This window comes from Haliotis rufescens, unplaced genomic scaffold, assembly GCF_023055435.1.
Source record: "Haliotis rufescens isolate VD_foot unplaced genomic scaffold, xgHalRufe1.0.p SCAF_43, whole genome shotgun sequence".
In the NCBI taxonomy this organism is placed as follows: domain Eukaryota; kingdom Metazoa; phylum Mollusca; class Gastropoda; order Lepetellida; family Haliotidae; genus Haliotis; species Haliotis rufescens.
The window spans coordinates 856,817-928,905 of record NW_025964146.1 but is presented as its reverse complement, the minus strand read 5'-3'; the positions used below and the strand labels follow the sequence as shown (position 1 = coordinate 928,905).

Here is a 72,089-nt window from a genome sequence, read left to right as displayed (position 1 = left end):
TTGTGTGGAGTACATTGTGTGGAGTAGATTGGACCTAGTAGAGGGTAAGGTAAAGACTAGTGGGGTGGAGTAGGCTGTGTGGAGTAGATTGTGTGGAGTAGATTGTGTGGAGTAGATTGGACCTAGTAGAGGGTAAGGTGAAGACTAGTGGGGTGGAGTAGGCTGTGTGGAGTAGATTGTGTGGAGTACATTGTGTGGAGTAGATTGGACCTAGTAGAGGGTAAGGTGAAGACTAGTGGGGTGGAGTAGATTGTGTGTGTGGGGGTGGGGGGTGGGGGGAGTGTGGGGGGGGGGGGGGGAGTAGATTGGACCTAGTAGAGGGTAAGGTGAAGACTAGTGGGATGGAGTAGATTGTGTGTGTGGGGGTGGGTGGGGGGTGGAGGGGGGGGCGGGGGGTGGGGGTGGGGGAGTAGATTGGACCTAGTAGAGGGTAAGGTGAAGACTAGTGGGATGGAGTAGATTGTGTGTTTGTGGGGGGGGGGGGGGGGGGGGGAGTCGATTGGACCTAGTAGAGGGTAAGGTGAAGACTAGTGGGATGGAGTAGATTGTGTGTGTGTGGGGGGGGCGGGGGGGGGGAGTCGATTGGACCTAGTAGAGGGTAAGGTGAAGACTGGTGGGATGGAGTAGATTGTGTGGAGTAGATTGGACCTAGTAGACGGTAAGGTGAAGACTAGTTGGATGGAATAGATTGTGTGGAGTAGATTGGACGGAGTAGATTGGACGGAGTAGATTGGACGGAGTAGATTGATGGAGTAGATTGGACGGAGTAGATTGGACGGAGTAGATTGATGGAGTAGATTGATGGAGTAGATTGATGGAGTAGATTGACGGAGTAGATTGGACAGAGTAGATTGATGGAGTAGATTGATGGAGTAGATTGATGGAGTAGATTGGACGGAGTAGATTGGACGGAGTAGATTGGACGGAGCAGATTGATGGAGTAGATTGACGGAGTAGATTGATGGAGTAGATTGATGGAGTAGATTGGACGAAGTAGATTGGACGGAGTAGACTGGACGGAGTAGATTGGACGGAGTAGATTGACGGAGTAGATTGATGGAGTAGATTGACGGAGTAGATTGGACGGAGTAGATTTGACGGAGTAGATTGGACGGAGTAGATTGATGGAGTAGATTGATGGATTAGATTGATGGAGTAGATTGGACGGAGTAGATTGATGGAGTAGATTGATGGAGTAGATTGGACGGAGTAGATTGGACGGAGTAGATTGGACGGAGTAGATTCGACGGAGCAGATTGGACGGAGTAGATTGAACGGAGTAGTTTGAACGGAGTAGATTGGACGGAGTAGATTGATGGAGAAGATTGATGGAGTAGATTGATGGAGTACATTGGACGGAGCAGATTGGACGGAGTAGATTGGACGGAGTAGATTGGACGGAGTAGATTGATGGAGTAGATTGACGGAGTAGATTGATGGAGTAGATTGGACGGAGTAGATTGATGGAGTAGATTGGACGGAGTAGATTGGACGGAGTAGATTGGACGGAGTAGATTGGACGGAGTAGATTGATGGAGTAGATTGAACGGAGTAGATTGAACGGAGTAGATTGGACTGAGTAGATTGGACGGAGTAGATTGGTGGAGTAGATTGTGTGGAGTAGATTGGACGGAGTAGATTGGACGGAGTAGATTGGACAGAGTAGATTGGACGGAGTAGATTGGACGGAGCAGATTGGACGGAGTAGATTGGACGGAGCAGATTGGACGGAGTAGATTGATGGAGTAGATTGATGGAGTAGATTGATGGAGTAGATTGGGTGGGGGGGGGGGGGGGGGGGGTGGTTAGTAGGAACAGGGTATGAGCTTGTGAGGAGTACAATTCCAACACGAGAACCAAGACTAGATTTGCACCAGTGCAGGACTTTCACGTGTGCGTTTTAACATTCGACAACTAATAAATATTTACTGAGCAAGTTGCAGGTCAGGGTTATAAATTTCAAACACGTTTAAATTTGTTTAAAACTAATTAAATATAACCGAATGTTAATCTCAATGCTTTATTTTGCACAAGTTGCCAAGATCCGCTTGTCTTTACTTCTTATAGATTTGTATCTAATTTCTTCATGGTAAAGTGAAAAGCAAGAATACAGAATATAATGTCATTGATCAATGGAAACCGTCTAAGAACCTTCTGTAAATCACAGCAAATCAAATCACAATGCTGCACGATTGTTGCTATAAGGAGTGCAGTACTTCTTCTTTGATCTTTCGACATTTTGTTTTCGCCTGTTTTTTTTATTTCCCAGACTAAATGTCAAGATGAGGCATCCCATGCATCCATTGCGTGAGATAATTCAACCAACGATAATGTTTTTATTGCTTCTTAGCACATAATATAGAAAAAAATCAAACGAATAATTTTAGATTTCACGATAATAAAAGCCGCGACCTTTTATGGCCAGAATTCCGCATCAAATTGTCATTCAACTTTGGTGAAAAGGGGACGTTCTTTACTTTTTGTTCCAGAACAATTATGCAGGTTAACGCGGAGCTAACACGAGACTCGCTGCAACACACGCAGCCCATATTGTGAATAATTAATATCTCCAATTGCGCAGATGAGAAATGGATCGATTTCTTCCAAGTAGCGTCACGCAATATGCTGACTTTCGAGCGGAAATTGTTACTTTCATTTCCTCTTATGTAACGTAATTTCGGTCCTCTTCATTCGTATGTGTCCTCATGTGTACGATCGTTCCATCAAGCTAGGTCCTCCGAGATCGACCATTCGCATTGGGTCGGTTCTCCTATATCGGATCTTTGCATGGTCGGTCCTTTAAGACTAGTCCTTCTCATGGTCGGTCCTTTAAGACTGGTCCTTCGCATGGTCGGTCCTTTAAGACTAGTCCTTCACATGGTCGGTCCTTTAAGACTGGTCCTTCACATGGTCGGTCCTTTAAGACTGGTCCTTCACATGGTCGGTCCTTTAAGACTGGTCCTTCACATGGTCGGTCCTTTAAGACTGGTCCTTCACAGGGTCGGTCCTTTAAGACTAGTCCTTCACATGGTCGGTCCTTAAGACTGGTCCTTCACATGGTCGGTCCTTAAGACTGGTCCTTCTCATGGTCGGTCCTTTAAGACTGGTCCTTCACATGGTCGGTCCTTTAAGACTGGTCCTTCACATGGTCGGTCCTTAAGACTGGTCCTTCTCATGGTCGGTCCTTTAAGACTGGTCCTTCACATGGTCGGTCCTTTAAGACTGGTCCTTCATATGGTCTGTCCTTTAAGACTGGTCCTTCTCATGGTCGGTCCTTTAAGATCGGTCGTCCACAGGGTCGGTCCTCTTGGTCGATCATTATTAGGATCGGTCCTCCAAGATCGAGCGTTCGTTAGGTCCTTCAAGGTAGGTCGTCCACGGGGCAGTTCTTTCAAGATCGGTCGTCCATAGGGTCGGTCTTCCAAGATCGGTCATTCAGAGGGTTCGGTCCGCACAGATCGATCATTTAGAGCGTTCGGTCTACCTACAAAGGACAGGTCCTCCAAAATCGGTCCTTCAAAGGGCAGGTCCTCCAAGATTAGTCAATCAGAGGGTTCGGTCCTCCAAGATCGACCCTTTGTAGAGCAGGTCCTCCAAGATAGGCCATGCAGAGGGCAGGTCCTCCAAGATAGGTCATGCCAGGGGCAGGTCCTCCAAGATAGGTCATGCAGAGGGCAGGTCCTCCAAGATAGGTCATGCCAGGGGCAGGTCCTCCAAGATAGGTCATGCAGAGGGCAGGTCCTCCAAGATAGGTCATGCAGAGGGCAGGTCCTCCAAGATAGGTCATGCCAGGGGCAGGTCCTTTATTCTGAGCCGGTTGTACGAAACATCTGTGAAGATAATCGATCTGGCCTTGCGTTGATTTCGTGCGACTGTGATTCGCTGTTCTTATCTATCAGTTTGTTCCTCTCTCACTTAACTCTACATTAATAGACAAAAACCATACACTGATTCATTCATACATTCCGACATCTGACTCACTCACTCAGTAACTCACTCGCTCACTCACTCCCTAACTCAAGCAAGCACTACTTCACGCAGTCTGTAACACAGCCACGCGCTATCTGACTCACACACCTCGCTTACCCTCACACGCAATCACAGTATCTCTCACAATCACACACACACTGTCACTCACACACTCACAGACAGTCTCACTCACACAGTCACACACAGTCTCATTCACACACAGTCTCACTCACACAATTACACACACTATCACTCACACACTCACACACAAGCACACACAGTCTCATTCACACACACTATCACTCACACAATTACACACACAGTCTCACTCACACAATCACACACAGTCTCATTCACACAATCACACACAGTCTCACTCACACAATCACACACAGTCTCACTCACACAATCACACACAGTCTCATTCACACACACTATCACTCACACAATCACACACACTATCACTCACACAATCACACACAGTCTCACTCACACAATCACACACAGTCTCACTCACACTGTCACACACAGACTCCCTCACACAATCACACACAGTCTCACTCACACTCACACAATCACACAGACTCACTCACACAATCACACACAGTCTCGCTCACACAATCACACACAGTCTCACTCACACAATCACACACAGACTCCCTCACACAGTCACACACAGTCTCACTCACACAATCACACACAGTCTCACTCACACAATCACACACAGACTCCCTCACACAATCACACACAGTCTCACTCACACAATCACACACAGTCTCATTCACACACACTATCACTCACACAGTCACACACAGTCTCACTCACACAATCACACACAGTCTCACTCACACAATCACACACAGTCTCACTCACACAATCACACACAGTCTCGCTCACACAATCACACACAGTCTCACTCACACAATCACACACAGTCTCACTCACATAATCACACACAGTCTCATTCACACACACTATCACTCACGCACGTACACACACTATCACTCACACAGTCACACACAGTCTCACTCACACAATCACACACAGTCTCACTCACACAATCACACACAGTCTCACTCACACAATCACACACAGCCTCACTCACACAATCACACAGACTCCCTCACATAATCACACACAGTCTCACTCACACAATCACACACAGTCTCACTCACATAATCACACACAGTCTCATTCACACACACTATCACTCACGCACGTACACACACTATCACTCACACAGTCACACACAGTCTCACTCACACAATCACACAGTCTCACTCACACAATCACACACAGTCTCACTCATACAATCACACACAGTCTCACTCACACTGCAGCTGAAGCATGATCGAAGACGCACATTCAACCACTGTCTACATCCTCAGGAATCCCATTCAACCACTGTCTGCAGTCTCCGTCATATCATTCAACCACTGCCTACATTCTCACTCATCTCAATCAACCACTGTCTACACCCTCCGCCATCTCATTCAACCACTGTCGACACTCTCCGCCATCTCATTCAACCACTGTCTACACCCTCCGCCATCTCATTCAACCACTGTCTGCACTCTCCGTCCTCTCATTCAACCACTGTCTACACCCTCCGCCATCTCATTCAACCACTGTCTACACCCTCCGTCATATCATTCAACCACTGTCTGCACTCTCCGTCCTCTCATTCAACCACTGTCTACACTTTCACTCCCTCATTCAACCACTGCCTACACTTTCACTCCCTCATTCACCAACATGGCAACACACTGATCCATCTACCTTCCCAAGCTTCGTCCACGGATCACTCGCGTCCAGCCCCGGCAGTCAGTGCAGGACATGGGCAGTAATGAGCGTCCTATTTGCAACAGATACTTAGAACAATGGCGAAGGGATTAATGACGGTTGAATCTAAAAGCGTGTAAAAACGGGGTAATTTGCGTGGTATTTCTCATGTTCAGTTTGCCATTTTAGGAGTAACCCCATCAAGTATTGGTAACGACGTCAGGAGGGGGATACTAGAATTATCGGCCTATCTATTACCGAACGGAACTCAGTGTGGCATTAGCTTTGATTCCATCAGGGCTTGGGTGACGTGGTTTGGGCTGATAACGGGATGCGACAATACCGTATTACTGCAGAACTTGTTTAATGAACGGATAGCAGAATGGGATGTTACACCCATCAGGGCAATGTATCATTGTCGGCAGGTCGGAGTCGACTAAATCGCTGAGGTGTCTGTTTTTTTTATGTTTTGCGGCTCTAAAGGTCCATCGCCCTCAATCTGCCGTAGTTATATGGACATTGTGTTTGTTTGTTTGTTGTTTAATGCCGCAATATTCCAGCTATATGACAGCGGTCTGCAAATAATCGAGTCTGGACCAGACAATCCAGTGATTGACATGAATCAACCAAGTCAGCGAGCCTTTTACGGCAAGCATTGGTTCCTGAAGACCTATTCTCCCCCGCATCTTCACGGGCTCCCTATGTTTATATGTCTGTATACTTACTGCTTTGAATGTCAGGACACCCACTCGAATAACACCTATTCATTCAAACATGTTCTTTATCAGCCATTCATATTGCATATCAGTTGTTGAATTGTCAGTCTAGACATGTGTATCTACTCCTGAGACTTAGTCGATGCATGCATATCTGCTGCTGAAGTGTCAGTCGATGCATGCACAGCTGCTGGCTAAGTACCGATGCATGCATATCTGCTGCTGAAGTGTTGATGCATGCACATCTACTGCTGAAGTGTCAGTCGATGCATGCATATCTGATGCTGAAGTGTTGATGTATGCATAGCTGATGCTGAAATGTCAGCCGATGCATGCATATTTGCTGTTGAAGTGTCGATGCATGCACATCTGCTGCTGAAGTGTCAATCGATGCATGCATATCTGATGCTGAAGTGTTGATGTATGCATAGCTGATGCTGAAATGTCAGCCGATGCATGCATATTTGCTGTTGAAGTGTCGATGCATGCACAGCTGCTGGTTAAGTACCGATGCATGCATATCTGCTGCTAAAGTATTGATGCATGTATATCTGCTGCTGAGGTGTCAGTCGGTGCATGCATATCAGCTGCTGAAGTGTAAGTCGATGCATGCATATCTGCTCGTTAAGTGTCGATGCATGCATATCTGTTGCTGTAGTGTCAGTCGATGCATGCATATCAGCTGCTGAAGTGTAAGTCGATGCATGCATATCTGCTCGTTAAGTGTCGATGCATGCATATCTGCTGCTGTAGTGTCAGTCGAAGCATGCATATCTGCTTGCTAAGTGTCGATGCATGCATATCAGCTGCTGAAGTGTAAGTCGATGCATGCATATCTGCTCGTTAAGTGTCGATGCATGCATATCTGTTGCTGTAGTGTCAGTCGATGCATGCATATCAGCTGCTGAAGTGTCAGTCGATGCATGCATATCTGCTCGTTAAGTGTCGATGCATGCATATCTGTTGCTGAAGTGTCGATGCATGCATATCTGCTGCTGAAGTGTCGATGCATGCATATCTGTTGCTGAAGTGTCAGGCGATGCATGCATATCTGATTCTGATGTGTCGATGCATGGATATCTGCTCGTTAAGTGTCGATGCATGAATATCTGCTGCTGTAGTGTCAGTCGATGCATGCATATCAGCTGCTGAAGTGTCAGTTGATGCATGCATATCTGCTCGTTAAGTGTCGATGCATTCATATCAGCTGCTGAAGTGTAAGTCGATGCATGCATATCTGTTGCTTAAGTGTCAGTCGATGCATGCATATCTGCTGCTGTAGTGTCAGTCGATGCATGCATATATGTTGCTGAAGTGTCGGTCGATGCATGCATATCTGCTGCTGTAGTGTCAGTCGATGCATGCATATCTGTTGCTGAAGTGTCAGTCGATGCATGCATATCTGCTGCTGATGTGTCGATGCATGCATATCTGCTGCTGAAGTGTCGGTCGATGCATGCATATCTGCTGCTGAAGTGCCCCTATCTGTATATCATCCTAATCTATGTACAAGTATGTATACGCATCCAATCTGTACATGTACCCTTGAAGCAGATATATCCAATATATCACTGATTCCACATCCTAACTTGTATGAGAGAGATATGTATGTTCGATATATCCACACGTTTATATATCACCTTCGTCAATGGATACAAACTCCTGCATCCATCTGTCATCCATGTTCTATGGAAGTATCAGTCCATCTACCCCCATATCATGTCTGACACACACACAGCCAGCGATTGACGTTACTCATCCGTCGACCTATCTCCCTGTCCATTGATATATCTATTAAGCAATCAATTCCATGTAACTTCAGTTGATGTTTGCACATTGAAATATACGTGGTAGCCCGTTTCTTCATCATGGTAGCTATTTATTTGTCGATGGAAAATTCCTTCAAACCAAGGCGTCTGGCGAATAATTATTCTGAAGTGTTGTTTAAAAATTAAATCGATTTAATCTCGCGCATGGAAAGACACTATTTTACTATTCATTCATCTACAACCCTTATCGTAATTTTCATTTTCTTTTTATTTATTTTTCTAAAATTAACTACCGGGTACCCCGGTGTGACGCTGGAGTAGTAGATAAATATTTAATTATTTCAACATTTTATTAGACGCTATCTTCTTTTATCACAACCATTGCTATGAATAACATAAGCAAACACACATTACGACCGTTTAATGGGGCCTGTACTACCCTTAAACATGGCTACTACATACAAGAACCACATTCTATAAATCTGTATAGTGCATTCATCTCCGAGTCCTACACATGTATCACTCCCACCCCTTCTCCCCGTCTTGAAGATAACAGTATGATTTCGCCTATATCTTTCTGCGGGATAAAGCTTCAGGCATCTCCCGTGAGACCTCGTAGCGTTGTCGGGTCCCCTGCGACGCCCCTCGGGATAAGGGGGTTAAAACACCCCAGGTTGTTAGACATTTGTTTAGCAATTACAACCGGTAGCCTTTGAAGCCAGGGACGTAACGTCCTCTTTCCGAGTGCTTGACTTTCCAAACCAGCGGTGATCCCCAAGTTCATTTACAAACCTCGGCTGTTGAATGAAATGGGGGTGAAAGATAGGAATATTTTTCATCCTTAATAAACAGGGGAAATTATATTCATGTGTGTGTTTGTGTGTATCACTTTCCCTGTCGTGTTGTTGTGATCGGCAGTGTTTTGAGATAGGCCTGCGCACATTTAGGGCCGATATTGTGTTAGCGTTCGAGGTCAACGGGAGGGTAAAGATGTGTTAAATATGACATCGTCAGATGTATGCTTGTGTAGATGGGGGAAATATAAACTATCAAGCCAAGAGAATAACCATCCTCGATTTTCTGCCGAAACAGATTTCACTTAAGGGCAAATAGCGGTGGATTTATATGAATGGACCACTGAAAATCAGTGATGACACCAGGTGTTCGCGAAAGGGTAAGCCCTAACGGTAGCACCAGCCATTCATAAAAACTGACAATAAAAGTAAGTATTGATTGTCTGGCGCGGCATAGTAGTACTCCTTCGGTTGGTTGGTTGGTTGGTTGGTTGGTTTGTTAAACCCGGTTTCGGCGGCACGGGCAAACACGTTAACCACTCGGCTAACCCACTGCTCTTTATGGTACGTATACACGTATATGGTCCATGTCAACAGGATTAAAACGGGCATCGAGTCAAGACTGTATGTGAAACCTCGATAGTCAGGACTCTGTTAATAAGGTCACTTCGTGCCCGTGAAGATCCGGGGTAGAATAGGTTGGTTGGTTTGTTGTTTAACGTCGCACTCAGCAATATTCCAGCTATATGACGGCGGTCTGTAAATAATCGAGTCTGAACCAGACAATCCAGTGATAAATATCATGAGCATCGATCCACGCCATTGGGATCGATGACATGCATCAACCAAGTCAGCGAGCCTGACCACCCGATCCCGTTAGTCGCCTTTTACGACAAGCATGGGTTGCTGAAGACCTATTCTACCCCGGAATCTTCACGGGTCAGTAGTACTCCTACCATGCGGTGTCAGCCTGTAAACAAACCAGACAATCAAGTGATCACTGAACCAGAAAGACAGGCCAAAATAGAGCTCATGAAAATAGTCACCGTCACATCAACATAATATTACCATACCATTTTCATCACCGTCACCATCATAATTACCATCGTCATCGTCATCAAACATCGTCACTGCACACCATCATCTTCATGTCATCGTTATTACCACAACAACCATCACCTGCTTCTTGAGGATCAGTATCACCACTGTTATTATTACTATCATCATTATTACCATCGTGGCCATAATAAACATCAACTTAATCAATATAATCATCACCGTCACCGTCAAAAACATAATCACCATCACCGTCACCGTCAAAAACATAATCTTCATCACCGTCATAAACAAAAACATAATCACCATCACCGTCATCGTCAAAAACATAATCACCATCACCGTCATAAACAAAAACATAATCACCATCACCGTCATCGTCAAAAACATAATCACCATCACCGTCACCGTCAAAAACATAATCTTCATCACCGTCATAAACAAAAACATAATCACCATCACCGCCGCCGTCATAAACATAATCATCACCCATATCACCATCATCATCATTATCTGCATCATCTTCATAAACATGATCATCATCACTGTCACAGTCATGATCACATCACCATATCATCGTCATAAACATAACCATCATCACCGTCATAAAAATAATCATCATCTCCATCACCATCATAATCACATCACCATCATCGTCATGAACATAATCATCATCACCATCATCATCATAAACATACTCATCATCACTCCTTCATCATTTCTCCATCATCACCTTTATAGACATCTTCTTCATCATAATCATCATCATCATCATCATCATCATCACCATCGCCATCATCATAAGCAGCCGTCGATAATGACGGTGTAATTGCCATCGTCACTTTCGTCATTGTTTGCTTTGTTTTCATCGTAGTTGTCATATTATAAGAATCTAACAGTAACAGGTTATATTTTATGATTACATTTTATTAGTCAAGTACAAAATCTAATTATATCTTTCCGGGGTGGAAGCCCATTCGGGATTCGAACCAACACTCTCAGAATAAGGCACCTTGGTAGTTGGTAGTCTAGATCAGTCACTGTGTGTTCCCGTCTGATATCGTTGTCGTAATCGTTGCCATTGCAACCATCGCCACAGACAAAGCCACTTATCTATAATCATAATTATAAACATGATATGTATTTTTCATTTTGCAACACTATATCTCAGTCATATCTTCATCCTCAAATTCTATATGGCGAGTAGATGTTGTTTTTTCTAGCTACAACTGTAAAACCAGATTTTTTTAAATTGAAACTATATGAGCCTAAATATCTTCTTTTTAAAAAAACAACATCTTGCAACAATGTAGGTTTGGTGGCAGAGAATTGTTTTTTTCACAAGCCTGAAGCATCATTATAATTTCCAGCAATTGCAAGAAATCTTCCTTTTCTCTAACACCACACAGCCATAAAAACAATACTAGCTACTCGGCAGCTGAAGGGTTAACCCGCGATACGGTAAGGCTGACTGAGACAGACCATGTCAGGAAATTCGCCGAATAAGATATTTTATTGGCCTATTGTGGTACATTATAAATATAGGACTGTCTTCCTCCGAAGTCGAATAACTCTCATTTAATGTCTGACAGTTGATAAATTGCGCCATGGACAAAGGGAAAATATATTTGTATTTGGTGGATGTTTTATTCATGGGTGCGTGGTTTCTTTCTCCTCGAGTGATCATTCAGTCTGTATCTTACTGTGTAATGCAAACTGTATCCAGAGCGAGCGCAGTCGCTTAAAGCATGGCAAAATGGGGGACGCTAGTATGGTAGTGAATTTACAGAGTATCCAACTTTTCATCTTGTTTCGGAAAGTTTGCTTTTTCTTCTTGAAACATTTCTCTTCACAATTTTGGTATTTATGATTACATTGTCATTATTGTGATAATATTGAGTAACACTTGGAAACGTGATGTAGACATCGGCGTAGTAGAGTCGTATTAGCAATAGTCGGTGTTGAATTTGACTCGAAGAAAGAGCAGTAGGTGCAGTTGTAGTGGTAGTTGTTGCTGACCTCGTTATAGTGTAGTAGTAGAAGTAGCAGTAGTAGTAGTAGTACTGGCAGTAGAAGTCGTAGTAGTAGTAGTAGTAGAAGTAGTAGTAGAAAAAGCAGTAGCAGTAGTAGTAGTAGTAGGAGGAGGAGGATATGTAGTAGTAGTAGTAGTAGTAGTAGAAGTAGCAGTAGTATTAGTAGTAGCAGTTGTAGTGGTAGTAGATGTAGTAGTAGTAGCAGTAGCAGCAGCAGTAGTAGTAGTAGTAGTAATGGAAGTAGCAGTAGATGTAGTAATACTAGTAGCAGTAGTAGTAGCAGTAGTATATGTAGTAGTAGCAGCTGTAGTAGCTTTAGTAGTTGTAGACGCAGTAGCTGTATTAGTAGTAGTAGCTGGTGAATTAGTTGTAGCAGCAGTAGCTTTTGTATCAGTTTTAGCTGTTGTAGCTCTAGTTGAAGAAGTAGTAGCAGTTGTAGTAACCGTTGTATCAGTTTTAGCTGTTGTAGCTCTAGTTGAAGAAGTAGTAGCAGTTGTAGTAACCGTTGTATCAGTTCTAGCTGTTGTAGCTCTAGTTGAAGAAGTAGTAGCAGTTGTAGTAACCGTTGTATCAGTTTTAGTTGATGTAGCTCTAGTTGAAGAAGTAGTAGCAGTTGTAGTAACCGTTGTATTAGTTTTAGCTGTTGTAGCTCTAGTTGAAGAAGTAGTAGCAGTTGTTGTAACCGTTGTATCAGTTTGAACTGTTGTAGCTCTAGTTGAAGAAGTAGTAGCAGTTGTTGTAACCGTTGTATCAGTTTTAGCTGTTGTAGCTCTAGTTGAAGAAGTAGTAGCAGTTGTAGTAACCGTTGTATCGGTTTTAGCTGTTGTAGCTCTAGTTGAAGAAGTAGTAGCAGTTGTAGTAACCGTTGTATCAGTTTTAGCTGTTGTAGCTCTAGTTGAAGAAGTAGTAGCAGTTGTAGTAACCGTTGTATCAGTTTTAGCTGTTGTAGCTCTAGTTGAAGAAGTAGTAGCAGTTGTAGTAACCGTTGTATCAGTTTAGCTGTTGTAGCTCTAGTTGAAGAAGTAGTAGCAGTTGTAGTAACTGTTGTATCAGTTTTAGCTGTTGTAGCTTTAGTTGAAGAAGTAGTAGCAGTTGTAGTAACCGTTGTATCAGTTTAGCTGTTGTAGCTCTAGTTGAAGAAGTAGTAGCAGTTGTAGTAACCGTTGTATCAGTTTTAGCTGTTGTAGCTCTAGTTGAAGAAGTAGTAGCAGTTGTAGTAACCGTTGTATCAGTTTTAGCTGTTGTAGCTCTAGTTGAAGAAGTAGTAGCAGTTGTAGTAACTGTTGTATCAGTTTAGCTGTTGTAGCTCTAGTTTAAGAAGTAGTAGCAGTTGTAGTAACCGTTGTATCAGTTTTAGCTGTTGTAGCTCTAGTTGAAGAAGTAGTAGCAATTGTAGTAACCGTTGTTTTAGTTTTAGCTGTTGTAGCTCTAGTTGAAGAAGTAGTAGCAGTTGTAGTAACCGTTGTATCAGTTTTAGCTGTTGTAGCTCTAGTTGAAGAAGTAGTAGCAGTTGTAGTAACCGTTGTATCAGTTTTAGCTGTTGTAGCTCTAGTTGAAGAAGTAGTAGCAGTTGTAGTAACCGTTGTATCAGTTTTAGCTGTTGTAGCTCTAGTAAAAGAAGCGACAGTAAACGCAGTTTATCTTTCAAAGGCAAAAAATGTATATCCCATCTCAAAGTGTTAATGGCGAAGCTGCTTTTCCTGCTGATGTTGATGCCAATGTTGAGGTCGTGGGAATGTAGTTACAGAAAATACGACGATGATGATTGAGATGATGTTAATGATGATGATTGTGATGCTTCTGATGATATTGGTAGTCATGATGACAATGGTGGTGACGATAATGATGTCGATCATGATGTCTGTGATGTTGATGATGCCGCTGGTTTTGATGATGGTGGTGACGACGACGACGGTGTCGAGGATAATGATGTTGATGATCATCATCATTATCATCAGCAGCAGCGTCTTCACCATCATTCCTTTTTTGATATGACGAATAAAACTATACATTGATGATGATGATGATGATGATGATGATGATGATGATTTAGAAATGATCATCTAAAGTACAGTTTATACGATTTACGATTTTGTACTTGTTGAGGACTGACAGACAACAGACAACATCCATGTACTTTGTTCAACAGTACACCAGTCTACCCAGTACAAAGCAGCAGTGCGGTGACCACTCACAAGCTACGGTTGTTTCATCCATGATGAATGTACTGACGATGATTAACGCCGTTTTGGTCTTGCTGCTTGACCTCAGACCTAGGTTGTGTGATGACAAACCGAAAACAAATATCATACATTAAGTGTTTGTTTTAGTTGAACAAAATGTTTAATTTTCCAGCTCAAAACAAACAAATCATACTGTCTACACGCTCTTTTACAGCTTGACAAACATGTGTTTTCCGCTGCAAACAACAGCACAATACGCGTAACAGAGGCCATTATATTCCTTTCTCTTCAATAAGGGGCGCCGCAACTCAAGCATGCCAGATACATATTTTTCCGTAAACTCATTAAATATGTAAACAACTCCCTTTCCACGGGAGGTTTGTTGCCAACCAATAGCACCCCAGAAAACTTGCTTGCAAATCATAATGGCTGTGGTATCAGGTTGCCGATTTGAGCTTTACGGGCCTAGCGAGAGAGATCGCCCGTTCAGTCAAGCCACAGTCACGGGTTGGAACGGCGCTTGCTTTACCGGCGTAAGACGGAGGAAGGCTTCGCTCGACTCACGGAGTTAGCCGACGTTCGATATCAACACACCGGCAACGTTGAACAGCATCAGTGTTGTGAGCGACTACTGCAGCGATGAATGTGTGGAGGAAGATCTTGATTCTATTTCTCCATGGAAGTTTACTCTACGTTGTGTGCAAAGGTGAGTACAGTTTCTATTTAATAGACGTGTGTGATGGTGCACGGCAATCTCTGCTTGACTTGTGTTGTTTGCAAAGACGGGCCACACTATCGGGGTTGTTAATTCAGCGACGTGTTCTGCAGCCTGGTCGGTCTTTGTTAGTTTACAGTAACGTTTAAATGAGTTGCTAGGAATTAGATTTTGATGAGGTGACTTCATCAATTGAGTGAAGAGGCTTGACAAGCGAGCGAGGTATACAGTTGATGATAAGGTTCTGTGAGCGTCGTCCTTGCAGAGAAACGGGGCTATCAGATGTGTTTGGAATGATGTTCCTGTACATGGTGCTATTGATTCCAGCTTAATGGCAAGACTCCACAGAAGCTAATTCATCTATAAATTCCTATTTGAATAACACAGGAAGCGCAAAATACAGGTGTTTTCGTTAGAAACCGGACTTGTCATTGTCACGGGCGATGGATTGAACGTTGTCATTTTGATTTATGGGGTTGTAGATTTCGGGAATTGACACCACACATAATCCCGGGTTAGTCACGTTGTCTGTGAGGTGACCTACATGGGTACGAACACATCATAAGTGTGAACACGGTCAAGATAGGTGTTGACCCCACCCGCGACCAGGGGTGATATTGGGGGTGAAACAAGGCCATCACGTGCACGTCCCCTCCCTTCAAGCCCGGGGGTCTGGAGTCAGAGCGCATATTCCGAAACACCTTGCTTTGTTTACGATAACCCGTCCTATCAATTTCTCTGCGTAATGTGCTGTATGTATAACAGAGAGTCGTGCCGTTTCACAAAGGACGACATAAAGTCAGACAGGCTTTTAGCCTAGGGACGCGAAGGACATTAAAGAGTTTAGAACCGTGTTTGTTTTGGGGATCGGGAACGTGCTCGTATCGACTCCCGTCTTTATATCGCCTGTGTAAAACCTTGTTCTATCCTTGCGCTTTATTCTGACTGCAGCGGTTTGAAGAAGGGGCCAACGAGATAGAACCCACCCCCCTACCCCACTCCAGAAACTCGCTCCCTCCGAGATGGCCACCGCTGATAAGCCTGGGATAATACACACCATACATATAACAGCCATTCTGTATTGTTTAAGCCTAGTTTGCACCAGTGTCAAGTTCGCCCTTTTCACAGTGACGATGGCTTCCCGACACAAGGGCTTGTTTTCACCTTGTCTGTTTCAACAGCAATGCATGTCAAAACGAAAAATGTCATCAGTTTCCAGTTTAAACCATGTCTATTTCTGTCTCCACACTTCCGATCATGATCGATTGTTTGAAACGTGTGCCTATTTCTTGTCTGACTCCGTTCTGGTATTGATCGGAACATCTCTATTGATTCTACCTGTGACTGCCACGGGGCATATAATGAAGTTGTTTAAATAATTGTTTCTAAATAGCTTACGTATATTTTAAGTTATTTTCCTCACTGCTATTCAACTCTGCTATATTCTAACATTAATACACACTGTCCTTTAAGCCTGATATAGTTTGTTTCAGAACGAAATATACTGAATATTCTAAACAAAACAGAGTTAAATACCTCCCCCCCCCCAAAAAAAAACAACAAAAAAAACCAAAAAACCATGTAAAACCGAAAGTAAACACTTGTAAGTTGTGATGGTGTTTTGCAGGCATATGTAAGTATATTTCTATCCTCTCCGAGTCGACCTCATGTGGTATATAACTTAAAATATGATGCAAGTTCTCTTTTGATTATTTCGATTTCCTTATCAACAATAATACGATGTGTAATTCCACGTTTTTTATTCAAAACAATACCTCTTTTGTGTGGGTTATGTCTGAGTCTATTTAGCATAAAGGTGTGTAAGATAAGATATAGTTATTGCATAAATGACAAATTTCTATTAAGTTTGTCCACAAGTTAACGTCTCGATCAACGATGTGGATGTGACGCTGATTGAGATGAAGTATGAACGATGTACATTTCACAAGCAAGTGCGACCTGTCAACTCGCCCGATGTTGTTCATGTCTAAAACACAACTTCCCTTCTAGATATCGATTTTAGTATAAATATAGCTGTATTCTATCTCTAAGCTGACTAGGGCTTTTAGATGGATTAGCACTAGTTCTGTATCGATGCAAAATGTTCGTCCAAAATGGTGGCAAGGGATGAAACACGTGTTCAGTCAATATACATAAAATATAAGCGTCTAAAATATGAATATTATACTACACAGCGTGTAAGTCGGTGCTGGTGAAATAGGACTTTGTAGTGATAATATTCCGCGACTTAGATATGTATATATTTAAATATATCCTCCCATCAATCACATGTTGTGCTAACGTAAATATGGACAATATATGTGGTAAACAGTTTAAGCATTCAGACTTAAATAGCTCATTATACAACTGCTAAAAAAAACCCGATATATTTCCATGAACAATTGCATGTTGCAAGGCATTTTCGTACCCCATAACCTTTTAGAATTATTTCTGCGGCGATTTCTTATCAGCTGTTTCCTTGAAAAATTTATTAGCGTAAAAATGTCAGCCTTGCGGCCATGAGAAGACTGGAAGACGATGAAACAATACGCTATATCATTGTGCTCTGGAACAGAGGGAGTTTTTACCCACATTTCCCAGATTATATATGTCACTTTTACTTTTTCTGAGCCGAATCAATGATGTTGTAACACGTGCTCTTCTCCGTCAAACCGATGCCAGCTTTCAGGAGTTCCAAGTTGTGATAATCTGAAATATAACGGTGAAATATTTAGCCCACTTTGGAAAGACTTTCGGCAAAGCAATATCACATATTATGAATTTCCCGTCATATTTAACGATGTGTGCTGTTTGCTAGGCAGCAATATTACTGTATATCACACGGCCTGTAATTGTGCTTTGTTTGGTTGGAAGACTAAGTGAGTATGGTTTTACGCCGCTTTTAGCAATATTCCAGCAATATCACGGCGGGGGACACCAGAAATTGGCTTCACACACTGTACCCACGTGGGGAATCGAACCCGGGTGTTCGGCGTGACGAGCGAACGCTTAAACCACTAGGCTACCCGACCACCCCTGGCGGGAAGAAGTATTACAATATATCACACGATCCCTAATCAATCCAGTTTGAACCAGACAACCCAGTGGTTGATGGACTGAGCAACGGCCCTCGCCTTGAGGTATGGTCGTATCTACATTCGCACCCCTAAAGTAACGTTATTAAACTGTTATTAGGGATCAACTCGAATGTCGACCCCTGTTGGTACACACATAGTATTGTTATAGGCACTGCGTATATCAAAGTATTTTGTCTGTAGATACTAACTTACGTAACTTTAAAAACACAAACAGTTAGTCTGACGCGACCTATTAATTATTGATTCTTAAGCAGGGTGTTCTCAGAACAAAATTCGTTTGCTTAGCGACTTTGAAAATAAACGATCTTACCTTTGCCCAACGCCACATGAAATGATACTTAATATTTTCACGACGTTATTTATGCTTGAAACAAGGTTATATTTTTCAGAGATAGCTACGATTTGTAGCCGTGAACACAAAAACAGTGTTCGTAGTCAAATCGAATGTGAACACATTATCCTAACAACCTATGCTATTTATAAAGGAAATGTGTTAATGGCAATTGCCATCTCCCAGAACCTAACCGCGGCCAAGCTACCGTCATGGGATATACTAATCTTGTTGAACAATCTCAAGCCTTTTGTTTAACACCGGAGCTGGGTCGAACCTAGAAGGGCTTATTAGCCGAGTTTGCGTGTCTGAAATAATTTGCCACGCTGAAATAAACTGCCAAATTGCCAAGTATGGAAGGAAAATAGTAGCTGTGCCTCGGAAACCTTGTAACAAAGAGAAAGGGGAACGAGAATAAAGGCTTGAGAATAATGGGGCAAGAAACACCGCCTAAACACTATAATAACAAGACAAACACGGTCCATTCAGGAGCGACCGTGGTGTAATAAGGAGTCGCCACGAAACATGTATTGTTGGGTCAGGTACAAACTCAACTGATCAATTATGGCCACCAAGAAACGGTGTGCGTTTAATGTTTGAAAACTAAAAGCACAATTTGAGTTAGATTTTTTCAAAGATTTTTTTTGAGATTGTTCAATAGATTATTGTTTGCTAAGTGATGAGAGGAAATGTGTGTTGACTTTACAAGAGAAAATTCGACTGCAAATATTAGTTTAATCGGGTGATCGGTTGAGAAGTAATTAGCCATTACTGGCATTGTTAAATAACAAGTAGGGTTTAAAAGTTTCTCGATTATGGCAACTGGTTGGAGTAAATTATACGGTTTGAGTGACAACTAATTATATGTACATGTGCTTGTAGAGGATTATTTTTTTAATATTGTAAATGTAAGGAAAATAATCTAAATAGTCTCAACACTGCTAATCTCTTTCTATAAAATCTTTAGCAAAATTCATGAACTTGAGAAGAAAAAGGCAATGACGGTTTCTAAATATAAATGAAATGTTTACGGTCAATAATTGACGTTTTGCTTTTAATAGATACACATCGTTATCTAGTCTCATTTGTCGACTGTATGTCTGTTTCGAAGCCAGGGGGCTTCCGCTATATCATAAGGCGACTTGGCAGTTTGTTATATACGACCATGTTTAAGTTGTTAATTGCTTGTCATTTTCAATGATGGATCTCAGTGCCCTTGTTAATAAGCTTTTATATTCAGGGCAAATATTTGCATTCCTTCCGTCGGTTAAACGTCAATACACACCTTTCTGGTCAGAAATAACTCGCCGGTGGAGAAACTAAACTAAGAAAGTCATATTGTGAAAGACATGTCTGCAGTAGCGTGTCTTATGTCAAGCAATTAGCGTTGTACTTGGTGATTTGAGGTACACATTTCACCACGCGGTGAAATGAACATTGCGAGTAGATCGTGTTTGCTGGCGTTCCTATAGCATATCATTCGATAGGACGTCGTAGACTACTTGTTGACTTTCAATACGGATCTTTTGAGAGGAATTTGGACATGAGGCTTCGCTTTAACGCTAAGTCAATACACTTCTCCTCAAATCAGATTTGTAAGTAGCTGTCAAGTCTGACAGTAATGGCAGTAAATAAATGTATATTCAGCGTCAGGACAGCGGAAATGACTTGAGTGTAGGAACAAGATCAAATTCAATATTAGATTTGAGATATTAAGGCAAAATGTGGAATGATTACTTTTAATGTTTTCTACTCGAGTTAAATAAGATACTGTCTTTTGAACAAGTGGGTTTTCAGGCCATTCGAAATCGCAAACAAATGGGTTCAATATTTTTTTTCATTTTTTTTTATATTTGAGCAAATAAGTCGAGTTATAGACCGATCCGTCAGGGGCCTAGCGAGGTCTGCGTTTACAGGCTACCTCTATGGACGGTTACTATCACCAGTACCTCTATCTACTCATTTTCCTCACACGTCCCTAATTTTACCTCCACGGTTCAGTGGCAATGAGCCGGCCCTGTTGCAGAGTCGACATTTGATCTCAATTATGAAGGGTTTATATGCGTTCCCGTCAAGAAACACCGTGCACTTCATCGCGTCCCCACGAGAGATACGCTTGCCCCTATTAACGGGTTTAATTATGTATATCGGGATTAAGATAGCCATTTCGTTTCCAGAATAATGTCAAGTCGAATCGTAGCGCTGTACACATTCGAAGTTGATTGAATACATGTGGGTTTTTTTTATTCAAGACGGACGACAAAATGTCTCGCCTCTCATTTAACAATTTACAAATGGCAGACGCAGTTATATACTGTTGAGTCTCTGCTGGACAATATCAATTTAAACATCAGCGTGGGAGTGAACTTGAAGTGGATTACATTGTGCTCATTCTATAAAATGTCTTTTTCATCAACATTGCGACAGATAGTTCTCTCTAATTAAGACATCAAACCAAGGGTTTATAGAAGCCCAGCTGGACTCCCTTGTCCAATGAGATATCGCCATTTGGTCACGTGGTGTACAATGATTTATTAATAGATAAAAAAAAGAAAAGTTTATGGATTACAGCTTCTGGGTATTGCATTTAGCAACGTTTCGATGTAGATGCTTACGCCATTTACAAGCTCGAATACACAAGAGTACGAGTTAACGGGGTTAGATTGTATTCGATGAATAACCTGATACACGTCTCGTCCACTTTTAACAGGTTTGTGCCATTTAACCTGCCATTTCGTGACCACGTGACTACAACATCTTGGGTAGGGGTGCAGTCAGTCATCATAAATATCTAAAGCATAAATGTACACTTCTGTCAAATATATGAGAGCCCACATTATGAGGTCAGTTTGTTTGTTTGTTTGTTTGTTTGTTTAACACCGCACTCGGCACTATTCCAGCTCTATGACGTATATATGTGTGTAAATAATAAAGTCTGGATCCTTTGATTGACACCATGAGCATCGATCTACCCAAGTGGGATACGATGACATGCATCTACCAAGTCAGCGAGCCTGACCACCCGATCCCGTTAGTCGCCTCTTACGACAAGCATAGTCGCCTTTTACGGCAAGCATGGGTTGCTGAAGACCTATTCTACCCCGAATCTTCACTGAGAACATAGTCGCCTTAGCTCCCGACGTATTGAGCTGTAATATTCAAATCCATTTACAGCATACAAATCAGTAAATACCTCAGTTTTCCGGTATCTTAAGGTAAGAACCGAAAGCGAAGTATGCACATTCAGGGTGCAGGGTAGCGCAGTGGGTAGAGCGTTCTCTCGCCACGACGAAGGTCCGGTTCGCTAAAAGGTACATGGTTATTGGGATTCCCCTTTCTCTTTTGACTACCCCCCCCCCCCCTCCAAGCTGGAAAATTGATAAATGCAGCGTAGAAAAGTCACAATCCCAGCATGTTTTTTCACACGTATGTCCACATTTGAGTAAGGTGAATATTTCGCGTTCCTTAACTCCAAATATCCAAATATACGTCCACCTCCGTCTCTAACGAATTCGGATAAACCGAATGGTCGCCTACTTTAAATGCACTTTTAACGTGTGATTTGTGTACATACTGAGAATATAGACTTGCCAAAGATTTCCTTGGGAGTTTTCGCGATATTTTTGTGGAAGGGTCTGTGGGATGTGAAGGGCCTTCACTACACCCACAGTGAAATTGTTTATCGTGGAATATTTTGTTGTTACCGCATCTCCAAGTTATCCATCGAATACAGTCCAACCCTGTTAATCCGTACCCTTGTCGAGACACCCCGGGGGTGGTGGACCCGCTATACAGCACGTGATTCGTTCATTCGGGAATGCGTTAAACCCGACTCTTTTACTAAAATAGTACCGTTTGATTTAACCAAGTTTCATTGCATACGGATTAAATATAACCTAGATCTGTATTCAATCAGTTGTCAGGCCTTCCCATTTCAGGAGTCTTGTAAAAAAGGGTTGCCAGAAACTCGTGCGTGACCCACATTGTGTTCATGCTTCGTGTCTTGGACAGAAAAATAAAAGAAATCGGGCGGTTGAATGGAGTGACTACCGATTGTATATTCTACAGGTCCAGTCTAAACCCACCCCAGGGGGACAATGAACTAAACAGCGTTAAACAAGCTGATACATATGTGTGGTGGTGCGGTGGACATAATCGGCGTTCAGGGAGATGTAATATGAATGTCTGTAATAAAATACAATGGGGATTTGCCTGACAAATTCTGTTATGTTTTTACACTTGTTAATGACGCAATGTACGCAAATCGGTAGTGGCTTGACCATAATTATTTCACTGAATGTTGATATTATTATAGTTAAGCCGGCATGTAAACATGTCAGCATTGATTGGCAAAATATTCAAGATGAGTGAACAGTGTTCTGCATAGGACTCTGAAACTGAGTGGATAAGAATGTTGTCACTAGTTTGACAAGGAAAAGACCCCTTGCATATTTATGTGCGTAGGTTTAATGTCATGTTTGGTTCCATGACGGCATAACGAAGAAAGGATATGATTGATTGGGCGTGTTTGTATCATGATTGAAAGCAAGATGCTATAGTTGATAGGTGTCATGTTGATGTCGGTGTTAATAAGGCTGACAGACCGAGCGGCACCTAGCAACGACAGCCGGAGACTGCTTGTAACAAACTGGTGGTAAATATGGTTGTCACAAGGGCGCTTAAAAACCTGAGGTGGGCGGGGCCTTGGGTTGGGTCTTGATTTGGGCCATCGGCTTGGGTCTTGAATTTAGATCATGGGTTTGGGATCTTGAATATGGGTCATGGGCTGGGATCTTGAATATGGGGTCATGAGCTGGGATCTTGAATTGGGGTCATGAGCTGGGATCTTGAATTGGGGTCATGAGCTGGGATCTTGAATTTGGGTCATGAGCTGGGATCTTGAATTGGGGTAATGAACTGGGATCTTGAATTGGGGTCATGGAATTGTTTGGGATAACCGCATATAATCCGATTCCAACCACTAAACCACATAAGCACAGACACCTCGGGACAAACTGAGACAAATTCGAAATTATCTGAAAGTAACCACCTCATTAGAAAACCGTAAGTAGTTACATGCCTGAGACGCAGTGCTCACGACTTTCAAAGTGAGACAGGAAGATACTTAGACACCTTCTGTGATATTAATGAAATAGAAGATGAGGAACACGTCCTGCTGCAATGTCCTCTCTACAAAGATCTGAGACAGGAACTACAATCATCACCCGCCTTAGCTATGCACCCAATATCACTTATATACTACTAAATGCACCATTTACAAAATGTTCATGCAAACAAAATCTGCATCTCCTCTCGGGGCCTTAATGTCTGTAGTCCAATGTGTATATCAGAGTTTATAACTTTTCATTGCAACTAGTCACCTTCACGCTTTGGACTATGCCCCCTGTTGGTGTTTAAGACGAAATCTTCTTTTTCTATGGTTTCTGTCTGAAGCTGAGAATGACGAGGTGGCTACAAGCTCATGTAGATATATCTGTGGGACATAGTTAGATATTGTCTCAGGCTGCCAGTACCGTCACCGTTAGTCGAATGTTAAACATTAGGTTTTCACTGTTTATCCGTAAAATTTAATCGGGTTCTGTTTTTTTATGCTTATGTTTTTTATGGTGATGATGAAGACTGTGATGATATTATCCGCCATATTGGTGTGTAATACGACCACGTGACCACGTTGCATGTTATTTTCCTACAACTACTACTTATTGTGAAAGAGTTCCTTTTATACTGAACTGATATCCTTCAACCGTGTTTCGCATATACGTACTGTAAAACCATGTTGGCAGAACACGACACTAAAGACCCACTCAAAACGCATTTTAACCTATCAAAATTTAACTGGTTTGCGAGCGCCGTTGACGGAGAGGTGGTTGAGATGCTATTAGATAAGCTCCTACCAAACATGCGACTAACAGCCCGGTAAAAGCGCCCCCGGCCTCAAGGCGGGAGCAGTCATACTCTGATAGATAATTTCTACTATTTTCGTATTTTCCCAGCAATTACATGGTATTGTGCAACTCAATGGCGCCGCTTGTATTGTACCTCGGGCAAATTTGACATTCTGTACTAAAACATATTGGCAAGATAAGATCGCCAACGTCTGTCTACAGTTACCGCGCCTCTGCTTGGCTGAATTCGGAAGAGCAGACGATAATTTAGACCGGAAACGCCGCCATCTTGACTCGGTTGTGCTATAATTCAGTCTAGCGATCTTTATCAATATTATGAAATCCACTGAAGTACCCTTGTCTAATTAAATAATATTTGCCAGTGGCGCCTATTAGGAGTTTGATAGCTTTATGCCTCACCATTCCCACGTTGGTGGAAGGTGGCTGCAGTGTACCGACATGAAAAACGTCACCGGCATGGCGACTAATGGACGTCAGCCTGCTTAGAGGGAATTTAGAATCTACAATCAACGGATTGACTTGCAATACAAATGTCAGAGTTTCGTGAATTGCTGTTCACGAGGAACTATCACTATGCAGTTAGTGCTTACGGATACATTACCGCCGATATGTCCTCCATTGGTGCCCTGTCATTTGTCTAAAACAGAGACATTTAATTTTGCAATCGACCATTAAGATATTCAATACGACTTCAAACATGCTGTAATCTCCCCTTCCTGTTACTACACGGATATTTGCTCACGAACGCGCTTTCAAATTTTGAGTTTCGATATATTCGTGAAAATTTGTAGTGAATATTTAATGAATCAGTCCGGGCCCATCCTCGTTGATGCAGAGTATTAAATTTCAGTTGTATTATGGTAAATATCCTGGAACGTTTGCTACCATAGCATCGTTTGGGAAGTGACGTCACACTCTCCATCTTTCCTGTCAGAGGGGCGATGGGGTGGTCGATTCCCCACTTGTGTGAAGACCATTGTTGGTCTCCCCGCCGTGATATAGCTGGAATATTGCTAAAAGCGGCGTAAAACTCTTCTCACTCCTATCTAAAGTTTCCACAGAATTTCTTTCGCACACAAATGTGTAATTGATGGACGTTTATTTTTAGAGTCTTGTCATTCGGTTCGAACTCAAAACATTTATGAAAGGAATTTGTATTTAAATTTTCAGAGACATGCAATCGACCATTAACGTTTTAAATACAACTTCAAATTTCCCCGCTATGTTTATGTGCGAGAGGTGCACTCTCGTCATACAAGGCGACTATGCTTGTCGGGGTAGAATAGATCTTCAGCAACCCATTCTCGTCATACAAGGCGACTATGCTTGTCGGGGTAGAATAGATCTTCAGCAACCCATTCTCGTCATACAAGGCGACTATGCTTGTCGGGGTAGAATAGGTTTTCAGCAACCCATTCTCGTCATACAAGGCGACTATGCTTGTCGGGGTAGAATAAGTCTTCAGCAACCCATTCTCGTCATACAAGGCGACTATGCTTGTCGTAAGAGGCGACTAACGGGCTCGGGTGGTCAGGGTCGCTGACTTGGTTGAGTCATGTCATCGTATCCCAATTGCGTGGATCGACTCTTATGATGTCAATCACTGGATTGTCTAGTCCAGACTCGATTATTTGATTATCACCATAAACAAATAAGGAAATGTATATTGGCAATTTTAGGTCACGTATATTTCTCGATTTACTAGTATGCTACTGCGCATGCGTGGATGAGTGGCACGTCCTTCATCCGTCAGCGACCCCTGACCTTTACAAATATGACAGTGCAGGCTACACCGAGAGGGACTAACCAATATTGTACAACACGTCGACTTTAACATTCCGTACTAAACGTATCGTTTACATCACAGCACCAGCACAACCACCACGATCAAAGCAAAGGACGAGTCGACGGGGCACGCTTGACAAGTATGGCAGCCTTGACGGGCAATTATCATATCTGGGTATTTTCTGCCCTATTCCTTGGGTTTGAAAGCGTGTGTGACGATGGAAACTACACGTGCATACGTTTGGATGATTAGTTAAAAACCGTGTGATATAATATGTATTAAATTATCACAACCCAGCGCCCACGTCTAACCCCCGTGCATGCCAAGACGCCGTTGCATAAGAAATATGCTGTTTCACATTCTTGATCGGCTACAAGAATTTAACATCAAATAATTTTGCTGTTTTCCACTTGTAGAAATTCTTGCCAAATGTTAACCGATTCTGGCTCTGTTTTGAACTTTCTCGCAAGGAAACAATAAATAAGGAATACAACTAAATGTAATCATTTTTATGTTTTATAAGTTTACGATATGCACATTCTGATGAATCAAATATAGCTGAATATGCTCCAACGTTTGCAGAAAGCCTGCTTGAAGACAAGTAAGCCCAACTAAACGTCTAGTTGTTGAAAGAACGAAACAAACGCACGTACGTTTATGTACCTGTTATTCTACGTATTCGCTCATCTACTGGACAACCCGTGAACATCCGGGGTAGAATAGGTCTTCAGCAACCCATCTTGCCGTAAAAAGGTGACTATGCTTGTCATAGGAGGCAACTAACGGGATTGGGTGATCGGGCTCGCTGACTTGGTTGATGATGTATCCCAATTGTGTGGATCGATGCTAATGATGTTATTCACTGGATTATCAGGTCCAGACTCGATTATTTACAGACCGCCGTCATATACCTGGAATATATGCGGCGTTAAACAACAAACAAACAAACAAACATCTACTGGACTAGGTCTCTATTGTTCAAAACAGAATCTGTAACTATTGAGAGTATCGTTCCTTAAAGTTTAAAATTTCACAGCCCATTGTCGAGTTAATGACCTGAATTATCAGAAAGGTCAGCGATTTGTTTACTGTGTGCGTTTCTTGTTGACCGCTCCGGCCATGCCTGTTTGCTGTAGCGTGAAATGGCCACGAAGTCCGTCATGCCGGAACCATTGATGTCGTTTGACTCGAGAAAAGGCGAGATTAGCTTTGTTCTCTAAATTATTCAAGATATGTGTTCCACGAACATTTCTTAAATCTCTCTTGATATGTTCCGACACTTCACCGCAATTTATGACGCTATTATTTCAGACTGTCCCCACACACGGGAACTCTACGTCTTAGCAACTCATTATTATAAACAATTCAAAGTTTTCAACAATGTACATATATTGTGGTTAATGTCAACATGTTGATATTCTTGAATTAACATATTTTGCTAGAATGCACAAGGAAAAACAATGTACATTTAAGTGAGTGAATATTTTTTTACGCCGGTTTTAGCAATATTTAAGCAATATCACGGCAGATACACCAGACACGGGCTTTACACATTGTACCCATGTGGCATTGTTTGTAAAAAATATGTTTGTTAAGATTCAAACTGTTTAAACACGTTGTTAGGGACAACGAGCATGTGTTTTGTTGATAGTTTTAAATAAAAGCCATGTCTCCTTTTTGTTTCGGCAGTGCAATGTTCTTGTAACGCAAGTCAACGGTGAATGTTCATTTTGTTGTGTTTATTCATCTGTGACAACAAACATACGTCCTTAGCGTCGTCAGTCACTTAAAAGCTCCGTTACCCGTGTCTGGTCCGTCGATACACCACCAAATCAAGTGGGTTCTAAAGAGGCCTAATTTTCCAGGCTTTCGATAGGGCTATTCACAATGTATTAGCTGTGCATGAGAGAATAGACTTGGGCACAGACCCCTTGCTGGGTCCGTATTATAAAACGTCTTTTGACGCCATATTGACGCCGATCCCGCAGCAAAACTGTCGTCTGTCTGCGCATGGCTGATTCGCAAAAATTCGGTTGCGATATGGCGATTGTGATCAATTGTTTGTTTTAAACGAGGAACCACTTCATGTAGGGTTATTTTAAGATTTTGTTACTAACGAATTGTCTTTTTACATTATTTTATCTTACGAATATAATGTATCAGATGTATTCAACAGAGCGAGAGATAAAGCGGATGGATTTATGAAACAGAACGTCAGGGATTTGGTCGATTCGCTGCAACTCATCTGTGTTTATTTGTCATCAGTGAAACTTGGATTTTGCGTTCGGTGGGAGCCACTCCGTGCCGACATTCTGGTCCCGTCGGGTTCGCTGACTACGTCTCCACACTGAGACCAGTCCCTGATATTTCTGAAATCTTTTTAGCATTCATATTTTATTTTCAGCGTAAATCATTCCAATTGTGTCATGCTGTTCTTTGAGTTGTCGCCATACAGCGTGATGGTTGATCGTGACGTCCTAACTGGTATCGGGAATTGTACTACATGTTAAACATTCCAAACGAAACAAACAAAATTGTCATTATTGAGCACCAGAAAAAACGACCCTTGTACTCCACTCTTCACCATTACCATCCCCTCTCTCTTTCTCTCCCCTCTCTCATTCTCCCTCCACGTCTCTCTTTCTCTCTCCACCTCTCTCCTCTCTCTTTCTCTCTCCACCTCTTCTCCCCTCTTTCTCTCTCTCTCCCCTCTCTCATTCTCCCTCCCCTCTCTCTTTCCCCACCTCTCCTTCTCCCTCCTCTCTCTTTTTTCTCTCTCCCCTCTCTTCTCCTCCCTCCCCTTTCTCTTTCTTTCTCTCTCTCTTACTCCACCTCTCTCCCCCTGTTTTTCTCTCTCCCCTCTCTCCTCCTCCCTCCCCTCTCTTTCTTTCTCTATCTTTCTCTCCTTCTCTCGCTCTCCACCCCTATCTCTCCTTCTCTCGCTCACACACACACACACATATACATACACGGACAAAGAATATTTGTTTTGATTACAAAAAACTCATCTCAAACACGTCTATATTTTATGAATATACCCGATTCAACTAGGAAACCTACAACCATAATATCATAATACATCTTCATAATAACCATCAAAACAAACGATTCAAGTCCAGCCTGACCCAAGATGCGCGAGTTCTTTCAAAATAATAAGAACGAAAGTAATGTCTTTAGATCTACATTCAACTGTGTTTTGCAGCGTTCACATTCCTACTCTGTATTAAATAAACATTAACAACCAAGCCTGTAATCCATGACTGTCAAATTGTCATCATATCCCCACACGGATAAGGCGGAATTGAATAGGATCACGCACCGTGTCCTAACCATCTAGTCCCGGTCGCCCAACACTAAAGCCAACCACTCAAATGGCAGGGCGGTGAATTGGGACATTATTAACTCCAAGTCAATCGTTTCCTTGAAGTTGTGAATAGATTGCGGCCCAATAAATGTTTCCCGTATGCTAACTAAACGTTTCTTCCTAGTCTTGTACATTGTATATACTGCTCAAAAGAAGTTAAAGGACACCCGATTCTTAATATTACTATGGTTAATTTGTCATGGCAAAGAACACCTATTTTTTTAGATTACTGTAGTTAATCTGCCATGGCATGACAGATTAACTACACGTGTAGTAAAGGTGTTTTTGAGCAGTATATGTTGAAATGGTTGGTTTTATTGCTTTATTCGAATATCATATAAGACGTTGTAAAGTTTATTGTTTAAGAAGTGACGTCAATATTTTTTGCGTTGATGGAGGTGTAAACGTAAACAACGGCGTGTAGCGGGTTCACGCAAAGTGGGAACACCGGTTTATAAATCCATAACAGTACGAAATCAGTGACATCGTAAAGTACAATAATGCAATAAAAGCCCCGCCCATTCTGTTATCAGCCAATCAAGAAACAGTAGTTTCTAAGGAGACGTGGCCTAATTTATTTTTTGGATTAAGGAAATATAAACGCAAAAATATTGCTTGTTTAGTCTAGTCAATCAAATTCAACGCTTGTAATTTATTTATTTAGGTTTGAATTTAGTTGTATTTCATGTATGTGTATGGTTTACAATTGATATTGCTTCGATACTTAAACGGCTTGTCTGTGCCTCAGTCGGTTGTTTAGTTTGTCGTATATAAAATATATTAACTTATTAAGTATAGTTTGTAAGTAATAGTTTTGAGTTACGTGTTTCTGCAACTTGTCTAATATCGCAAATTTCAAACTCACTTTGTCATGTCGTTTGTTTCTTTATGGAAATCAGTGGAGGCTTATTAAAGAATCTAAAACGCCAGTGAATAATCAGTCTCGATTATCTGCCGAAACAGATTCTATTGGTCCATGGCGAAACGTGGTGACTGTTGAATGAATGGATCACTGAAAATCAGTGATGACACCAGGTGTTCGCGAAAAGGATAACTCATGTCCTCCTCCACGTCAGAACCCGCCACACACAATTTGCATAAAAGAGGAAGTGGTATTTGACGACCCGTCGGCTGATTTGATGGTATATGTTTGATTTGAACAGAAATGTTTACCACATAACCCTCGAATAAGAACCACAAATAACCCTTTATATATACCTTCAAAACAGTGATCAATACCAGCCTTGATTGTGTTTTATAAGTCTAAAATATCATCCTATGTCTATCTGCATTGACACCACACACGATGTTTTGTTTATCATATAATTCTCCTTTGTTTTGCAAAACAGCGTTCCATAACACTGATTAATGCAAGTGCTCCATTTTTGATGGTTTATGCATTAAGCCCCAGTCGCCCATGAAATGTAGAGCAATCGGAATTACATCCCCTCCGCTTCGTTTCCCGATGTTTTCTGAATGACATGAAGAAACATGTGTAACTCGATGTTGAAAGCCACGCTTCTGTGGGTAGAGTAAAAATATTGACTTTTCGTTTCGTTTCGTTTCCGTTAGGGGCAGCGATTACTAAAGTAAACACCGGCTTGTATAAACGAAACGAAACGATTACTTCCAATGACAACGCTTTGAGCTATCAATATTGTTTTGGGTCAATCTTTTTAGGGGAAACATGAAATGCCACCCCCTTTGTTATTCGATGTCGGTTTAACAGCCCCAGAAAATACTTGGATAATGATATGTTTTCTTCAACATAGGCTAGCTTGGGGGAACGTCTTTAGAGGCCGGAGTGCCTTTTACGTGGAATAATTTGTTTTATTGGAATATCAATATTTGGCTCCATTTGGTCTTTTGTATGTGAAGCGCAATTTGTAATCATCATTTGCAGAAATTAGTTTTATTGAATGCTTCATTTGATGGGGGGTGGTTTACACTACTACTACTACTACTACTACTACTACTACTACTGCTGCTGCTGCTGATGCTACTACTTCTACTGCTGCTGCTACTACTACTACCACTACAACTACTGCCGCTGCTGCTACTACTACTACTACTACTACTACTACTACTACTACTACTACTGCCGCCGCTGATACTTCTACAACTGCTACTGCTGCTTCTACTACTGCTACTATTACTACTGCTACTTCTACATATACTACTACTACTACTTCACCTCACTGCTATTACCACTATACTACTACTGCTACTACTACTACTACTACTACTACTACTATTACTACTTCTACTACTGCTACAACTACATATACCACTACTACTGCTACTACTACTACTACTACTACTACTACTGCTATTACCACTATACTACTACTGCTGCCACTACTACTACTACTTCTACTACTACCACATCTACTACTACTGCTACTACAATATTCACTACGCTACTATTGCTTCTACTACTACTACTACGACTATTACTACTATTACCACTATACTACTACTACTTCTACTAATGTACTACTACTACTACGACTACTACAGCGACTACTACTATACTACTACTGCGACTACTAACACTACTGATAATATAATAATAATATGTTGATATGATGATGATGATGATGATGATGGTGTAGGCAAATGACCTTGACATTCTTTTCATTCTTTAATAAAAATTCTGTCTAAATATTTACTGGATTGTAATCAATATTAGCAATATCCTCAGACGACACGCTGTTATTGATTAGCTTATCTAATATAACTATATAGGTTGATACTTTCCCGTTGTAAAATCCACTTCTATGCCCGCTACGGAAAGTTGCAATTCATTTCAATATAAACATACAATATATTTCATTTTCATAAGTATATTGAATTAATCTACAACGCCGACAATGTATGGGTGCTGATTGGCTGGGGACTGGGGTTGTCGACCGTGAGGGGGTGACTGGGGCGGGGTATTGTGGGTCGGGTCAGATGAGGGTGGAGTGGGTTGTTGTTGTTTTTTGTTGTTTTTATTTTATTTATTTTTTATTTTTTTGGGTGGTGTGTGTGTATTGGAACTAAGTAGTTCAATGCGCCATAAGATATGAATGCATCTCATTTTAATAAAATAAGGACAGACGTTGCAGGACCCATACATTGTTACCCATACATATATTTAAAATAAAAAATACAACAAAACTACGCCCGTGTCTGACATGTTTCAAATATTCAGGTGATTCAAAATTGAATATCCGCGATATATACATGTTCGTCACTACAATTAGTAAATCCAGTGAAATTATGAAGCTACTTCAACGTTCTCCATCATGCTAATAACATATCCACGACAGGGGCGGTCTGCATGTTTGTGTAGTGTGTTTTTCTCACGTGTGTATTTATTATTATTATGCCGCATCCTTTTCCTCCAAATAAACACAGGGGGATGCTTCATTTTGCCTGCCTATAAACACCCGCTTAGCTTTCATAACGAGCTAGAAATCAGCAATCTGGGCGCGTTCCTCGGCGTGTCAACAGTCAGCGTGTTGCCGTAGCACCTGATTGCTTTAATGGCTGGAAGTGATACGTACTTCATTACCGTTTGATAGCGTGTTTGACAGGATGCAAATAATAATTGTATTTTTTAATTGTTGTATATCACTCCATGAATTGAGTTGGGTGTAGAAAGTGCAGTATGTGTTTCATGTGCTATTGATACTTCATGTTGATGTTTTGGAAAGGTTTTGTTACATTAGCGAGTTTCATGCATGTTCGTTGGTAGGAGATTATAGTGCAAGTATTTGGACGTCTTTATATATGACAATATTTAATATTGAATTATTGTCCGATTAGTTCAACGTTAGTATTTCCCCTTATTGATAGGTAACACCCCCCCCCCCCCCCCCACACACACACACACATTCCTAATACAACTCCCATCCCTCGCTCCCCATCACAACCCCCACACCCTCCGTATCATCCACATGGTACTTCATGTTGGTGTAAACGACTGCTGGCTTCCACCACATTTCTCACTGGACCAAGACAAATATGAAAAATTGATAATGAAATGTCAAAATGCATTCCCCAGGGCAAAGATACACTTGTCTCTGATGGTGCCAAGCTCCACACGTGGAATGTTGTTCCAGTCCATTGCAAAAGGCAATGATACAATAAGACGTATTGGACAGAAGTACAAACACAACGTTATTAACCATGACAGTGTGTTCATTACTGCCTCAGGAGCTCCTAAGAAAAACATGTACCATGATAAGGTTCACCCAAGCAAACACAAAATCCATCTTTTCGTCAATTCCTTTACGGACAACATTTCGTTGATGACACCGCCAAAACCTGATCGTACTAATTTTCCACCTCTGTCATCGAACTTAAGAGATATACAACCATCCAGACCTCAGCCTACAAGTCATCCAGTGCATCAGATCAGTGACAACAACAACAAACATCACCATCATTCCCAGTTTGGAAATGTAAATCCTGATCTAATGTTACATCAACCTCAGGAATCACAGCAACCCTGGCAGATACAGCTGCTGCCCCCTTATCCTACATCCCATGACAGCAGGAATGGACAACTGAGACCACCTCCACCTCCTGGGCACCAGGTACCACCCCCATGGCCTGTCCCCCCACAGACAGGACCAAGCGCTCAACTAAACCCGTCCATGGACCCCGCCTCCATATGGTGGTCACCGCCACCATCACAACTACAAACAAGTGATTCAGCACAGGACATAATCCGCAAACTACGCATGTGCCTCTCTGGAGTTATTTGAAAAGAGTGATGGAGTATATTTATTCTCCATATTGGTTTGATGTGCCATCAACTTTCTGTGTTATATTAACATACCTTACTTTCATGTATCCAAGGATTATATCATACCACCCTCAAGTGCCAAATTCCATGTGGATTATATTCATAATAATACCAAAACAAGATTGTGCAATGCATATATGATGACTCTCCTCCGGACCAACCTGGCAGCTCAGTAAAACGTGCTTTTTCCTGCCTGTGCCACATTAGGCTATATTTTGCTTTGTTTTATTATTCTGTGAATGATGTATACCCAGAGTGATATGAACTTTTCATTTTGGAACATACAAGGACTCCATCATACAAAAGACAATGATTTGTATGACAAACTGAAAAACTATGACATTCTTGGTTTAACTGAGACATGGGAAAACCAAAGTGATGTTTGCTTTCATGGATTTCATACCATTAGTGTATCTAGAAAACATAGTATTGGAAACAGTAGTCGAGGTGGAATAGCCTTCCTCTGTAGAAACGACCTTAAACACCATGTAAATGTGATTTCATCTAGCCTTTTTTCTCTCTGGGTGAAAATAGATAGAACATTATGTTGCACCAAGAGAGATATTTATATAGGTACCATCTACATACCGCCAGAAGGGTCCTCATTTTGGACAAAATGCAATATTGATCCATTTGACATCCTCCTTAAAGAAATAATCAAATTCTCTAATTTAGGTGAGATCATTTTGGGGGGGGACTTTAATGCCCGTACAGCGTGCGAGGATGAATGTATTGATAATACAAACATAGATCACCTGCCAGACCTACCCAGTGATATAACCTCTGACATACAAACCCCAAGATGTAGTCTTGATGTTAAAACCAATAATTATGGGAAATCGCTCCTTGATATAGCCACATGCTGTAAATTAATAATATTAAACGGGCGAACTATTGGTGACAGACTTGGCAACTTTACATGTCACACGTATAATGGTCATAGCGTTGTTGATTACGCGTTAGTCACAGAAGGAATCTACCAAAATATTTCATATTTCAACATAAAACCATTAACATGGTTATCAGATCACTGCCAGCTATCCCTTAAACTTTCAGTAACCACAGATCAACTCCCTAAAATGAACAAAAACATTAATAAGGCCACAAATGTAATCTTTACTAAATACAGGGGCAGAAGACGCTGGCATTCCAACAGCCACACATGTGTTAACGATGCTACCTCAAACTTCAATATTCAAATTGCCTTAAACAATTTTATGTTAACCTCCAGTCCAAAAGATGGTTCTGAATGTGAAGCGCTTGTTGATGCCTTCTCTGATATATTACAAACTGTCAACAAATTGTCAACAAAACCTTGCAAAAATAAATCAAATGTACCAAAAAACCAATGGTATGATGCTGAATGTAAAGCGGCAAAACGTAATATGGAACAAAAATATCAAGAGTTCAATAAAGAAAGCAATATATCAATTAAAAATAGGGCTCTTGCATCCAAAAAAGAATACAAGAAGTTACTCAGAAGAAAACAACGTATCTATAAACAAAATCACATTGAACAACTAGAAACCCTGTCAAAAAAGGAACCCAAAAAATTCTGGAAACTATTAAATAAACTTAGAACCTCATCCCAAAAGGAATCTGTTTATCCTGATCCTGAGGAGCTAACAAACCACTTCAGGAATATTTACAACACTAAAACAAAAATATCTTCTCTGGATCCTCTACAAAATTCTTCAAGACATGGAGATATGCATATATGTGACGGTCTTAATAAACCAATAACAGCTAATGAAATTCTCACTTGTATAAAACAATTCAAAACAAACAAAAGTCCAGGCGAAGATAACATAAGTAATGAACTTTTAAAATCAATATCTTGTTCATTGATAGACCAGTTGGTTAAACTGTTTAATGACGTATTAAATAGCGGTCACTTTCCACAGAGCTGGGCAGCCTCGGTTGTTACCCCATTACATAAGAAGGGTGATAAGACTGTCCCTAACAACTACAGGGGTATTGCACTAAGCAGCTGCTTAGGTAAGCTATTCTGTAAGGTTATAAATGAAAGAATAATGGAACACATGGACAAAAACCAATTACAAGACCACTGTCAGTCTGGATTTAGGAAGGGCTACCAAACATCAGATAATGTATTTGTTCTTAAAACATTAATAGATTCTACAAAAAGTAAAAAGAAAAAACTATACACTTGCTTTGTAGATTTTCAAAAGGCCTTTGATTCAGTTGACAGATCACTACTCCTAACAAAGATATTATCAAATAAAATCTCAGGAAACATATTCAAAATAATATCATCACTATACAGTGATATCTCTTATAAAGTGAAAACTGACAAGGGCGTTTCACAATCCTTTAAATCCAACATTGGGGTACGACAAGGGTGCATTTTGTCTCCCACATTATTTAATATATTCCTCAATGACCTTCCACATTATATCAAATCTGATAGCAATAATATAACACTCAATGGTTTCAACATTTGTCATTTGTTGTTTGCCGATGATTTAGTTCTATTTGCCGATTCCCCCCAAAAGCTACAAGTGTTACTTGATGGACTAAAGGTATTTTGTGCCACAAATAACCTAAAGATTAATAGTGATAAAACAAATGTTGTAGTGTTTGGACAATCAATTAAAACAGAAGAAAAGAATACTTGGACCATAGGTGATACAAAAATACTAGTTACAGATAGTTATAACTATTTAGGAATACGCTTCGAAGCAAATGGTAAACTTAAAAACAGTGCTAAACCTCTCTTGAAAAAAGGCCTAGGGGCCTACCACAAGCTTCAGTCCACCATTTTGAACCAAGATATACCAATAGCTCTTGCTTGCAAACTATTTAAAACATTAATCGAGCCAGTAATTTTATATAATAGTGAAATCTGGGGTGTAGAATCAATCCTCCTGAACAACTTTGATTCATTTATCCCCGAAAAACTGCAGCTCAAATTTTGTAAATCCATATTAGGTGTCAACAAAACAACACATAACTGGGCAAGCCGAGCTGAACTAGGACTCTACCCCCTTATCTACACAGTATTAATCAAAATAGCAATTTTTTATCACCATGTCTGTTCTTCCAAAAACATAATACTTCAGAACGCTTTTACAGAAAGTACATATTTGGTGAAAAAACGATTAGGATGGGTATACCAGCTAAATCTATTCTTAGGAAAACACAATTTGAGTATTTCAGCTTTCCTATCACCTATATTCAAAGAGAAAATCAAATCTAAATTCAACTCCCTCTTCAAGGAATCTCTTCAAGATGTAAATACAACAAGAGGCACAGGAAACAAACTTAGGACATATAGGATAGTTAAAAATGAAATAAAATTAGAACCCTATCTCAGTCACTGTAAAGTAAAAAAATATCGAGTCCACTTTTCTAAACTAAGATTAAGTAACCATAAATTAAATATTGAACTTGGAAGACACACAAAGCCACCAACCCCACTACATCAGAGGCTATGCTCTACATGTTCAATCATTGATAACGAAAAACATTACTTACTTCACTGCATTAAACACACTCGAGAAAGAAATATACTCTTTGAAAAACTATCCAGACAAAATGTAAATGTAAATGTTCACAGTCATGAAGACAAATTATTTCAATACATCCTATCAAATAATGAAGCAGTCAATATCAACTGCATTTGTTTCCACATCTATAATTTCAAACAATAAATACCCTTTCATAATCAACCGTTGACATTTTATGTATAAAAATATATAATATTGATTATTTTGTTTCTGTATGTGTCTACAGGAATGTAAATTATGTATGTCTGTATATATGTATATATAAATCATAATGTCTTGTCTTTTAAAATTGCATCTGTCCCGTAATGGAACGTTTCTGCAATAAAATATTATCTTATCTTATCTTATCTTATCCTCTTTACACCATGCCTCCCCTCTTAAAACCAACCCACCCCTCCCCCCCTCCCTCTCCCCCTCCCCTACTTCTACTCCAGGCTTTCACAGACACTTTAGAACGCGCACCAACAGTTAGTACCGCTTACAGTCTTCCAATATCGCTTGATAATTTCGCCTACATCAATAATCTAGGGACGTTTTATCGCTTGTTTGTGCCTCGACCGCAGGGGAGCGACACGGTTTGAGCCGGGCAGATAAACATATGCGTTCCGTAATGGAGGGGAAAGGAAAGTTTACATTGCCAAAAAGCTTAACTGATAAGAATTCAGGCTCCGTTTCCAACCTCCAGCCGAGGAAACGGCAGCGGTGTTTAGCTCTAAACGCTTAGCTGTAGTCGGGAACCGTTTTACACGACGCGTACATGTGCTTCTCTGTGGCGTTGACGCCACAAACAAAATGGGAATAATGAAATGAGCTGATTGTGAGACCACGACAGGAACAGTTGTATGGAACAGAAATATCAGAATATGTGATTACTATTACAAACAGAATGATAAACTGGAGCTTTGGAATGGCCGAATTGCGAGACATGCATATCTCGTAGTTCCTCGGACGAAAACAATGAAATGAACGAGAAAAGCCGTGATAAGTTTAGATGCTATCTTTCTGAAAGAGTGCTAACAAAAAACTATAACTTCCTCACAGGCAACCTCCCTGCTCGACTGCCGTGTCAAGCCCGTTTGGTGCTGATAATTGTGATTAACAGTTTTAGGGGAAGTAGTTTTTCTCTCAGCCCGCCGTTTCTATGGTAACGATCTCTAGGATGATGTATTGCTGAACAAATGTAAGAATGTTTTTTTTCTGCTCAGAATGCTGTCTTATGGTTAGAATGTTAGTAAATATTTGTGTGTAAGGGGGACAGGTTTTTCTGTCACACGGGAGTAATAATATCAGAGAAGAGAAGCTGAAAGGTGAAAGGTTGGAGGTCGGCGAGTATAGGCGACACCAGTGGCGTGTTCAGCGCACGTGTATGACAAACGTACCATCTTGTATGACCACTGAATAAAACTTCGTTGAAGTTGTGTAAACATTATTGTTGTATTCTGGTCGGACAAGAGAGTGTGTTCTGTGATACGACGTGATCAAATAGAGACAGATGATCGAATTTAAATAGAAAACAGCTTACATTTACAATGCAAAAATGTTATCAACATTTAGAAAAACTTAACTTAATCTCGTTCCTGCATTGATTGCACGGGGACACTTCCCTACTTCTCAGAAACTGATATCAAACACTTGTCTCTCTTTTACAAAAAGGCCAATTTTTGGCCATAATGATATCCCGGGCTTAATTCTAAAAGGCTTGTCAAAACTAGGACGTTAATTAGGACGTGTCTCGGATCAAATTCATAATTAACATGATAATAAACGTGCCAGCCATTTTCCTCTCTGAGTCAGAAAGAACAGTGTTGTCTAAAGCAAAATGACCGTTTTTTGTTGTTTTTTAGTCAAAAGAGAGGGTTGTTCATATCCGGGTTTGATTGACAGGTGGAACTAGAGTTGCCAATTTCAGTTCTCAAACTAACGGGGTTCGCCACCAGCTATCTAATTTGTTTCGGCGATCGGACGTGTTTTGTCGACCCTGTTTTGCAAGTTTAGCTTGCGTATGCTAATTCAACAATCAATTTCCATAATATCCTAATTTGATAATAGTTATGCGAAATAACAGGTCTTTCTATCGAATGGGCTGTTGGTGGATATCGCTGTCATAGAACATGACGTGTATGCGTATGCCATTGCATTTAATGTGGAATTTTAAAGGGAATCTGTTAACCAAATTTATGTTTTGTATTGATGCTTGAACATTGACAATCCTTATTCGTTGAACTATGCACAGATGCCTTTAACTGAATGATGGATTGATGTGCTAGTTTTATTTCAAATGTGTAGCAAAATTCATTTAAATAATCATATCCTCTCCAAACACACCAATGGTATTCTCAAAACACAAGCTTGCTCACTCACTCACTCACTCACTCAACGCTAAACTGCTAACTCACTGCCACCCAAGAGTGAGGCATTTGGTTTTAAGCTTCCAAAAGTCGGCGTTACCAGAATTGCTTCATTTGAAGTTATAGCATGGAGGCTGTTCAAATGGAGTGATTTATCTTTGCTGAAACCTGTTTCCTTGGTAACCATTATTGTCGGTCACAAACTTTTTTTAAAGTTAAAAATACGAAACTGTAACATGTGTACGGAAGGCAATTGTTGCAATTAATGTCAAAGACTAGATGATTTTAACACTGACAACATTGTAAGAACGACATTTCGTCTCAAGTGTTAAACCGTGAAGTGTCTTGTAAAGGCTTAACCAGGGTTGCGTTTTGGCGGTCGATATTTAACCTATTTGTTCAACTTTGGGTTTTCTATTTATGGGGGAAATGTGCAAAAGTAGCTGTGTTTATGTTTAACTGAGTTCATATTTTATTTATTTATTTTACTGAATTTCTTAGAAGCACGAACCCATAATTGTCAAATTATCCTTTTGTCCTTGAACATTATTGATGTTTAATCGGGCCTAAGATGGACCCAATTGGCTTTTAAAAGGTTTTCATTTAAAAACAATATTAAAGTTGGATCCAATTCAAAATTTCAAATTAGAATTCCGACTGGCAAGTTCAAATCCATGAATTATTGCAATCAAAATAACTTATACGCAGGTCATTCTCTGTTTTGTACACCATGACATACAAACTTATTGTTCAGACAATTGTACATATGTAGAGAGGAGTGTTTAGATGACATGTTTTCAACCATTACTCTGTCGTTGTCGACCAAACACATCAAAGATCACCCGGCGACGTCTTAGGGCAAGGTTCTTTAAAGCTGTCATTCTGTCAAAAAACAAACAAAACCTTTTGTCAAGACCGCTCTACTCTGCCCGCGCTTTTCATGTCACCCGTTTTGTAGATGACGTTTAAGAATTTAGCGGGAAGTAATAATTGTACATTGCCCCAGCCCGACTGCGAAAAGGCCCCGTAATTTCTAAGGTGAAATTTCATCCTCCTTTGAGAGGGATCGGGCTGTCAGAGGATGATTCCCTGCATTGAAAAGGCCCGCGGTCATTCTATTGTTGTGAATGAAAGTCTCCCCGTGTCGCGGGTTTGGGTAGGCGCAATCTGGATTGTCTGTTTAAGGGCGAGGGTAGCGTAAGAGATCCGGCCCTGGCCGTGGTAGATGTGTGTAAAAGAGAGATCATGGCTTAAGAAATCTCCAATAATTTACTTTTAATGGGTGGTTGTCTTTTAATTGACTAATGACCATGGCAGGTAGGCGTTGAAACCATCCCCGGATGACAGAGGACTTCGACGCCAGGTAACACAAGACCACGCGTATAGGGCGAATAGAAATGCCTCCAGCAGGGTGACTGGTTCAAACAACTAGTAGACATATCAAATAAGTACTCACCAAGTTTTTTTCCTTTGTTGACGCAAAGAAACGATTAGTGTTCAGAGAGTGACAATAGGGTAGCGACTAGACTAACATCTAGTCTCTGAAATAAAAATATTTTAGAAACAAAAGTTGTTAAATTATCTCAATAAATTTTAATTCTAAGGATCCCAGAGTCAGATGCCTTCATTTTGAGTGACTAAGAAAAGCTAATTCGGCAGATTTGTACATACCTAAAGCTGCAGTAATCTAGACTTGCTTGCTGTTATAGACTTGCTTGGGCTGTATTAGATATCCTTGTTTCACGGTCTGTATGACAGATTATGTTGCTGGTGGACATTTTGTTAACGAGAATCCTTTCCAGAATTATTTTCACCTTAAAAAAACATCCGAGAAAGGTTTTTCGTGACGGGAATAGTTGGAGCTAAGAGACCAAGAAGATGTAATTTTATTGACGTGTATGTTTATTGAGGATTAAGTCTGTATATGATTTCATTACGCGTTCAGGCAGACAAAAATTAGTTGTTGTTTTTCCCACGAGTGTATCTACACTGTTGTCGTGCTTGCCGCGTTATCTTCTATTTCAACTTTTGCAGTAAACGATGCCAGGTCACAAGGACTACAATTCCTTTACACATTAATAGGAAAATTACTTTTGAAATGTCTATCCGCCTGTAACGCGCGTGTAATCTTTTCCAAGGAATGCACTTGTCAGAAAATATGCGCAGACGGCCAGTGCGTCGATTTAATGTGTTATGTGATTAGCATGTCGTCAGCGCAACCCTTGTAATCGCAAGTGGAATCCCCTCGGAATTGGGTTTCGTTTCACGCCTTGATGGCAAGTTCCCTCTGGACCTGGATGAACCTGGCTGCTAATTGACCTTGGCAAAGGTGATAGACGGGGAATTCTCATCCAGGCACCGTGGAATCTCGCAGAATCTCGTGGCGCTTCTGGGAGACAGAGGTTTAGCATTCTATTTATTATTCATATAAGAAATTTCATAATTTGCGTGATGGATACGTCAATCGGTTGTGGGTACAGGACAATCTTTCTAACGTAATATTTGGAAAGGATAATGTGTGGTGTTCTTGATTTAGCGGCTAATCGAAAAATGTAAAAACAATAAACAGTTGTCGTTACTCCGCACATAAGCGCTTTATCGGAGTCCTTTTTACTGATGAAGATTCAGTAGTTAACTAGCATGGGTTATCTCCCCTCTCGGCTTCTTTGGATGAGATGATGAGAAAACAAAACATAAACATTTGTTGAATTTTCTTTATCGTTTAATTCCAAAATTCACACTCGGATCCGTGAAATACGATCGAAATACGATGTGTGATGAAGCGGCCCCTGGTGTTTATGGAACGTTTGCATCAAGTTAGTGGTTTAACGAACTCTTAGTGCTATTACACACAGAGTTCACTCCCTTGAATCACTCTCTCAACAGTGAGACACAGAGACGGGGAAATAAGGACAAACACGCTAACTATCAGCTTTAATACGATCAAGGACAATATTTCAGCGTGCCGTGGAGCCGTGCTTTCTTCACTGGCACGAAAAAGTGTGAAAAAAACGTCCAGGTCGTAAAATTATTTCCCAAAAGCATTTGTGTGCAGTAATTCTGTGAACACGTCTTGCAAGGCCCGAGGATTAGGACAAGATCCAAGAACTGTCAGTCTACCACCACGGGACACGGCTATCCCTGTTGATGTGAGCCCAGCACATTCAGGATCCGAGCCAACCATTAAGGCCGGGCCGCGGATTAGTGGAACACCGTAGAGCAATATTTCCCAACAGACCCTTGTCTCCTTTGTCATTTGTGTGTCTAGGATGCGTTATTTAGTATTGTCAGAACCGCTGGGGACCTGCCTTTCAGGAACTGTGCGACCTCATCACGGTTTTATTGGAGGTATGTTTTCGGTGCCGAAACACGGTCTTGGTAAAAATGTTGCTTGGTGCCAATATATGTTCTTAGGAAATGGCCTTGGATTACCAGCACACTTTATTTAATCTTAATTTCTGGCCCAGATGAGGGTTTCTTGTACTTGTTGTACTAGTTGTTAGGGAAGCAGTATTAGGGAAAGGCGATACTACATCCATACATATGTTTGTTACCATTTTTTGACATATTATCATCAATTCCTAAATGTATATCGTTACCACTCGAAAGTATTATTACATACAGTAAATACGTTTATAACGAACGCGCTTATAACGAACTGACGGGCCATTTGCTGTATAGATGTTGTATATATGCTTATAACGAACTACGGTTATAACGAGCTAAAACCAGTAATCCATTTGAGTTTGTTATAACCGTAGTTTATGGTATATACATTCCTATTCGTAATTATATTCCGAGTGAGGGAGAAAAAGATGTTATCTATAGATCCAAAATATGAATTATAAGAACGGGAAAATATTTAAACGTATTAAACCCTCTCTTCATCAAGTGACAATTTGCATTCCTTCAGTCGCTCAATGATGAAAAAAGTTTAATTCACCATTTCAAAATAACTCACCTTGGCACAGGGGAAGGTTCAGATGTATATTCATCTTAATGCTTTTACAAGAGGATATACTAGAAAACAGCTTGATTGCGAGACGGTAATTACAGTTTTTGATAACAATTTCCGTTCCATGTTGGCATTTTCAGACGATTGTAATTACATAGTCTATGTAACACTTGCCCGATTGTGTCCAATACTTACCTACAGCAACTGTTGTTTATTTCAATCTTAATAACTTTGGAGCCGGGCAGTGCTATCTCCCGACGTCAGATAAGTGCTTCTGGTATTAAAGAGCGTCTTGGGAACGATGGTATCTTCTGGTGGTGCCTGATTCTTAGAGAGATACCATCCTTTCGTGTCTGATAATCTCACGGTGAGTGCGTCACTGGTTCATCGCTTGAAACATTACCGCCGTTTCTTTCATTTGATCTCATTTAAATCTATTCTCAATTATGGGCTGTAAATATAGCTTTAAGAGAAATGGGAACGGAACCTCTTTCACCTTGGTGTGAAATGCAGGCCATTTTAAAGAGGCTGTCTGTGGTATCGTTGTGCGAGTTGAAATTAGGGGAGAAAGACGGTAGGCTAAACAATCACGTATTCTCAGTTTGGGAGTGTGGGTTTGGGAATGGGAGACGGGGGAGTGGGTGGGCTGGGTGTGTTGAAAATGAGGAGGGGTGAGGGACGTTGTGGTTGGGTGTGTAGAGTTCATACCTGAAGGTTGGTAGGGTAGTAGGGGGGTGGGGGTGGGGGTGGGGTGGGGTGGATTTACATTTAATTTATGTGTCAGAAGGGGTGGGGGTAGGGTGGTTGGATGGGTACTGGGAGATGGGGCATTTAAGTGAGTCGAGGACAGGAGAGATGTCTCTATGTGTGTTGGTCTCTGTGTGAATGTTTGGGTGGCGGGGGGGGGGGGGGGGGATATTGTCTGCACCCGTTTGGGTTTGGTATGGCTGCAAGATGGCTTGGTGGTGTTGTGGACTGAGATGTAGGGTGTTTATATCTTGATATCTTGATGTTTTGATATCTGTATGGGTCGGGAGGTTTGTAGGCCAGTGACATATCTCTTTGCTTGTTTGCTGTATAACGTTGCACTCACAATATCCCAGCTTTATGACGACTGTCTGTAAATAATCGAGTCTGGACCAGACAATCCAGTGATTGACATCATGCGCATCAACCTCCACAGATCTGATGGACCGGGGTCTTACATGGAGGCAGGTCGGTAGTCGGGTGGGTTTGAAAGCGAACATACACAAGATTGTCCGGGTGGACTGTCTATAAGTAGGTCAGCTTGTGTGGAGTACCTGTTGGTAATACCCGATTGACGAACATTAATGCCATCTGAGAAATATGACAGCAAATAATCTCATAATGATTCCAGAAGATAAACAGTTTATAGGAACATGGAGGTCAGCCAGTTCCTCTCCTGGTTCCCTCTGCCCGCACTAACACAAATGCCCAAGAATCCCCTCGCTTGCCCCGTCAGTATCAACTCACCCCGTTAACACCACGCCGTCACGATAGCGAGTGCTGTCTTCCCTTGTGCCATCGTCTACAGTTCCCGCTACGCAAGCAAGCGTTCAGAACATGCCCTAGTGTAAATATATTTCTTGCTTCCTGAAAACGTGTATGGCAACTATCGGAACAATGTAGAGCACGTGTGTTGGTGTAATAGCTTCCTTAGGATACAGCGTTCGCTCATCATCGGCCCATGAGATGGTGTTGGATGTGTGTATTCAGATGGCGGTAATCACGGCCTGAATAACACACGCGTCACGGCGCCAGCTAGAATGTTACAAGTAGCGGGCACAGCTACATGCAGGCTTCCAGTTGGTCTCGCACATCACGCTGTCGAAACGTTGCAGGGACGCCCACACAACTCCTTAACCTCCCAAACTGAAAGTTAACAACGTCATGTATTCTTTCGTTTGTCTGACCATTCTGATGATAGTGCGGTCAAAATGGCTTCCGGGTATGAATTGGGTTAATTCTCCATCTAGGTTTTGGCCTGGCTGGGTTGCTATACTACGTGAATCGTGTCTCATGCTTTCGACCACCGGTTTGTCTGATCCAGGATCGAACATAAGATGTTGCTGATTACAGCGTAGAATGGTAGATATCGTTACTCGAGAATCAACAGTTATACACGTATGAGTTACAAATGTTTGTTTATGAATTTCATACAGATGATATTGCAAAAGGCAAAAATAATATATGCTGGTCGGCCATTTTCCCTTTAAAATAATTAATTTGCATATTTGTATTAAAACAGGTATTACTTTAAGGAACATATGCTTATCCAACATTAATTTGATATTTTACAAAGAAAAGAATGAGAATGTTAGCGATGAAATATGTGCGGATTTTGTTTTCAAGGGGAAGTAACTGCTGTAGGACATACAACCGGAAATAAGAGCGGAGTATTTTGTCATATTGTGTGGTCTCACCAAAACGAGGCTAGGCAACATTTATTTGACTTGCGCAGATCTAGAAGCACAACACGGCTACCTGGACAAACTCGTTGACAAGGCATCAGCTCATGATTATTCCTTGGAACCTGTCCGATCGTTCAGAAACGAACAGGTACAAGAAATACCTCCCGGCGGCTTCGATCATCAGGGCTGCCTACTGCCAGCGACACCACAGACGTGTCTCGTGTTTCCTCTTTGAGAGATGCGCTTTGACACACAAGCATTTTCTTCTACGTGTAGAGCGTGGAATTCCCTCGCACCCCAGTTTCTCTCCCCCGTAACATGTTTCTTGAAATGGTTGTTAGGCTTATCTCTGACCCAGGTAGTAGTTTCCTAAGAACTATTTAACCGAGTTTCTGTTCAAATGTTTTGTTTGATAACTTCCACTTCAGGTCAGCTTTGAAAAATCAATTATTACTCCGTGTTTACGAAATCTAATTTCCTCGAGTGTAGTGATTTGTTTCCATATGCCTCGCGGTAGGTAGTTTTTGTTTGATCTAACTACAATTGTCAAATGGTGTGCAAATGGTTACAACGTTTGAATTACGTTTGTATGCAGGACACGCTTACCCTTTTCGCGAACACCTGGTGCCATCCTGACTCAAGCGTTCCATTCATATAAAATGGTCATCACAGATTTGCCTGTTACGCCCTATAGCATATGTGACGGCAGAGAAACACGACAGTGGAGGTGGTCGGTCAATACTTGTGAACTAAGTGTGCTTATGTTTAAACTAGATCGGTATGATTAATCCATTCGTTTAAACTAAATAACTGTGGTTAATCTATAATATGTTTAAACTAAATCAATGAGATCTGAATATACTCAACTATCCTTTTGGCTTGTTTAATTGTTTAACGTCGCACTTAACAATATTCCAGCTATATGACGGAGGTCCGTAAATAATCGAGTCTGGACCAGACAAGCCAGTGATTGACATCATAAGCATCAATCCACACAGTTGGGATACGATGACATGCATCAACCTAGTCAGCGAGCCTTGACCACCAGATCGACAAACATAGCATAGTCTGAGTGTAGTCAACTATCTAGAGATCTGAGTACACTCATCTGTCCAGAACTGAGTATACTCAACTATCTAGAGATCTGAGTACACTCAACTATCTAGAGATCTGAGTACACTCATCTGTCTAGAACTGAGTATACTCAACTATCTAGAGATCTGAGTACACTTATCTGTCTAGAACTGAGTATACTCACTATCTAGAGATCTGAATACAATCAACTATCTAGAGATCTGAGTATACTCATCTACATATATCTAGATCTGGGTACACTCAACTATCTAGAGATCTGAGTACACTCATCTGTCTAGAACTGAGTATACTCAACTATCTAGAGTTCTGAGTACACTCATCTGTCTAGAACTGAGTATACTCACTATCTAGAGATCTGAGTACACTCATCTGTCTAGAACTGAGTATACACACTATCTAGAGATCTGAGTACACACATCTGTCTAGAACTGAGTATACTCAACTATCTAGAGATCTGAGTACACTCATCTGTCTAGAACTGAGTATACTCAACTATCTAGAGATCTGAGTACACTCATCTGTCTAGAACTGAGTATACTCAACTATCTAGAGATCTGAGTACACTTATCTGTCTAGAACTGAGTATACTCACTATCTAGAGATCTGAGTACACTCATCTGTCTAGAACTGAGTATACTCAACTATCTAGAGATCTGAGAACACTCATCTGTCTAGAACTGAGTATACTCACTATCTAGAGATCTGAATACAATCAACTATCTAGAGATCTGAGTATACTCATCTACATATATCTAGATCTGAGTATACTCATCTATCTAGAGATCTGAGTATGATCTGCTATCGGGAGATCAGAGTATACTCATCTGTCTAGAGCCTATTCCTGGAAAGGACCAACACCTTGATAACGTTGAAGCGGCGTGAATCGAAACTCACTCACTCACTAAAGAACTGAACACTGAGCAAACTTACACGTTTGACCTGTGCAGTAAGGGTAGGCAGTTACCGTCACACTGATATGTCTCACATCATTTCAATTCGCTGACAAACAAAGCTGATTTTGGACGACTTGCTTGTACTCGCTTGGACTGCCACTTTGCAGGGTCGAGCCCCCTTTAAATACAGTCGTGTGCAGTCAGCGTACTCTTACACGACACCAATACAGCCCCGCGAACAGACGCCAGCTAAATCTGGTGAAATGTTTATGAAATAGGCTGTGTTATGACTTTGCTCGACCATCAAACACAAAAGGGTTCCTACACATACTCTTTGTTCAAAGAGATGCGGCAAATGAAACGGGAAGATGTCCTATTCATACGTAGTTTTACCGTCGACGAATGGCGATTAATGCGCATAAATGCTCCCCTGAAATGACACGACCATCTTTACCGTCTTTGTTTTAGGATCCAAACCGTAGCCAACACATCAAATATTTGAACGGAAAACCTTTTTTTTGTAATATATGTGTTACGCGCAGCACGCGATGACTGAATTAAAACACAATAACCGCATCGCTGACTTTATTTGCATAATATTTTAACAGAAAGGGTCAAGGGTCATTTCAAGCATATTCCCTGCTGGTCTATTTGTTCAGGATCAAATCCACGTGACACGCAATTTCCTATAGACCAACGCAGATGCTGAGTTTAAGGCAAATTAAATGCAAAGGTTTATTCAATAAAAGACGTTGTCGTTGGAATTATATTACAAATAAAAAGGTGATTTGTAATTCAAGTCTTGCACTGTTATGTGATTGAGCGAAGGGAGCTTATTTGGTTTTAGAATACTAGATCACTGCCTGTTATTGCACTGTGTCGTATCTGTTAATAAATGCATATTTAATGCTTATATATTTGATTTTTCTTAACATAAACACTTAACCGGAACTACGTTTCAATTCCTCGGACACTGAGCTTATCCCGACTTAATCGGTAGGTAAATATCAACTGAATCGAAATAGTTGTTTTAGAAACTGAATAACTGACAATAAGACTTGTCTTTAAAGTGATTGGTTTCAACGGCCCAGATCGCTGGACTAAAGTTTACAGAGGAGTAAATCTCACTCTCATTCACTCACTCACTCACTCACTCACTCACTCACTCACTCACAAAGCATACAAAGAATGGCAAGGTTTGAAAGAGAAGCTTGCGTTATCAAAATAACAAATCTCAAACACATATTTCGCATATATGTTGGTATAGAGTGATAAAACTATTTCCAAATGCGTGGTCGTATAAAAATTCGTTCGTTTTTAAAGATGATTTTACGCAAGAAATGTTAATTATTTACTGATAGCGTTATCCCCACGCGCTTGATCACACGGTGCATGCGCAATCCAGGCGTTAACTGATCGTAACACAAAGTCTTACAGTAATTATTTGTGGCCGTATGTCATCAGCTATCTACAATAAAAATCTTAATGAGTGTCTAATTTTAACACGAACCAAGCTTTTTCTTCCCTCTGAAGCTTTTAAAATTCCCCAATTGCGCACAAGTGATATTATCACAAAGACAAATACTAGTTCCCTAACGACATATTGTCACCCCTCTGTCAGAGAATGATGTATTGAAGCAGGCAGTTGCTCTATCTGCATCTTGATAACAGAGAGAGGCTTGAGACTGGATTCTTGATAACTGAGTGAATATGCTGAAGTCGCGATTGGAACGTATTATGACAGACTCAGGGAGTTTCAAGATCTCCGATAAAATCCCGGGCGAGGTTTATGATCTGCTTTGAGATTTGTTATCAGGAAAATATGATCTGAGAGTTGGACAGGAATGAGCGTTTTTGCCTCACCCCTCCTCTCCCCTTATTTCTCCTCCACCCCCCAGCTTCCCCCCTCCCCTCAACCCTGCAATCGGCTTCTGCTTGGTACGCGACCAACATCCCCAATATTTTATTACATAGCCCATCAGTTTATTGCTGCTGCGCCAAAAAAATCTATCTGTAGCTTTTAGGATAAGTTTTTTCGAAGATTATGATACGGTGCAGCGTTGAGAGGAATTTTCGAGCAAATTGTTTAGTTACGGAGTAGGCTTATTTTCGCGTGTTTTTCCCGAGAGAATTGGCCTTCCTGGCTACAGGAAATATCAAACAAAGGAGTCCTCTCCCTTGCCTGTGGGAGCCATGTCATTATCTGTTTTACTTCAATGTGAATGGTTTGCTCTCCTGAGTGAGTGAGTATGGTTTTACGCCGCTTTTAGCAATATTCCAGCAATATCACGACGGGAGACACCAGAAATAAGCTTCACACATTACCCATGTAGGGAATCGAACCCGGGCTTTCGATTTTTACGAGATTGCATTTTAAACCCCTCTTACGGCAATAACATCACATGGATGCTGCTCTTTCCCAGTGTAGCCAGCCATAGTGGTGTGTGTATCTCACACAACCTGGTGGAAGGCAGCAAACATTTCTTCACGACTTCGTTTCATCCTTTTTCATTTAGAAATGTTAAGCGTCTGAATAACTACAATACGCAAGCATGTTTTGTGGTCCTAAGAAACCAGTGCAAATAAACAGAAATGAGTTCGTGGCGAAAGGCGGGAACTATTGTAGGATGGAATTTTTACGACAGCTGCCGTATTCCGTCAAAGTTGACGGCTGTTGTCGTGAAAGGAAGGTACGCGCAGGAAGCTGGTGCTTTACTTGAGCTACATCCGGGGACTCATCAACAGCGACATACGACTCCGGTGTCGATGCGAATACGACTCCGGTGTCGATGCGAATAGATAGACAAATAAACAACGTATTTTCTTGTGATATTTTGAATATTTGAACACGCTGTATACCTTCAGCAAACGTAATACTCAGGATAGATGAGAGTATTCGGTCTTTGATATGTACGTCTGCATTTCCTGTCTTGGTTAGGCCGTGAAAATATAATATCAAATGTTTACATGCTATTCCTATCCGATTTAGAATATAACCATGTTTGATCTATGTAGGTGGTATAAGTCTGCTAAAGGTATCACGGCCATAGGACCGGATTTCAGAAGAATTATATCCCCATAACTTTACCTCATGCACCGGGGGTTGTATTTACCTGTTTACACCGGTTTTGCAATCGAAATAGCCCTGAATACGCCCGTGTTCATATCAACGATGTTATGTGTATTTTCCGTAGCAATCCTGAGTAGGGACATTTCTCACGTTTTTAAGTATCCGGGATTCTGTTTAGCACAACACCGGTGGTGTATATTTCAAATAGGTTCAGAGGAGGCAGGTATCGCTGCACGTGATACACATGTCAATCATTGAGATAAACACAGACAAACATGCACTGGAAGCATATAAACACCACCACGGGGCAGCCCATCCAGCCGCAGTCTAGCGCTTGTGTGTTACGGTCTTAGGGTCACGGCGTGGCTCGGAAAACGGTAAAATGCCGAGTTTTTCTTTCGTTAATGCTGTCATCCTGCAAATGGTAACATTTATGTTTGCACGTTGATATTTTCTAGAATATCAGTTTTCAATTTAAGAGGCGTTTCTCTTTCTCTGGGAAACGTGGAAACGTGTTTCCTATTTTACCAACAGTTAGGTTGCACACACACGAAATATGTGTATATTATTCTTAATAAACATAACTTAGAGTGTTTTGTGTTCTCTTAACCGTAAAATGTGTTGTTTCAATCGCCAAGGAGGATGCTGCAGCTTTCAGACAGCATACTAAACCAACACTTAGTCTATCAAAACAATTCTTTATAATAACTGTATTTTTCTTTCGTCAAAAGAACCTTTCCTCTTCTGCTGTTTCCACATGTGGAATCAAGGAAACTAGACTTGGTTAAGTTTGATCTAGACCTACTTAGGCGTTAAGTGATACATATTTATAATACATATATATTCCACAGTTATTGCGCAGGACTACTGACATACGATTGAGGATAGTCTGTCATACAGTCCCTGAAACAAATATATCTAATACAGCCCATGCAAATCTATAATGCTTGGCAAGTCTTGATTACTGCAGTATCTGAAAATGAAGAAAGGTTCTGGGCTCATTTTATATTATTTTTTTACCATAATTTAACAACTGTTTTTTTTCTGTAAAATATGTTCCTTTCAGAGACTAGATGTTTGTCTAGATTGAGAAGGCAAGCTCATTGTGTGACAACTCATAAGTATATGTAAACCTACACTGGACTTGTCAAACCCTAATACAATTGGATAACTATTACAATTCATGAAAAAGCCACCTACTTGCACAAAGCGATCTTAGCACTACGACTATTGTAAGCCTATGTTAAAGTATGGGGGATTAGGATCATCTTCGCGCTGAGATCGCTTTGTGCAAGTGGGCCCAGATCCACATTGTTGCTACTAAACTGTTAATACATTTATTTATAAAACTGCGTAAGCTATGGACTTAAAACACCTGGTGGTAGAAACGTCATAGAGACACACATACTTTTAATGGATTGACGTGCAACGCGTTGACACGTAAACGAGAGCATGTTCTGCACGTGCACACCGTTAGCAGACTCGCCATGGTGAAGGGTGTCTGTCTGCTGATTGTATACATGAACACAACATCGGATTTGATGTTGGACGGATGTTTAAACTGGCATGTAATCGACTGTTTAGCATTTGTTCCCTGCTTTTGTTTGATGTTTTATCTGAAAGGATAATGACAGAATAAATGCCTTGTGCTGAATCTGCTCTGCATCAAGTGTATAACGAAGCTATTTATCCATGTTTATTCTGAGTGACCCAATGTATAGTGGCCATGGTGAGTGAGTGAGTGAGTTGGGTGATACGTCGATTTATGGTGTTTCAGCTTAATGAGAACGGGGCTCGGGACATTGGTAGTCCTAGCTGCTTTGATCAAGGTCGTTCAATCGCTCACTCAATTTTATTATGTAAGTAAATCTGGCTCTAATCACACAGAGACTTTGACAGGAGGCAGGTGTATTGTCTCCCCTTGATATGAAGGGCACCCGTGGGATATTGGACCCCAGCAATCTATGCTTGTCGCAAGAGGCGACAGGTCAAGGTTCATAATCTGCAGCAAATCTGGGACAGGACCCCACACCTAGCGGGTGCAGTGCCCTCTCGCCCACCCATGTGAGACATTTGTTATGTGCTGTTTGCCTTCTGAGCAATTTAGAGAAACGGTTTCGGAGTTTGTTTATAATGTTCCTGTCTGGCCCGGGGCCCAGTTCCCCAAAGCGATCGTCACCCGTGAAGATCCGGGGTGGAATAGGTCTTCAGCAACCCATGCTTCCATTAACAGGCGACTATGCTTGTCGTAAGAGGCGACTTACGGGATCAGTTGGTCAGGCTCCGGGCCTTGGTTGTCATCGTATCCCAATTGCGTGGATCGATGCTGCTGATGTCAAATCACTGGATTGTCTGATCCAGACTCGATTATTTACAGACCGCCGCTGGTATATTGCGCCGAGTGCGGCGTTAAACAACAGACAAACAAACAAACCCAAGCGATCGTAGCTTCAAGATGATCGTAACTCCCAAACTTAAACAGACACTAAGACTGTTCATGACGCTACGATCGCTCTTGGGAACGGGGCGGGAGCATTTGCAGAGGGACTGGTTTTAAATGATTCCGCAGGAATCACAGACGAAATTACACCCAGCGAGTAAAAAGACATGTTAAGAATATTCAGACGATGTGTATGATAAAGTACCGGCTTCGAGGACGACGTATATAGCATTACACACTCCCAACTCCTGGAATTATGATCGATGAAGAATACAACCAACAATGTCCCTTAAGACGTCCGTTATAAATCACAACTTTAAAAACTTGTTATGTTATTAGTGCAAAGAACACAGATTCGCTACGGGCAGAAACAAAACTATCATAACAGCGATATGCTACTTTGCTTTGAACGCCGTATATAATTCTATAAGGGATTGCTCGAACAAGACAGGGTAGACGCGAAAGCGGCGTCCATAAAAGCCTATTACTGAAAAACGTACTTTGTCTGAGAGGGCGAGATTTACAATGAACGCCAATAAGTATCCCAGACAGCTCGCCCGGTAGAGGGCGCAACGATGTCTGAAAGGGAACCGATTTTCATGTTCAGGGTCAATTTGGGTGAAGATTAGAAATACCAACGTTAGAAATGTGGTGGGGTCGTGTGCAAATTGGATTGCTTGGAAGAGGAATTGGTAGCCAGGTTCAGACTGTGAATGGTGATCCCTTGTTTTGACAGGTCAAAGAGAATATATGCTAGACTTAAGCGCTGTTCGCTTCCTCGTTGTCTGCTTTGGGCGATTGGGAGACTGTTTCTGATTCTCAAGACAAATCTGATGGGTTGATTGGCTATTGGGTTTAATGATAGCTAAGAGGTTGTGTGTTTGAGAACCATTTTCAACGGTTGGTAAATGCTGCAATGATGTTTAATGTCAGGAGAAGAGTATTGAATGGTGTTTGTATCTTAGTCCATCCTGAGGATGCTGTGTCTGCTCAGAGTGTATTAATGTTAATCTAGCGTTACAGATGGAAGATGTTGAGGATACAGATTACAGAAATCAGATTTTGCAGCATGTTTATCAAGTTTTGTGGGTGAAACGGATCTGAAGTTTATGTTCCAAAGAAAAATCTGATATTGATTTGGAACATAATTGCACCTATTCACTGGTCGATACGATGTCCATACTTACAAACAGAATCTCAAATATTTGTTTTCCTCGCCTGAATGTCGCGTGATCGGAATCTTGAAATTACGTGATATTGGAATAGTAAATTGGGGGACAAATTTAATCCCGCGAACTAAATTGGCCAGTCCCGCTGAACGGAATATATGGTGCAATTTTACCAGTGGTTGGGCCTGAAACTGAAATTCGTGCTTGTCTTTCCCAGCCAAGTGGGCGCTGTGGTGATGGATTGGACCTGACAGTGTCTTTTCACCGGCGGGGTTGCTGGGTTTGAATCCGGCAATGAAAGACGTCAACAGAAGCATCTTTCCGCTATTTTCTAATTGTTACAGCTGAGTTTCAGGACGAACAAGTTGACTGGCGGGGGATCGGGAATTGGGTGGGGGCGCCTTGGGGATGTATTGAACAAATAGCTTTAGGAGTTGATGATTTGCCACAAGGAAATGCTTTTTATTGCAACTCCTCAAAGAAGGGGGGGGGGGGATGTTTTGTTGAAAGGGGTGGGTGGGGAGGGGCTATCTGTTGCCTTGTGTTGGTGTTACTGCAAGAATAATAAAAAATAACTCGGTATTTAACTTACGTATATGCTTGGAAAACATAAGTGAATGAGTGGGTGGGTATGTGTGAGTGGAAATATCACTATGCCAACGATATCACCACAACCTTCCGAGTTAATATAAAGACAGTTAAAGAATACGGGGAATCATGCTTTGTCGGTCGAATTTCAAAGAATCCTAACGTTTTAACAATTTAAGACCGAGATCAGAGGGATAACTGTCAGTTACCGTAAAGGGCAGAAGCTAGGGTTACCTTCAGTAAGTACACTAGACTCTCACTGTCCACCGAGTGTCATTCCCTCTGGACAACGTCCACGTATTAACTGGACAAACAATCGTTTAACTAAGTGGTCAACAGAGTCGATCCGTTTTATCTGAGTTTCATCTGAGCTTTATCAATACATTAGTCTGAGAGGAAACCCCACCCATCTCAGCGCTGACCGAGGCGGTCTTAAGTTTCCTAACATTTGTGCTAATTCCCGCAACTCCTGAAGTATTGTGTTTACCCAATGATATCGCGTCCCACGGTACACTAATATTTATATTGAATATTAAGAAGCTCCGCGGATCCTATCAGTGAATATATATCGTATTTCTCAGAAGTTTGACATGATTCCAAGCGCCTTCTGGTGGAGTTATCAACAGCGATAACACGGTCCACGCAGAAAGACAACATGGGTTAGCATCAGCGTAAAAAGGATAATTTTTGTAAAAAAATATAGCTATTTGGTATGGCTTTTTGTTTGAAACAGGCTGAGGAGATTGTAGTGAAGCTGAAAAGTTAATCAAACATTTTGAGGGTGAAAGGTGAGAAATTATACCAGTGGCTATCATATGTATACAACAATTATCGAGGCTGATATACTGGCGGTGTAAATAACGGAACATATCACTTTTACTGCTGCGGGGTCAGAGGCAAGTTATCAAGTGCGTCACTTCCGTCACAGTCGGGTCAACTTCGCTTTACAAAGAGGGGTCATTTTAAACGCTCTTCAATTTTTGTTTTAATAGGTATATTGCGTGTGCTTTACATGGTGAAGGAGATGGCCAATCAGGTTCGTTTTACATCACAGGGCAGGAGGGACGCCCACGGGAATAGCAGCGATGTTTATAAAGACACTTGACTACTACGATGTAAATGGGTTTTGTTGTATATTAACGGGTTTGCGCACACTCAGACGCCCTTATAGACGGTCTACGCAATATGACGTTGACTTTTAAACGATATAGACGGTCCACCTAATATGACGTAGACGGTTAAACGATATAGACGGTTAACCCAATGTGACGTAGACGGTTAAACGATAATGACGGTTACACGCAATATGACGTAGACGGTTAAACGATATGGACGGTTCACGCAATATGACGTAGAAAGTAAATGATAGACAGGGTTTAATCGATAGACAGTGGACGAAAACGCGGAAGCAGTAGACGTTGCAGAAAACAAACTGTTTCCTTGTTTTCTGAAAGACGCCAACAACTATGTGTTAATTCGGGGAACAATTCGGCACATCTGAGTAGGGTAAGCGTGTAAGTGGAATGTCGACCAGGTCCAACTTGAGTAAACATCTCTTGTCTCCTCCCCCTCTGTATGGGGAATAGCAACGTGGAGCCCCAGTCGTGAGGTGGACAAGCTGTTGTACAAGCAGAGCATCATATTTCCACACAACCTTCTGTTTATTTTCCTCTGTAATCTTACCGACCGTGAATAAGTAATCGTGTTAAAGCCGCGGGGATAATCCTATTTGTATATAGATTCGCCGAATGAGGTCAAAGGTCACATTTCCAGACTAAGCGGGTTCATAAGATTTGAATTTGATTGGAAACCTGCTGTATTTTCTCAATAAGGCCTAAACAACCAAATATTTAACGTTTACAACACCACCCATGTTTTATTCGAGGCGATTCGTGCATGAGTTGTGATATATATCCATCAGAAAGGTCACTCATGTATGTTCCGAATGGGGCGTTATTGATAATCAATCGTCGGAGCGACGTTCGAGCATGTTTATCTCGTGGTGAAATGGCCACCTTATCTCAAGTGGATGAGTTCCACATCAAGCTCGTCTATTTTCGGTTAAGCTCATCAATTTCACCCAAGACGAACACCCGCCATGTTTCGATTGGTTGTAAAACACACTTATCTCTTGAGAAATATACATACTCTTTCCTGTCCATCTCAGCTGAGGTGCACGAGATATTTTCACATGGTCGAAGTGCTGTCATTTAAAGCTTGGGAAATCTCATTCATATCTGAAATGTACATGACGTTATTGATTGTAAATCCGGCAACGTTTTCTGCTGCAATGCAACTTGTCAGTTTTGACATGTGAAATATAGTTGTACGTATCCGATCTTTCAATAAAATCACTGCCCAAGGTTCCGAGCCAAATGTAGCACTTTGTGACCATTAGGGGGCGATGTGTAGCATATCATCTATAATTAGTGTATTCATAGTTGGGGCTGTTAAAATAGCCCATAGGGCCCTAGTACGATGTATGTCGCCGTTTACGTGACAGCAGGTCGCAGATAGTATCGAAGATGACATTTACTGCAAATATACTACTCAACACTTGCTTAGGATCACATAGTCCTCTGTAATCAAAGGTTCTTAGCACATGCTGGGGAGTGTACGTTTCAGTTAAGACATCTAAGCCAGGTTTTGGCCGATACCGTTATAGATGTAATGTTAAAACTGCCATGATTTGTGCATCTTCCTGATGAAAATGGATTTGTGTTACGTTGCTCGGAAGACTTTGTTCGATGCTTTTTACAGAAAATCGTATTTGTACTTCAGTGGATCGGGTGGTCAGGCTCGCCGACTTGGTTGATGCATGTCATCGTATCCCAGATGCGTAGATCGATCACATACACCGCCATCGTGCGGAGAGCGCGTTGGATAGTCAAATATAACTTTTGCTTTTGTATTTAAGACATAGTATTTGGTTCAGAGAATGTCGCTACATGTTTTTCTTATTAAAGTGTTTCTGTTTTCAGGATCGTTCCGATGCAAATGCAACACAGACGAATGTCGAATGGAAGGGGAGACAACTTGCATCGCAGAGCACTTCTGTTACGTTGAATATCTCCATGACGTCCTCACCAGAGGCTGTATCGACAGCCCGACCCCGCTGAATTGTGGGAACCGGAAGCCGACTAATCTGCCCAACACCCCCTGGCCCGTCATGTATTGTTGTGATGACGAAGATTTCTGCAACAGCAACGTCCTACCCACGTTGCCCTCCGATATAGGTAAAACATAAGTAATATTTTCAAAAGGCTTGATGTTAGTGCATACACTACTGTTCAAAGCAAAGGTTTCCTCGATCGAAACCAGTCGCGACTTTCGCGTCGCGGTCACGATTATATGGCCCTGCGTCTGTTTGGACTAATGGCGCTCAAACAATCTTTGCCACGATCATGCTCAGTTGAGATCTAGGGAAACTTTGTTTTGAACAGTCGTGTAGCTGTTCAGGATAATGTCGACTTCAAGACGAAATACCGATGTTTAAATAATGGTGGGAGAAAATGGCTTTGTTTTTATGCCTTGTGAAGATGTTGTTTCAGTCATTTTACACTGTTTACAACTATACAACTATACATGCAAATTGATCTCGGTGATATCACAGGTAAACTGGCCACTATAATTTCGTTTACATTTTTTAAATGTCCTGGCATCAAAGTGTGTAAAGCATACGTAAAATGTATCCCAATTGCGTGGATCGATGCTCATGATGTCAATCACAGCATTGTCTGGTCCAGACGCGATTATTTACAGACCGCCGTTATATAGCTGTAATATTAATATTAAACAACAAACAAACAATCAAACAAACATGATTTTGTATTTTTACAGATGAAAAAGAAGTCATCACGCAGAAAACGGAAACGGAAATAGATGAAGCGCCCTCTAGATGCAGTAACCCGGATTCTGATCCGTTATTCCGGACCAATGCCGACGGAGCCAAAATCATCAACCCTATCTATATCGCAGTCCCTGTGGCCGGCGTGTGTGTGCTCCTTGCTCTCATCATATTCGCGATGTACTTGTTGAGGAGGAGAAATGATTATTATGAGGGATATCATTATCATGAACATGTTCCGGCGTTACACCAGAAACAGTGCGACCCCAGGAAGGCCGCACCGACCACGTGCAGTAGTTGTGGCAAAGTAAACAGGTGTACAGACAGCGAACGTTCATCCTCGGGGAGTGAAACGAAATTGTTTTTGCAGGTTTGAAAGAGGGCTGAGTGTTGTCATCTGTGTGGATCCAAAGCTACGAGTAATTTATTGTGAAATATTGAACTGCAGGACAGTCGAGGAAGAATGAGTGTGGACGCGTGTGAATGGACGAAATCTCGCGGGACTACGGACAATACTTCCGAATGATTCAAGCGCATTTGGATCGTATTGAGATGCGGGGTTTCTGTCATATATGAAGAAATACAAAGGGGAGACAATCAGTGCTCAGGAAAAAGTGGATCACGCCAACCGATATAAAAGTTTATGATTTATGAATTTCAGATATAAGTTACAGTTTGACATTTTATTTAAAGTGTTCTACTGTATAGGTGCATACTATTTGTGTGGACCATGAATCGGATCTTGCTGAATCGTAAGGGTCAAATTCAAACATATATCTTGAAGAAACTGAAGTAGAATTACAATTCTGTAATCCGTGAATTAAGTGCCATAATTCTGTATAGTAACGATTAGGTGCTCTGAATGTTCCTTTTTCATTCTGTTACGAAAAAGCCCAAATTTAACGGACGGATACTGTCACATCTAACACCAAGGAGGGTAACATGTACATTTCCGCACCGAGAGTTCCACGTATTCAAGTGATTTATGAGTGTGTGTACAAGTTTTGTATCGAAAAAATTACTCAATGTACATTACCTGAGAGTCTCCATTGTATATATTTCGTCATTTGCTGTCATGAGGGCGATTATTATTCCCTCCCCAAAAAGATAACACTGCCAGAAATCATTCCAATGCCGTACCGATATCCTTCACATCGTCTCTGCGATTCTATCGATATAATAAAAAAATCGATTTTTTAGAAAAATCAAAATGGATAGAAATTGTATGAATTACCGGAACCGGAAACACGGTGCGATGCTTACCGGAACCGGAAGTTACCTTCATACCCTATATCTGTTATGGTGTATCATCTTCCCGAGTCAAGTTCGTTAAATGACTATAAGAGTCCACTTTCCGCCCTTGCTGAACTAGGCTGGAATTTTGTGGCTTGGTCGTAACGCCACCACCATCTCTTTTATCACTTGCATTTGCTTTAAACAGAATGGCGGCGCCCAGTCAAGATAATCAAGATCAATATTGTAATAAAACGGGTCTTACCTCGTGAAGTGCATCAAATCACTTGAGCACCTTGGTTAAAAACATGAACAGAATTGGAAAACATCTGTCGACGCCAAGTTGACGGTACACATGTTTTGCAATTTGCAGGTTAAAATCCATGTTTACGAACCGGATGTCTGGTTCGTTACGTGATTTTGAATTGGCTATTCATAGACTCGTTAGTCCAGCCAAACTGTAACTCCGGAATTCAAGCCTTGTTCGGCAAGGACGGAAACTGAACTTTTATAGCCAGTTAACTCCCTTGCCTCGGGAAGATGTGGTTGATTTGCCCGTTGATTGATACCAGATCGAAAAATATTTTGTAGGAGATGATGTGAACGAAATTGGAAAACTTATCACAACAATTTAGCTCAAGTATTAGTTTGCCAAAAGGCATGCGTTTGCTCAAAAAGAACATTGTGAAAAACCTGAAGTTTAAGTTTGAAATCGTAAGCTATTAATTCAACTATTCATTTGTTGAATAGGGCTTTGTCTATTGTTGGCATGGGTACTGTTTATATGTATTTACAACTCGGAAGTGTTTCGGCGCACGAATGCGTGTATGCGTCATTGCCGTATGTGTATGTCTATATTTCTCTTCTATATAGCATAGCTTTCCTTTGTGATTAAGAAAGGTCATATTTAACATATCACAGACAAATATAGGCAACGTACAGCATCGTGTTTCCTATCACACTGACAGTGCTACAAACGACGACATGTAAATACTATCACGAATGTTGTATATATTTTCTGTTTATCAATTATCATTTTGATACAGTGTGCGAGCTTTTGAGGATTAATATAATATATCAAGTCGAGTACGTTGGACCATTTTTTCGACGAAAAAGATTTTACAAGCAAACGGGTCATAAAATGTACACAATGTTTGGGATTAGTGGGGGATGGGGAGGGGGGGGGGGGGGGGGGGGGTTGGCGTCACTGAAAGCATATACTAATTTCAAATGTCATGATTTAAGGTGAAAAAATATTTTATTGATTCGACGGTAGATACGTGTTTGTTAATGCTTCACTAAAAAGGGCATCACTAAGGTCAAGGTCGTTTTGTCTGTCCCATGTGTTTATTGTCTATCTTTGTATCAATTTCTTCTGGCATTTTGTTCTCGATACAAGAAATATCAAAACAATTTTGTTGGAAATGTCGAAACGATTTGACAAATTGCCCTCTTTAATAATATTTTGTCTCCAAAAGCTTACAACTGGCGACAGACGAATGATTGTCTGATGTTATTGAAAAGGTTATTGTCATAAAAACCTCAGCTTAATTGGAAATGTCACATCGTTTTGACAGTCGCATATATTTCATAACGTCTATGCAATCATAAACTGTATTATTCTTGACCTATAATAACAGAGTGAAGTGCTTCATCATGTGAAGTAGTCGGAAAGGCTTTGTGTTAAAGATGTTTTTCTAGAGGTATCATGTCATAAATAATAGAAAACACGAACAGGCGACTCTGTGAGGGAATCGCTAGAACACGTCTTCGTTGTCATCAGATATTATTCACCTTAACGAATCAAATTTCATGAATCAATTTGGATATTTCTTTTGGATGCCTGTATACGACTGAACTTTTGCCGAGTAAGGATTATACGTTTTCACAAGAAAGTGCGCCATTGGCATAACAGTTTTCTCCAAAATCAACTTTGTAATGCTATTTATAAGTTCCGTCAAGTTTGTTTCATCTGCAAGCCTTTCGGTCAGTGTGATGTAGACGTGAAACGTCAAGGACAGAAAATAACCAGTCTCGATTTTCCACCGAAACAGACTCCATTGGGCGTAAAAAGAAAACATAGGAAATGAGATGTCTCAAAATATGAATAGTTTTTGCTGCCCTATCACTAATAGTACAGCATGTGTAAGCTCCAGTCGTCAATCCTCCAGTGGGAACTGTACAATCATTCGGGGCGTTCATTGTGTGTTATGAATTAACTGTTTATGAAGCAGGATAAGTGCTGTAATACTGAGCTATGTCATTTATTTATCGCCATCAGATTTCAAAGGATAAATGTATTTTTAGATGGTCCTGCGTGCTTGATTTGATCAAGACTTTACAGGCATTTTGAAGTTGGAGTAATCAAGACAAGGGGGGTTATGGGTAACGACTTCTTTATTGTACATACACATTCAGGGCTACTTTCTGCATCTTCCTTAAATGATGTGGGGGCGTTTAGTCGTCCTGAAACGTTGTATGTGTGTTAAAGACGTTGTTATCTATAATACTCCTTGTCGTGATTTAATCAGTTCCTTTTTTCCGATTCGCATTTGGACGAAGTGATCTGAACCATTTTCCGTGTATCCTAAGATGTTCATCAAGCCGTGGCGCCCTCTGGTGTACATATTCCATAATGTTGTAAATCTCGCATTTTCTCACGTCTCTACGTGAAGTTTACATCCCCTAGTGCTATGTGACACATGTGTATTTCAGCACACAATTTCAATGCTAAATGAAGTTGATGCGCACATTTCAAAATAATGTTGTATGTATGATGTCATCATGAAATTAAAGATAAAATTTGTGTACATCTGTGTTTGAGTTTGGTGTGATACTGTGATAATGACTCCATGGTATTTCTGTGTGTCGTGGGATCCGACTGAGATCGGACAATTAGACTTGGTCGAGTCTGTGTCAACGTACATGGGCTTTGGTCATACTATCGACCACTAGTTTACATGGCCTAGACTCGACTGCCACCGCGAATAAAGCTGGAATATTACTGGCGGTGGCGTAAAACGAATATATTTAAAAAAACAAAAACACAACTCGATTTAACGATCTAATGGTTGATTAAACGTTAGATTAAAAGATCGTAGACCTGAGATCTTATAACATGGCGATGGGGTAGCCTTGTGGTTAAAGCAAAAGGCCCGGGTTCGATTCTCCACACAGCCCATTTCATTTGATTTCTGGTGTTCCACGCCGTGATATTTCCAGAATAGTGCTAAAGCGGCGTAAAATCATACTCACTCACTCACTCATTACAATACGGCGGGTCGCCCGTCGTCCTCTGTACAGACATGGAATAACAGATCGATGTGGTCAGGAGTTACAAGACCATGCCTTACAACGGCTGAACCGACCTGGAAAGTGTTTCTGGGCGATACCAACAATTAATGTATTTGAAACAATTCCAGCCAATCAAAATCAGCTACTTGAGACATCAGCACGTAAAACGGAAATGCTCACGTTGACATTACATCCAACTGTCGATGAGTGAGTGAGTGAGTGTGACTTTCCGCCATTTATAGCAATATTCAAGCAATATCGCGGAGGGGGACACCGGGTCGGCTTATGGACCAGGGAACGTCTCTACGTGAATGTGCAAGGATCCAAGGATCATAATCAGAACAAATCTGGGATTCAAACACACGACCAGCGGATCCTGTCTCTGACAAGGTGAGCTACTGTGTGAACTGTGCGGCCAGGACCAGACAGAGACTTTCATTCAAGTGACGCAGATCTACGACGTTCACTAACCTGCTGGACAAAAGTTTCCATCATGGAACAATGGTTGGTCGATGTTCTTGATACGGTGTCATAGTTATGTTTTGAACCTAAAGGCTGTGGTATTTAGGCGACTGTTTTCGACATCTTCCCGAGGCAAGAGAGTTAACTGACTTTAAAAGTCCAGTTTCCACCCTTCCCGAACTAGGCTGGAATTCCTGGGCTCGATCGTAGCGCCACCAGTGGCTATTACGAGTTATGTCCTTTCTATGCCTCTCCTATTGGCCAATCAGATTCAACCTCTCGTATCACTTGCATTTGCTTCAAACAAAACGGTGGCGCCCAGTCAAGACGATCTGATTGATAATCAAGATCTATATTCTGATAAAACGATTCTTACATCGCGAAGTGCATCAAATCACGTGAGCACCTTGATTTAAAGCATGAAAAGATTTAGAAAATATCTGTTGACAACGAGTTTGCGGTACACATGTTTTGCAAATCCTGCAGTCGACCGAAATCTGCATGACACTTTACGAACCGGACTTCGATTTCGGTGCGCGATTTTGATTGGACTATGCATAGACTCGTTAGTCCAGCCAAAATGTAACTCCATAATACCAGCCTAGTTCTGCAAGGGTGGAAACTGGACTTTAATAGTCAGTTAACTCGCTTGCCTCGGGAAGATGGTTTTCGATAACGTTTGTATTTTCTTTCGTCAAAATCCAACGTTCAAGTGTAACTTTCTTTTGCCTGCCGGTTTACGTCTATGCGATGTGTATTTACCTGATTGTTTTTAAGAATGACCTCTGGTAACTACAACGATAAAGCGGTAACACTGAGGCCTTTACCGTTAGCCATCCCGGGCTTTCGTTCACGTCACTCTAATCAATCAGTGGGAAGTGATGCACTATGATTGGTGTGGCATACTTACAATTTACCATTAACGCTAACTTCCAAGTTAATACTTGCTGACTTGTGGTAACACCAAGCCTGTATTAAGTAACACCGTGGACTCGCTAAGCAACGCCAAGGACATATTAAATAGCAAGGACGTATTAAGTAACACCAAGGACGTTTTAAGTAACACCAAGGACGTATAAAGTAACACCAAGGATGCATTAAGTAACACCAAGGACATATTGAATAACACCAAGGACGTATTAAGTAACACGAAGGGCATATTGAATAACACCAAGGGCGTATTAAGTAACACCAAGGACACATTGAGTAACACCAAGGACGTCAGCATATATATATATATATATATATATATATATATATATATATATGTGTGTGTGTGTGTGTGTGTGTGTGTGTGGACGAGAACGACCTAAGAATTGTAAGAAACAATTTCGATTGAATTGCTACAATTTTTAAAAAAGTATTAAAAAATCTTTTGTACTCGATCTATCGTCTACATTGTTGTGCGTTGGAGTTAAAAGATCAATCAGAAATGTCACTCATGGCGTGCGTGGACTGTCTGGAGGCGTCAGCTGGTCTCAGGGATGTCGCCATCTCCGTCTTCTCAACCCATCTGTACTCTAAACGAAATTACACAATATTTTATATCTTCTTAGCAATATAGAGGAAATGAGATGATAAAAAATCAATCGGATTTAATCTCAAATACTGTACAACTATTTGCAGAAAAGTATTTTTTTTATCCCTGAGTGCCGAGGTTGGGATTAACTACACATAATATTGTTATACTTTTTGTACAGCCTTGATACATTTTATAAATAAACAACCCTCTAATTGTAATGGACTCTCCCTGGCCACCGTTGGAGGTCCTGTTTTTTTAAGAGTGTAATAATTTGCGTAGGAAATAGTTTCAGCGGTTGGACGTTTTTACCAATCACAGATACAAAAACAGAAAAAAACAAGGTATTTCTCCATTCTCAGTATCGACGGAATCGTAAATCAAGAAATAAAACTGGTATTAGCAAAGTTTGCTGCGGGGTATACAACAGATAAAATTGATTGCTTGGTTGGAGAAGAAATGCATTTCTAGAAAGTCGTTGCTCTATTGTTTCTTGACTTTTTCTTAGAGCCTTATATTGATACCTTACTTACTTCAAACGCTATCGTCTGGGTGAGTGAGTTAGTTCATGCAGCTTCAATCAGTATCACGGAGGAAGTCCATGAGAATAGGCTCCACACTTTGTAACCATGTCTGGATTCGAACCCGGATTTATTTGCATGACGAGCGAAAGCCCGACACATGATACCATTAATTTATTACGAATTAAATAATACGCGCAAAGGGTCGAGGATGGCCATTGAATAACACGCGCCCTAGGGAGGCAAAGGGTGGGTATATCGCCCTGCTGGGGTGGCGACTGATGCTAAGTTAACAGGCTACGTTTGTTTGTTTGTTGTTTAACACCTCACTCCGCAATATTCCTTTTATCATCATAAACAAATATATACATCAGTTCACTAAATCCGTAAACATAACAGTGACGTGTGTTTGTTGTTTAACGCCGCACAATTCCAGATGGCAGTCTGTAAATAACCGAATCTGGAGCAGACAAACAGGTGATTGATATTGTGAACCACGATCGACGCCGTCGGTGTATTGTGACGCGCAATCAACCAAGCCCCCGATTCATTTGCCCTCCTCTTACGACCAGCATTGGTTGGGGTTTTCGTCAGTTTTAGAGGCTGAGATTTCTTTTCTTCATAATAGACCTGAGATTTGTTTATGTCACATTTGAAATTCAACATATGGATAGGATAGGATAGGATGCTGCACTTACAGCATGCCGACCTAAAAACATATGTGACCCGTGAAAATCCGGGGAAGAATTGGTCCTCAGCAACCCATGCTTGTCGTAAAAGGCGACTATGCTTGTCGTGTGAGGCGACTAACGGGTTCGGGTGGTCAGGCTCGCTGACTTGGTTGATGCATGTCATCGTATCCCAATTGCTTGAACCGATGCTCATGATTTCCATCATTGGATTGTCTGGTCCAGACTCGATTATTTACAGACCGCCGCCATATAGCTGGAATATTGCTGAGTGCGGCTTTAAACAACAAACCAACAACGAAAAAACAAACAAACTAAAAAGATATGTGTATAAAAGGAACGGTTGGACAGTAGCATGCTAAGATTTACCTACAGAAGAACAGACTGTCGGTATGATAAATCAAAGAGCAACGCATGATCACGTTGCAGGGAGTCTTGTCTGTAGACGAATGATAGTCAAGAGAGACAGGCCCAGGAGCTGCAGACCTCCTGTCACCACCACCCAGGAAACTGTACATGCATATCTCCATCTGAGGTATCATATTATCACTGTGACGTCACCAGCTGAGGCAGTCATCCTGTCAGCCGCTTGACAGTGTCCTGAAGACTGTGTCGGAACAATATTAGAGATTGCAGACCACTAGGAGAACACTGGTAGAACAGAAACTGGCAAAGAGTCATGTCCACGAGAGACAGCAGATTCAAGCTTTTCCTTGCAGATGGAAGAATTTGTGTCGACCGCCGTCAAGGAGAACATTGCTGCATTCAGGATGAAGAACCATTTGGAGGTGGCAGCACATGCGGCCCTGTCAAGGCGGCTTCATTAGCCAAGTCAAGGCGCCTTCATTAGCCAAGTCAAAGCGGCTTCATTAGCCCTGTCAAGGTGGCTTCATTAGCAAAGTCAAGGCGGCTTTATTAGCCCTCTCAAGGCGCCTTCATTAGCCAAGTCAAGGCGGCTTCATTAGCCAAGTCAAGGCGCCTTCATTAGCCAAGTCAAGGCGGCTTCATTAGCCCTGTCAAGGCGGCTTCATTAGCCAAGTCAAGGCGCCTTAATTAGCCCTGTCAAGGCGCCTTCATTGGACCTGTCAAGGCGGCTTCATTAGCCAAGTCAAGGCGCCTTCATTAGCCAAGTCAAGGCGGCTTCATTAGCTCTGTCTAAGCGCCTTCATTAGTAGCCAAGTCAAGGCGGCTTCGTTAGCCCTGTCAAGGCGGCTTCATTAGCCAAGTCAAGGCGGCTTCATTAGCTCTGTCAAGGCGCCTTCATTAGCCAAGTCAAGGCGGCTTCATTAGCCAAGTCAAGGCGGCTTCATTAGCCAAGTCAAGGCGGTTTCATTAGCTCTGTCAAGGCGCCTTCATTAGCCCTGTCAAGGCGGCTTCATTAGCCAAGTCAAGGCGGCTTCATTAGCTCTGTCAAGGCGCCTTCATTAGCCAAGTCAAGGCGGGTTCATTAGCCAAGTCAAGGCGGCTGCATTAGCCAAGTCAAGGCGCCTTTATTAGCCAAGTCAAGGCGGCTTCATTAGCCAAGTCAAGGCGGGTTCATTAGCCAAGTCAAGGCGGCTTCATTAGCCAAGTCAAGGCGGCTTCATTAGCCCTGTCAAGGCGGCTTCATTAGCCAAGTCAAGGCGGTTTCATTAGCTCTGTCAAGGCGCCTTCATTAGCCAAGTCAAGGCGGCTTCATTAGCCAAGTCAAGGCGGCTTCATTAGCTCTGTCAAGGCGCCTTCATTAGCCAAGTCAAGGCGGCTTCATTAGCCAAGTCAAGGCGGCTGCATTAGCCAAGTCAAGGCGCCTTTATTAGCCAAGTCAAGGCGCCTTCATTAGCCAAGTCAAGGCGGCTTCATTAGCCAAGTCAAGGCGGCTTCATTAGCCCTGTCAAGGCGCCTTCATTAGCCAAGTCAAGGCGCCTTCATTAGCCCTGTCAAGGCGGCTTCATTAGCCCTGTCAAGGCGGCTTCATTAGCCAAGTCAAGGCGGATTCATTAGCCAAGTCAAGGCGGATTCATTAGCCCTGTCAAGGCGGCTTCATTAGCCAAGTCCAGGCGGCTTCATTAGCCAAGTCAAGGCGCCTTCATTAGCCAAGTCAAGGCGGCTTCATTAGCCCTGTCAAGGCGGCTTCATTAGCCAAGTCAAGGCGGCTTCATTAGCCCTGTCAAGGCGGCTTCATTAGCCCTGTCAAGGCGGCTTCATTAGCCAAGTCAAGGCGGCATCTGCATCCAAGTCAATGAGGCATCATTAGTCCTGCATAGCAGCATCTGTAGCCAAGACAAGACTTATCTGGTGATTTTGGAAGGAAACATCACTGGACAACATTACATTGACCAATATCTCTACCGTTCTTGCAACAGAACAGGACATACCCTGTTTCAACAAGACACAGTGCCCCTTACAACATCTTGCCTTGACCAGCACATTCACCAGACATGTCACCTATAGAACTCTTCTGGAATCACATTGTCCGTCAAATTAGAGCACGACCAGGTCGCCCTTATAACATGGATCAGTTAGCACTGGCCCTCTGAGAAGAATGGTGTTGAATCCCATTGCTTTTGATCAGACGTATCTCATCCTTTTCTTCTCGTCGAGTTCGGGAGTGCATTGATTCCAGCGGTGGGCACACACAGTACTGACAGACAACTGTGACTTTCTGAAGGATTAAAGGGAATTTCATGTGTTGATTTCAGTCTTGATGGTTGATCGAATACTGAACAACTGAGCCCATCCTCCACACATTGGACACAATACCGTCTTTCATGTTCTCATTCTTGTAATAACCTGAATGATGTTGATATATATATAATTCATGTCTTTTGACAATACAAGTATGTTTATGTTGTATTTCTTTCCCAAGTAAGGGCGAATGATGCTTAATGGGCATTTCAAGTCACAGTCAACAACTGGTTCAGTCATATCGCAGCGGGACAGGTGGGTTCATTAACCTCGTCCAAGGATACGACACAGTGACTTGCATGATGTGGCCTCTTGAAATGGAAGATTTGAAATGATTATTAATAGATAGGTGTTACAGGCATACTGTCCGTCATACTCGTGCCTCGATGTCAAAGATTCTATTAAAGTATTGATGAGGATGACCATATTGCGGACGAAACTATTTTTTAAGGTTGATTTTTTTTTTCAAGCAGATGGAAGCTGAGTTTTTATCCAACAAATTTATGTAGCGTTGTTGGTTTAACACCCCACCCCTACCCCCCTCCATAGACATCCAGTCGCATCTTTGCAGGGAAGATTAGCTTCGTTGATACAGCCTTGACGATCAATAAGGCAGATCCAGGGTAATACATAGAAACGGATGTACCTTTAACCACATGGTGTTAGTTCAAAGATTTTAATCGAAATATTTGTTTAACTTTATTCCAAATTCCAAATACCACATGCTGCAATAGCATACCGCGTGATCTGTGTGTTGTTAGGTATAGTTTTTATCATCATATGTGTATTAATGTATTCGTTTTCGAAAAGTATGTAATTCTAGTGTAAACTAACTTCTGTGCTGCAGCCACTGATGTAATGGAAATGATGTTTCATTATAACAAATGGCGGAATGAAATAGATTTACATTGATAACGTTATTTCCCCACTCGAATTAATGACCTCCTAAATCCCGAGATAATTCTTATTTTTCTTGGCATACATCTCCCGATGTTAATATACTGCCTCTAAATCAATAGTACTACTACATTTATAGGCCCCTGGAACGTGATTGAATATGGATGGACGAATTACGGCCGGTTACGAAGTTTTATCCTAATGGAGTTTTTATTTATTGTACCATACAGCAAACATCATTGTTGTGTTATTTTCAGGAAGACGGCGTCGCGATGTGTCTGTTGGCTGTACCCAATGACGTAAGCAATAACCCGAATAAACCCAACCGCTAAAAGTGTTCTCTTACAAGTATGTATATATGGAAGGGAGATAACTGGTGTCGGGGAGGAATCATTTAAGTCTCTCGGTCCGACCTTTTCCCGCCACCTGTATATAAGGAAAGGGATCAGTTGCAGACGACAAATTGCTAATCAATAGCACGCGACAAATGTAATACAATTAACCAATCAAAGGGCAGGATTTGGCTACGTAGGGGGGAGGCACTAGTATTGTTATTCGGTTATTACATTTGTAAAACACGTCTGCCCCTACAAATGATGGCGGGAAAGGCGCCAGCCGTGAGCGGATATGATATTTGCACAATCAAAAATGTCACACAAATTCATAAGTCCCCGGAGCCGAGACGCCTTCAAACTCAATATTTGGAGCGCTGGTCTGGAACCGGCGTCAAAGAAGCGCTTCACTCGGTTATGACTTTTTCCCTTTCGTATTAATCATTCGTTTATGTAGTCGCTTCTATCAATCTCAAATCTTTCCAATAGGACTTAGGATGTGAAGCCACAATGCAAACACGAGGCCGACTGGTACCAGCGGGGCCAGTGCCATTGCCGGAGCTTGGGAGCTTTGAAGCGTATCTATTGTAAAACGATTGGTCTCGTTATCCAAGGGACATATTTTCCGGACTTGAGATTAGCTAACTGTCTCCGCTAGGCTTCCTGTTTCCAGTAGAACAGGATTTCCGGGGATGACTTGAGAGCGTCTTACAGTTGTAACAGACAAGCTGGAACACCATTGTTAGTATTATATAAGGGCCTTGATTTGCTGATGTCTACATGCTTCAGA

General features: G+C 41.4%; 1 protein-coding gene across 1 annotated transcript; it reads left to right on the top strand.

Annotated features, from left to right (window-relative positions):
* The first annotated feature begins 14,723 nt into the window (after positions 1 to 14,723).
* On the top strand, positions 14,724 to 61,693 carry LOC124116658. Its single transcript, XM_046478090.2, has 3 exons — positions 14,724 to 15,008; positions 58,823 to 59,077; positions 59,682 to 61,693. The coding sequence occupies exons 1-3, from the start codon at positions 14,942 to 14,944 to the stop codon at positions 60,062 to 60,064; spliced, it is 705 nt and encodes a 234-aa protein (XP_046334046.1). The 5' UTR covers positions 14,724 to 14,941; the 3' UTR covers positions 60,065 to 61,693.
* Positions 61,694 to 72,089: the final 10,396 nt, after the last annotated feature.

Excerpts from the sequence above, each read along its gene's own strand:
- LOC124116658 (XM_046478090.2), top strand. The coding sequence starts at position 14,942 with ATGAATGTGTGGAGGAAGATCTTGATTCTATTTCTCCATGGAAGTTTA. Across the intron at positions 15,009-58,822 it reads ACTCTACGTTGTGTGCAAAG|GATCGTTCCGATGCAAATGC; the intron begins GTGAGTACAGTT and ends TTCTGTTTTCAG. Across the intron at positions 59,078-59,681 it reads CACGTTGCCCTCCGATATAG|ATGAAAAAGAAGTCATCACG; the intron begins GTAAAACATAAG and ends GTATTTTTACAG.